The sequence below is a fragment of the Melopsittacus undulatus genome, chromosome 3, assembly GCF_012275295.1.
Source record: "Melopsittacus undulatus isolate bMelUnd1 chromosome 3, bMelUnd1.mat.Z, whole genome shotgun sequence".
Lineage (NCBI taxonomy): Eukaryota > Metazoa > Chordata > Aves > Psittaciformes > Psittaculidae > Melopsittacus > Melopsittacus undulatus.
Window position 1 is genome coordinate 90,223,552 of NC_047529.1, and position 60,948 is coordinate 90,284,499.

The 60,948-nt window shown below is 40.2% G+C and overlaps 1 protein-coding gene across 1 annotated transcript; it reads left to right on the top strand.

The window, feature by feature from the left end:
* The first annotated feature begins 26,015 nt into the window (after positions 1 to 26,015).
* On the top strand, positions 26,016 to 60,300 carry KCNK1 (potassium two pore domain channel subfamily K member 1). The gene is made up of 3 exons (XM_031046260.2): positions 26,016 to 26,523; positions 55,226 to 55,621; positions 57,684 to 60,300. Exons 1-3 carry the CDS (start codon positions 26,169 to 26,171, stop codon positions 57,941 to 57,943), a joined length of 1,011 nt encoding a protein of 336 aa, XP_030902120.1. The 5' UTR covers positions 26,016 to 26,168; the 3' UTR covers positions 57,944 to 60,300.
* Positions 60,301 to 60,948: the final 648 nt, after the last annotated feature.

Below are 60,948 nucleotides of genomic sequence, written 5' to 3' on the forward strand. Positions count from 1 at the left end.
AAGACAGCAGAAGGCACAAAGCAGTAACACTGGTTAAACAGTCCCTCTTTCCTCCCAGTTGGTTTCTGAGAAGAAAGTAAATGAATGCTGTGCCTTTGTGTGTGTGTGTGCCTTTTACCAGTTTATAATATGCCAAAATTTGGAGGAAACTGTACAAGAATTTGAAAAGTGAGGACTGAGACAGTAACTGCAGTGCACTCACAGCCAGGTGGTATTAGTCTCCACCAAGAGATCAGTTCTATATTTTGCCTGTACAGTCTTTTATTATAATAAAAGTCCTGAGGAGGCTGAGTGGGGATGTAGTTTTTGACATGAGCATGCTAGCTGAGGTTGCAGAGTCCATCCTGCTCATAACAGGATGATGCTGTTGTGGTGACCCTCCTGTCAAGGTGGATGCTTGAATGCATGCCCTGGTGCAGGGACTTTGCTGTGTAGAAGATAGGCCAGATGGTCTGTCTCAGGGCCACAGATTGGTCACCCTGGTACCCAGCTCAGAGTGGCTGCACTGCTGGACTCATCTGATTGCTCCTCAGCATCTGAGAGAGCTCAACATTTCACACAGCTCTTTTATTAAGATATTGCTCATGATGCTGATGTCTGAAATCATCTTATGACAGCATAATGAAGACCATAATTAAATATAAAAGCAACCACACTGTGTAAATCTGAAGGTCCACCCAGCATCCTGCCTCCAGATGTGACCAGCAACAGGGCCTTATGAAAGAGCACAAAGAGCAGGGAGAATGCAAAGTGATACCTTCCCTGCTACTGACTTTTTTAGTGGCTTCCTGAGCCACAGGTTGCATCTAGACAGTCATGTTTTTTTACCACTGGTGGACATTTGTGGTTGCATGAATTTGTCTGATGCCTATTTTAATTGTTTCACAATTAGCCTCTGCAACTTCCGTGAGCAGTTAGTTTCATGGCTTAATTAGATGTTATGAGAAAAGGTATTTCTTTCTCTTTGTTTTAAACCTGATGACTGAAAATTGGGGTGCCTTCTAATTTTCATAGTGGGTAAAAGATTGAGTAATTGTTCCCTGATTACTTCAGTTATCATTATAAACCGCTATTCCCTCCCCTCTCAGCTGTCTCCTCTTTTCAGCTGAAGAGTCCAAGTCTAATTAGTCTGTTCTCATTTCAGCAAGGCTGAAATCCAGCTCAAAATAATTGCTAAGTGGAATCCTAGAACACTTGTCCAAATCATACCTGCAAATCTTTGAAGGTTATTGTGCTACTTAGAAAACTAATAGACATCTTTATAAGACCTGCTATGAACACAAAAGGCATGTATGGGGTACTCAGAGAAGAAGGATAAACCAATAAGTACGTAACATTTTTTCTTATAATGTCAGTTTTGGTCAGCTATAATGTGAAACTGAATGTTCTGGTAAGGATTGGGTGCTTTTGTGAATTGAGGAAACTTGCATCTGGCACAGAAATACCTAAGAAGATGTCAAGTAATATATGCTTCAGTTCTCATTTCTCAGAAGAGGTAAAATTAGGAGAGACAAGACTTTAATTGGCAAAGTTCAACAGTGGAAGTTCTGTGGTGATCTGTTGTTTTCTGGCATGGTTAAATCTGGCTGCCAAGGAATGGATTGGGTCATTGCACATCAAGAGCTAAGATGCTTTGAAAGGCATTTACAAGTACCTGAATGTAATTTAAAGCTGTCAAGATTATATAAAATTATATTAGTAAATGAACCACGGATATCAAAATGGATGGTTTAGATATGCTTCATTTGAACTAGAAGAATATAGAAATCCAGCGGGGCTTTGGCTAAGTCCCCAGATTTCACACATAATCATGGCATGCAAGGCACTATATATTCAAAATAATCTCAGCAGCCACACCACCTCTTTGATCAATATTATGTACAAAATTCTGTGCAAAATCTCAGCAGTGCCTTTGGTCAAGAGCCACTTTTCCACCTGACAGTAGTTGTCTCCTACCTCTCATACACTTAAACTGTGTTTTCACTTCCCTGATGGCTGTTGGAGAGCTGGAAGTTTGGATTGTTTGGGGCACTTGCAGGTAGTGGCAACCTGACCTCCTGGGCTTGTGGTCCACCTCAGTGTAGACTGCTCCCTTCCAGTTTGTAGAAACTTTGGAAATACTAGGGAACTGGGGGAAAATCAGCTTTTGAAACATCTAAATCTTGTGTGAAATAAAACTGTCTAGTTTTACTCAGCTCTAATTATAAGGCACATTTTAACTGAGCATTTTATGCTGTGCAGAAATTAAATAACCTTTATAAACCAGACATTTAAGTTCTGTGATGAGTCCCAAAGTTTCAGAAGACTTTTAAGCTTAAAATATGAGTGCTGTCCAGGCTGCATAAGGGGGATAGAGGGAAATTTCTGGATAGACATATGGTATCTTAAAACGAAAACACAAGCTGAACATTTAGCTATGTAAAGAAAGACCACAGGCAAAGATTGTCAAAATAAGCAAAAATCAAAGGTGTGCCATTTACAAACCCTGCTGACTAATGAATGTTCAGATCTTGCAGCTTTACATGTGTAAAAATAGAACGTGAGAACGCAAAGAGCACCTGAAGAGTGATGGCTTTGTACTTGCTCGTCTTTGGCTTCCCATCCACAGGTGGAAAGCCTGGGTAGTGAGGAGTGGAGTGGCTCACCTGTGAGTGTCCTGACTTTGCTCCCAGAGGTGCTTAGTCCTGGCCACCTGGAGCAGGTAGGCATCTTTCAGGCAGCTTCTCTACTCTGAAGACAACACTTGGTGGACCTAACCTCAGTGCTTGTAGTTAAAAAAAAAACCCATAACAAAAAAAGGACATACTTTCTTGCCTTATTCCCACTTCATTGTCTTGCACAAATCAAGTGCAGCTTCATCCAGCCAAGTGTGAATTATCTCCTAGCTAGTCAGCAGTGCTTGGTAAAATCTTACTACAGCCAGCAACTTTTAAATGGCTCAGTAGTTTCCACATTATGAAGGTTATTTGTCCAGTGACTACCACCTGCCTCCTCCTTATCCTTCTTCTGAACTAACAAAAACATAGCTATTAATACATTCAAGAAACCTGGCAGTCCTTCCTGGATCTGTAAGAGATATCATGCTACTTGTTTATGGAAGATTAGAATCACAGAATAGTTAGGGTTGGAAAGGACCTCAAGATCATCTAGTTCCAGCCCCCCTGCCATGGGCAGGGACACCTCACACTAAACCATAGCACCCAAGGCTTCATCCAACCTGGCCTTGAGCACTGCCAGGGATGGAGCATTCACTATCTCCCTGGGCAACCCATTCCAGTGCCTCACCACCCTAACAGTAAAGAACTTCTTCCTTATACAGAATCATAGAATCATAGAACAGTTAGGATTGGAAAGGACCTTAAGATCATCTAGTTCCAACCCCCCTGCCATGGGCAGGGACACCTCACACTAAACCATATCACCCAACCTGGTCTTGAACACTGCCAGGGATGGAGCATTCACAACCTCCCTGGGCAACCCATTCCAGTGCCTCACCACCCTAACAGTAAAGAATTTCTTCCTTATATCCAGTCTAAACCTCTGCTGTTTAAGTTTCAACCCGTTACCCCTTGTCCTGTCACTACAGTCCCTAATGAATAGTCCCTCCCCAGCATCCCTGTAGGCCCCCTTCAGATATTGGAAGGCTGCTATGAGATCTCCACGCAGCCTTCTCTTCTCCAGGCTGAACAGCCCCAACTTTCTCAGCCTGTCTTCATATGGGAGGTGCTCCAGTCCCCTGATCATCCTCGTGGCCCTCCTCTGGACTTGTTCTAACAGTACCATGTCCTTTTTATATCCAATCTAAACCTCCCCTGTTTAAGTTTTAGCCCATTACCCCTTGTCCTGTCACTGCAGTCCCTAATGAAGAGTCCCTCCCCATGATCCCTATTTGATCCTAATTGATCCTGATCTCCCAAAACTGAAAGAAAACTCCCTAGTGCTGCAAAACCAAACATCCAAGTGCTTATTCAGCAACAAATTAAAAAGTAATTCAGACTTTGGGATAGAGCCTAAATCACTGTTTTGTTTTTTGCTTTTCTAAAAGCAGTTCAATGTCCTCATTTATCTTAAAAAGTAACTAACAGTTACCTAAAAGTAACTTTTCTAACCTTCCTGTTCTGGAATTAGGATATATTTGAAGGCACACATTTAAGGATATCTATATCCTAATATATCATTAGTTGTGGGATTTTCAGTCACCTTCAGGTTTCAGAAGGCTGGCATGGGGAGCATCAGTTCTCCATAAGGCTAATCTCTTGAGTAACCTTCAACTGAACACAAAAGATACTTTTTGCAGGGAGTTGAAATCAAAACTCTTGAGGTTTCTGAAGTGCGGGGCTGCTGGTGAATGACACAGGAAATCAGGTAGAAATGCACTGGCCTTGAGCTTTCATCTACTTGTTCCTTAAGAGTGCAAAATGAATTTGCAGTGCAGGTCAGGATAAACAAGTTTTACAAGCACTAAACATGGGTGTAAGCAATTACCAGGGCTGGGTTTTAGCAGGAAATAGATGCTGATGTGGCAGCAATTTCTTAACTCCTCCCTTCCTTTCTGCTCCCCTCGGTGTTGAGGAACAAATTGGGATACATCATTGGCTCACTTCAAGCCCTGTGGAAATGCCTTCTATCTTGTACATGTGATGCTGTATTACGGAACTGGTGACCTGCTCCCTCAATCTCTGTTTTGTTTTTCATATTTGGAGCATTACAGGTGTGTTGCATTGAGTACAGCAATAAGGGAGGAAAGAATAACAGCCAACACATAGAAGTAGGAAATACATCTGTCAGGGAGTACAGCCTTAATCCTCAACAGGATATGCTTGAATTGGTGTTCGCTAGTGCAAAATGTGTGTTCTTACATGCATCTACATGCTTCCTGGTTGGCTTTATTTTATTCATCTGTACAAAGATGTTGTTTTCCCCGCAGCAGTGTGCCCTAGGTAGGTCTGATCCTTCAAGGAACAGAATTAGAGACAGTGGGGCTGTGTATATAGTAGCAGACATGCTGGGGAGGTAGGATTGTTATCAGCAGTGGCTCATAATGCAGCAGGGCAGCGCTGAGAAATATCTGCACAGCGCCAGGCCCTGAGAAAGCTGCTTCTACTAGAACCAGAAGCAAGCAACAAGGTTTATTTTGGTCCGTCTGTGGCTCTTGTGGTTACAGATGATTCTGTAATTTTGAAAATGGGATATCCTCTTTATTAAAAAAAAATCACACAACTGTTCACCAAGTATGCACAAAGGTGTAGAAATGGTGATGTGGAGCACAAAGTGCTGGAACACATAGCTTTTATATAGTGATCGTTTTGTGTATTAATGATCGTGAAATTCCATGCACTGAGAGGCAGGCTTTCCTTGCTGTGCTTAGTGCAGATCTCATACAAGGAGACAAATAACATCTATTGATTCACCCATCTGGCAAGTAATAGATTTTTCAGGCAATATCCCTGAAGAGAAAAAGACGAAATAAATGTCATTTATTGCTTGCTAAAGATGTAATGTGGAGACAGTAGATCCAGCAGATATTGTTTCTCTTTTCTAACAGCTATATACACAGCAGTTTAATATTTGAGCTTTAGTGAATTGCATTTGCAGTATCTCACATTTAACTCAATTGCTCACTAATTAGACTTTCCATTAAATTATGACCAAAATCTCAGGAACTCCTGCAAATATTAAAAAAATATATACCAAAAAAACCCAACAACTGAAACAGATTTCACTTTCTGTTTATATTATTTCGAACAGCTGTCACAGGATAATTCAGTCACTGGAGAGAGTCAGTTGTACTTAATATGAAATGCCAAAAACCTGCTATGATTTATCCACTGATGTGACGGGGAAAATGGGAAATCAGCCTCACATCCATTTTAAAGGCTCTGTGTAAAGCTTCGTCTGGTCTGTCCCGTGTCACAGTACTGTACACCAGTGCTCCTTCACAGAGCTCACAACCTTGCTCCCACAGCAAAGGCTTTTCTGGCTCACGCAGATCATTCATTACAGTGGGTCAGTATTCTGACCCATCACTTAAGTGAACTGGGGTATCACTTCCACTGCAGCTGAACTGATACATCCTTTCCTCATGGTATGCTGGGAGGCTGATGATCCTGCATGAGGAGGTGGGGCACCTCTACAGGCAGAGACACCCATAGACAGCCCTAAGTCAGGCAGGGCAGAAGCTTTGAGGACTGCAGTCCCTCTGCTGCCAGTGTTTGCAGTGGTGGCTCCTGCACACCACATTGCAGGGAGGCATTATGCAGCTCCCCAGACTTCTTTCCCTGCCTTCCCACCCCAGTTCACCTCTCCCTGTGTCCAGCTCAGCAAAGACCCATCTTCAGAGAAGGTCACTGGGGCTGGTCCACCCAAGTAACTGAAAATAATTGAATCACTAGCTTTGCAAGGGACTTCCCTTTGAAAATGGGTTTGTTTACATACAGCTACTGCTTATGCTCAAAATATACAAGCTGAAAAGGAGCATTTCTCCGCAGCAAGCTCTGGCTGAGAATTTACTTTCTTCCTTTGCAGATTCCCCTGGATCTACTCCATTTCCTCCTGCTCATTGTGCAGTTAAGAGTTGTGTTCGTTCAACCCAGAACTGAGGCCTCGGTGGACAGGCACTTCATTCCTCTCGTGTCTGTTGTAATGGCAAGTCCCCACATTTATTCTCCTAGTGCACTGCTGTACTGTGCTGGTGAGAAAGTCATTACTCTTCTCAGGGAATAGCTTCGTGGCATGGCATGCAGATGTCAACGGCCTGAAAAAACAAAATGCTGTTACTTTTGAAACAAGAAAAAGAAATGGGAAAGCAGTTTCTGGAAGCTGCAGCGGTTTCCTCAAGGACAGCTGTAAATGGCGCTTAGTGCATGCAAATAGAAGCCAGTGATGATGATGAGAAAGCCACAAATAAACAAGTCAACAACAATGCCAATGAAAAGTATTCTGCTGCCAAGAAAATACTTTATTTCTCATTAGCATAATTATTACTTAGAGTTTAAACTCCAAATGCCACAAACAATTAAAAAGTTATGATATGCTTAAATATTTTGTCATTTTTTGGCAAAAAGGCAGGCTTAGGGAGAGTGGAGTATGAATGCCATCGCTGCCTTGTTCTATTACTCTCCCTCATTTGAGGAATTACCCTCTTGCATTGGTAGGCTGATGACAGCTCCAAACCTCATACAAACCAACATGATCCCCCTGAAACAGAGGAAGTTGTACCAAGTTGCAACAGCAGAAGCTTTTAGATATTTAAGATGCTGAAATCAGAATCAAGGATTTTCACCATAGGGAACTTCATACTAAACTTTTTACTCCCAGGGAAAGGCTGTGAGAGGCACAGGATTAAGAACTAGTCAAAGAAAATTCCTTGGACTGTTTTACATGGATATTGTTTCTTCTACTTCTTTTCCCAAACCTTATAGTGCATGTACACACATCCCAGGGACCCAGATGGCCTGTCAGCTTGGAAGGAAGTGAAAGAGTGAGCAGCTGGGACTTCCTCAAGCCAGAGAAAAGAGCAAGGACAGCATTTCCCAGTCTTCCCAGCTGTCCTTGAGCACTGATTCTAAGTGTGTATAAAACTATTACATATCCTTTCAAATGTAACCTCAGATTCAGATTTAGGCAGTGAAAAGTCTCTAGGAAGCCAGTAATTTTTACCTAGCTAAATCCATTCCTTTCAGCAGAGGAAAATACGTACTGGTATTTTGAGATACAGTGACATTCTTGAGTCTTTTAATGAACAGCATATTTCTGCCTAAATATTGCACTGTCTGCTCTTAAGGATAGACCACGTTGTTTCCAACATAAATTTAAGGGAGCTTTGCTCGTAAGTTTCCTGGGATTAAAGCCCTGAAGTTGAGCAAGTCATGTATAATGGATCCACCTTCTGAGAAGTCCCATAAATTAGAAACAAGGTGCACTGGAGGGAAGTGGTCTGGCAGCCACTCAACCATCTAAAGGACCTTTCAGAGTCAAGTCTGTTCTTGTTTTATTGAGGGGGGCTTCTGGGGCATTATCTTCGAAAATCAGTTCTTCATCATGACAAATGCTTTCAGCTTTAAAGAGCTATGGACTCTGGTAGGCACCGAACTGCTGCAGTGCTGCTTTAGCTTTTGTTGAGTCTGTTGGTAGTTGGTGGCTATAATTAGCACAGTCCTTTATGCAACTGTCATGTCCCTGAGAGAAATCAATGCTGCAGCATTGTTTTACCATCCTTCCCTTACTCAGACTTCTGAAATGCAAACACAGCCATGAACAGCAGACTTTAAATAATATTTCATAGAGCTCCACTAATGTATTACAGTGTTTCAGCTGTAGTACAAATGGTGGGAAATAAAGATGTATGTTCCTATAATTGCCTGGGGAGACCTCAGGGTTGGAAATCTTCAACAGATTGTACAGATGTTTATCAGGTGTGACACAGTTTCATTTATCCAGTTGGCTGCTCTAGAAGCCCTCTAGAGGTCCTTATTTTCCTTATTTTGCAATGATTCTGTCCATGTAGGGGGTGATCATGCTACCTATGAGTAGTCTGCTAAACCAGAGGACTGATAAAGCTTAATTGAGTTCTTGTGTGGATTGTCTTACATCTAATAAACTGGATGGTTTTTACAATTCTTTCAGAAAAAGCACGGAGAGAAAATTCTCCTTCCATATAGTTCTTTGTTGTCATAAATCTTTAAAGGCCTAGAATACCTCTGAGACATCCAAAGATTTGATTGAAATTGGCTGGTTAGTACAAGGGCTGACACACCTATATGCAAGCAAGCAGAGTGATAGTACCAGCCTTATTACACCGTGAAATCAGAGAGAAATGCAAAGCTGATGCAGCAACTTTATCTGGCAATTTAACAAATGACCACTCTAGGGGGGAGGGGAAAACAGGAAGATGTACATAAGGATTTAATTATATTGATTATGGAGTGGATTTTTTAGTGCATTGCAGACATAATTTTGTGATGATCAGGGAATACAAAACTGTTTGAAACTCTTCTTAACATTTTCTCCATTAAAGCTGTTAAAACTGCCACTCACAGAATCCCAGAATCCCAGAATCCCAAGGGTTGGAAGGGACCTCAAAACATCATCTAGTCCAACCCCCCCACAAGAGCAGGGTAACCTAGAGTACATCACACAGGAACTTGTCCAGGCGGGCCTTGAATATCTCCAATGTAGGAGACTCCACAACCTCCCTGGGCAACCTATTCCAGTGCTCTGTCACTCTTACAGTAAAGTTCTTCCTGATGTTCACATGGAACCTCCTATGTGCATTAAGAGGAATCAACCAGGAAAAGCCACTGAGATTTGATGTTCCTAGCCTGATTCCAGCTGATTTGATGGGTAAGGTGGAGGCCACTGGGAACAGGCCCTGGAAGCAGATGTTAATAAAGATTATTTGCCCATACAGTGGCTTGGGGACTTCTTTTGTCCCACCTTACCCATTGATGGCTTTTGCTGGTCTCTGAGCTGGAAGGTGAAGAGGCCCTATGCCTGTTTCCAGACCAAACTGGGGGCTTGAGAACTCTACTCCTACTCCAGTTCAAAATGGTGAGGGAAATGGGCTGTTTGTATGCTGCCCACCCTTCTGCTCCTTTCTGGGATATTTCTGGGGAGCTGGAAGTGAGGACACAGCATGCTGGTGTGAACGGAATTAGCTCTGTCCCAAATGGGCTGCTGAGGAGGGGCAGGGCAGCAAAAAAAAATGCTTTCTTCTGGGGTTTTTGGTATGTTTGGTTTTAGTTAGCAGTCTATATGAAAGAAAAATAAATATGCAAAATAGTTTTTCCCTTGCTTTCTTAAGCTCCCTGGTGCCACACATTGACAGTGTGTAGTGTACTACTGCTGATACAAGTCCACCATAGCTGAAGTAGGTAATGTTTTAGTATTTCATGCATGGTCTGCTTGTCAGAGCTCTTTTATCTCTTTTCACACCAGAATACAAGGGCTTTCCTTACGCGATGCTGGAATACTCTCTCCAGACTACCCATGTACAGTCACTCCCCATTGCTTTCAGAGCACAGGCAGTGGATGCAAATGGTCAGAGATGCAGAAATCTTCAGCAGTTGGTGAAGAAGGCAAGGTTGGTACGCAATGAAAGAATGAGTCACTGGTCTCTGGATATCTTATTGCCTTGTCCTGTAGCTGACTATTAAAGCAGATTGATCTTATTTCAGGAGTTTTTTGAAGTATACCAACCCTACAGTTCTCTGCTGGTTCCTGTTAACAAAACAGATTCTTGCCAAAAAATATTTTCTAATTAAAGGATAAAGGCACAAGGATGAAATCAAGAGGGAATCACTTTTTATTTCCTAGTCTTTAGATGCATGAAAGATGTTTTCTTAGCTTTGGAGTCATGAAAGCTGTATCTGTGCTGATATGTGTTACAATGGCTTCACCTAGCTGCTGAAGAAAAGAGTCTTCACTTCCTTTGAAGTTTACCCTCCTAAGCGTGGTGCTGGTACAAGTAAACAGAGTGGCAGCTTTGCTGTTTGGAAGATGCCTCATTTTTGTCTCAGCTTCCTTCCTTTTTTCTTTTGCAAGCTGATGTAGTTGAGGGGATACAGAGCCAGTGTGAACTCAGTATCAGTAAGGCTCTAACATCCTGGCAGTAAGAACACTGTAATAACCCGAGTGGATGAACAGCAGATTTTATCACATTCATCTCTGATGGAAGACACTGTATTTCCCCTGGTGTCTCCACAGAGTGTTGTGGTATGAAACAAAAGAGAAATTTCACATCCCCTGCATTGAGGCACTAGTTTAGATGCTCAGGTGAATGGACTGGCTCCCCTCAGAGACTCCTGGATCTTCACTTATACTGCTGTCTTCTGGAGGTGACTCCCTCACCATGACTACAGAGGGATAAGTCTCATAACATAACTTAGCACTGCCCTTAGGTACATAAAGCCAGATGTTGCAGATACCCTACAGCACCTTGTCAATCCGTTCAGACTCCAGAATTCCTCTAGCTCCCTTGGATTGTTATTGTCGGAGCCATTGTATCATATATTCTAAATTTTCTAATTAATCTTTCTGAGTTCTTAACAACTAATTTTACAGCATCATTGTGACTATTCAAGACTGATTATTCAAACTTCTTTATTTAATACGTAATAGGCAGATGTAAAAATAAATAAATAATTCAGCCTTTCCCAGCCATTTTGAGTCATCATTCATTTCATCCATTTTTCATTGTTAATTGCCCTGTCACTGCTCTAGCTCCATTCTCACTCCAGTGTATTAGGGAAAAAAAACCCGCCAAACAAACCTTCTGGTTTGTCCTAGCCCCTTTGCCTAATGATAACTCATTCTGGGTTTTAATTGCATTTTTAATTAAGGCTGCTATAACCTTATTGGTTCAGAGTCTTTCATCATGCTCAGTATTTTTTAACATGCAATGCAGTTCACACTGGTTAGGAGGGATAGCCTCTTATAGAGGCTGCAGGAGCAGAACAGAGCATGTAACACTGTCCGCTCTAAGAACCTGGGCAGGGAATAAGGAGATGTTAGTTAATTCCTTAGCTGTCTCACACTCTGAGTTTAATTTAGTCACCTCATCACTGTCTCAGTGCTCTGCCTGTAAAATATGCTCTCTTTATCAGCTAGCTGCACAATTTACCAAAAATACTCAGCCTCCTTGTGCCTTGGTTTAATCATCCTACCATTAATCAGCAGGTTCTTTGGTATGTGCTCTCCCTCACACAGGAACAAAACAGCCCTCCCCTGCCCCAGCACTAGCACTTTCAGAATTTGCAGGATGCCAGGATGGCTTCCTTCTCTTGCTGCCCATACCAGCTACCTGCCCTTACCTGAAACCCTTATCTACTGCAGAGCCTGAGAACAGATGGAGTGATCTAGATGCCTGTCCACACCCAAACCTTCCCTTTCCTCTACGCGTTTCTGCATATCCCAGGATGTGACTACAAACTCTGTGCTGCAGAGAGGAAATCTGTCTTGTCTCTGCTGAGTGTTGCAGTTGTACCACCTTAAGCAAAGCAGTCATACACCATTAATGTCTAGCTAGTCTAGAGAACACCTATTATAGGCAGGTTCAGTGATTCATTGTTACTTCACTGTATATGACTCATGTCTCTGACCCTGTGTTAACATAAAGTTCAGGTTTGTGTTAATAGGAGTTGTGTTTAAACAGTTGTAAGTGAACTCCCTTGACGCTGCAGTCATTAAAAAATAGCATTATTTCATTTCTAGGAGTGCACAGATTTTAGCATTTATATGCTAGCTAAATTCTAACTGGAGTAATTACTTTTTGCATCTCAGACTTGTTTATATCATTTTTACTGGCAACTACAGTTTCACTTCCTACCCTAAACCCTATGGGGATGCTCATATGCTGTATATAGAATGGAGTTTTTATTTGGAAAACATGTTGAGCAGAAAAGACAGCATATAAAGATTATTTCCTATTAGTAACTGATATACTCCTCCAACTGTTCCTGAGAGGAACTGGTATTTATAAAATACTCTGAGTTTCTCTGATGAAATGTGCTTTTAATCACAAATGCACCTGATATGTCATAATCACTCTGGCTCTAGATACAATAGATTTCAGAATTCATTCAAAAACCATAACCAGCTATATGACTACAAAGTAATTATTTCAGTAAAAGCAAGATGGTCTTCTTGTAAAACAAGTGAATATACTTCATTTATTTCAGCTTCTTCAGGAAAGCCTCTCCAGGAAGAAATTCCTTACTTAAGTTCCTCTCTGGCAGTGAGGGTCTTCTCCACAGCCGCTGAGCCAGGAGCTGACTCAAGCATAGCACTCAAGGCACTGGTATCAGATCAGCCTTTCCCACAGTGAATCTCCCTGCAAGGCCCTGAGGAAAAACTGGTCACAGATTGGAGCCCACAGGTTCCCCCTGCTTCATGGGAACAATCTCAGTGAGGAGAAACAGAGCAGCTGCACAGAAGAATTCGAGGAATAATACATAAATAACTTAAAAAATATTAGCATTTCAAAGTTAGTTTCCAGAGAAATCCTACCACTGTGATAGGGCACCCAGCAAGGTTTATGCCTGTGAGTCTAGCTCTCAGAAGATGTTTACAAAACAAAAGTGTCAGGAATCAGAGAAGTCCAAAATGCCAACTTTTCAGTGGCTGTTGTTATTCCCTGGAGCCATTCATACTCAGTTTTCTCCAAGCAAGAAGTAATCACAGTGTAATGTTATATAAATAACTGTAATATCAGTTCTTTCTCTTTCCCTTAAATGCATACAGGATCAGATAGGAAGAGTTTCAAAACCAAGACGAACTTCCTTTCAGGCAGAAGAAAACCAGGATATGAAATGTGAGGCTTATCCATTCATCACAGCTAGTTTTTCTGAAGTTGTGTAGACAGTAGGTGTTTTATATCTTATGCGATCACACTTTGTAAGAACTTACTGAAGCTAATCATCAAGCTCCATAGGTTTCTCACTGAGAATCACTACTGAAGTACAAACTTTAAACTTTCCGTACCAAGAAAAAGAAGTGGAATGAGGAATATATCATTATAGGCAAGCTGCTCTCTTACTAAGAACTAAGTTTAGCTCTAGATAGAGCTGTCTATATAGAGCCTTATAAGCCTTCTCATACCTAAAGGGGGCCTATAAGAAAGCTAAAGGGACTTTTTGTAAGGGCCCATAGGGATAGGACAAGGGGGGATGGCTTTTATCTGAAAGAGGGCAGATTTAGATTAGACATTAGGAAACATTCCTTTACTATGAGGGTGGTGAGGCCCTGGCACAGGTTGTTCAGACAAGCTGTGGCTGCCCCATCCCTGGCAGTGTTCAAGGCCAGGTCAGGTGCAACTCTGAGCAACCTCATCCTGTGGAAGGTGTCCCTTCCTGTGGTAGGGGATTGGAACTGGATGAGTTTTAAGGTCCCTCCCAACACAAACCATTCTGTGATTTTATGATTCTATGCTGAACCATAAGCTCAGTGACTATAAAGCAACAGGTGTTTGTAGTGTTTTGGCTCATCAGACTTGGTGCTGCAGAGCAGAAACACGGGAATTCTGCTAGTTTCACAGGGAGACAACATCTAACAATGTACTTGCAGGTCTTACCAGCTCAGGTACGAAGCCCTCTAAAAATTGCCATATTGCTTCTACACCCAAGTTTAACACATATGTGCTGCAGAAATGACAAATCAGCAGGAATCACAAATCAATCCTTGTGATGTTGTCCAAGATGGCAAACCCAGATGACATACGAAGAGCTTTAGTTCTGGTTTTATAGACAATTTCTGAACTGCTGGGACAGATTGATAACAGCGGGATACAATAAGTAAAATTTTTGACCTCCACAGTTTTGGAGAGAATAGCCAAGTTTATTAATATTTCTTAAAATGTCACCCAGGCACTTTTAGAAGCTTTTAGTATGTAATTATTTTTAGATTCCTGTCAGTGGTTCATTAGTGTCATTAATTTCTTTTTTAAGCCCTGAATTTCACAACATTCACATTTATGCATACTAAATGTTTTCAGCTGTCCCCTTTCTACTTTTTCTTGATAGTAAAAACTTTGTTTTCTAAGCGTTTTTTCTTTTTCTTTTCATTATTTTTTTCTTTGAAAGAGCATTTTAAAAGAACTGTTCAATACAACAATATTTATTAGAAAATTATAACCCTTGCAGGCTTCTGAGGCACCCTGCAGAGTTTAAAGGAGAGTTCCATCTTCTGGAGAATGAAGTCTCAAGAGTATTGCCAAAGGATATTCATAGCAGTTCAGAGGTTTCAATAGAAAGTTTCAGTAGAATATGTCTCTCATTCTGTAAAAATTTTAATAAGGCCTCTTGGGACAACCTTAGCTCACTCTGTTGATGGATTTGTGTGCTCCATTTCCTTGAAAGTTTGTGGTCTGAAAGCTAGATTGTTACATGTCCAAGACCCTTCCCTTTATATTATTTAGGCAATATTAATGGGTCTTAGCATGAGCATGTAAGCAAAAAAGGAAATCAAGTACTATTTGTGTTTGACAAGGCACAAATGATGCACCTAAGAAGACCTGTGGATGAGGCTTTCAAAGTCAAGGGAATGAACCACTTCTTTGGTTTCAGTGGGTATTGAGCCAGGCTGTTTCCAGAATGAAAAGGTTCTTTTCAACTTTTCCACCTTTGAGTGATCTCTCTTTTGGCTGCTTCCTGTCCTTTGCATGTTCTTTGCTCATCTATTTTTAAATAACCAGACAGATACACTATTATAGTTCAATCTGTTCTTCAATATTGATTTTTTAGGTTGACATATGATTTGCTCCCACTGCTGTTTGCAGTGACAGATCTTTGGAGCCAGAAGCTCTTGATAAAAGAAATTGCATTGTTTGATTGTCTGGAAGCCAGTAGGGCCAGGCAGGCCAGGTCACCTGAGCTACTTGCACTGGAAATAATAACACTACTTACATGACAGTTGTTGTCAAAGTCCACTGTATATTTCCTAATAAGATCTCAAATATCTGAACTCACCATTATATGGTACAAAAGGTGCCAAAATGGGCGATGCTGCCTCATGTGCCTTATGTAAAGAATATTATCTTTTTCTCTTTATACCAGATTTTGAAGTTAACAGTTTAATTAGGTTTAAGTATCAAGTACAGACAGAATCCATTTGGGCTGAGGTGTGATTTTTACAGTTAATTCCTGACTAACAAGGGTAACTATTTTTTTCTGAAAAACAGATGTCCTGAAGGGAAAATATTTCCACTGCATTATGTTTCAATTGGTTTAAACATAAATCTAGCAGTGGCCGAACCCCTAAAAATGAGCAGTATATGGTGGAGAGGGGGTGCAGCTCTACTCTTCTCAGGGGTGGGTCACCCACATCTAAAATGCAGATGGGACAAACCATCTATACTTATTTTGTTTACTAAAATCAATTCTGGGTAATGATCTGACCTTGTGCATCTCTACTGCCCATTGCCTTCATGCCCTGTCACTAGCCAGAGAGCAAATTAGGGGCCATATCTGAGCTAATCAAATGTTAGAAGTGGACTGGAAGAAGAGGAAGAAAGGATCATGGAGGATTCCCAGCACTGTGGCTGTTACTAAGGAAATGCATATCACCAGGAGACCTGGTGGGAGAGCTGAGGTTGCCAGGGGATACAACAGCTCCTTCATATTTCTCCCCTTTCCCCATCTCTCCATCCTATTCACACAATGCATGTTGTAGGTGTACCCAGAGGGCATTAAAGCACAGCAATGTCTTACTAACTAGAAGAAATATCAATATGATGTCAACAGCTTCTTTAAGACTCATGTTTTACTCTTCAGTTTCTTTTTCAAAAAACAAGCCTCAATTTGGAGACAGCTATCACAAGCACTCAAGTAGAAAACAGAACCTTTGTAAGTGATGGCGTTATTGTGATATTACAGACAATGAAACAAAAAAACCCAACCCAGCATCTGGTAAATTAGCATCTTTCCTGCAAAAGCACAACCATGTAAATATCTTTTATGCTAATAATCTTTTTTCTTCCTTTCTTCCTTTCTATGGTAAGACCACAGAGCAAAAGAAAAATAACAATTGCTGGAATTCCACTGCTGTTTATATGGAGTAAATAGCACTTCATATATACAAGCATCATCTGTAAAATATGAAATAGAAACACAGTAAAATTCTGTACTATCCTATGCTGCAGATGAATCATTTTCCTTCCAAATTTACAGTATGCAACAGTACACAGAGAAAAGCAAATGAGACATATTATGCTACAGGAACAAGAGGAAACTAGTTAACAACTACATCAACTATTATGTTTAATAGCTAATATAAAGACATACTCTCCTGAAAGCATGCCAGAGGGTCATAATTTTCACAAGACTACACTGAAGCCGTACACTACATAAGGACTACGGTCTGCAGAAATGCTAAAATGCACTGGAAGGAATGACATTTAAGTCTAATTACAGATTTTCAAACTCAGCAGACAATGTAATTTCCTCTGTAGTTACTTAAAATAGTTTTCTTGATTATTCTATATTCATAACCAAAACCATTTCAATATAAAATGATGAAGTGAAAATTTAGTTTTCTGCTTTAACATCAAGCAGAAGAAATATGTCTTAGGAAGTTCATTTAGGGGGCTGGAGGAAAGATATTTTCCTGCTGCAAAGCATTGTGCCATTTGTCAACAACTTAAGATATAAAAGAAGTACCCTGGGAGCAACCTCACAAAAGTATATTGCACAATTGTACGTAAAATGCTGTGATATATATTTTTCATAAATATTTAATGCTTTAGGATGGTTACGTTCAGATTTTCTTTCAATCTGAACTTCCCAAAAGACAGGCAGGATTTATGCGATCCTGTGGTAATAGTACATTTTGTTCTCCTAAGATAATGTCTGTCTATCTATCACAAAATACGAATGAGAATGTCTAAGCAGACAGAGCCTCTAGCTAAAAATTCTGGAGCGCCTACCTTCAAGTTTCTTAATTGGTTTAGGGAACTAACCACAAGCCACTTGGCTTTCCTAAGCTGTTACAGGTCCTTTTGTGTAATGCTCTTTCAGGTCCGTCATTCCCTTTGCCTGTGGAAAGTCCTACATGGGACTCTTTTGTTAGAGACATACTTATAGAAGCCCTTCCTGTTATCTTTCACATCCCTTGCAAGACTCAAGTCTAACTGGCCCTTAGCTTTCCTGCCCTGATCCTAGCTTCCTGGACAATGTCCCTGTATTCTTCCCAGGCCACCTGTCCTCGCTTCCACATTCTGTAAGCTTCTTTTTTTTCAAGTATTCTTCGTAACTCTTTATCCACCCGTGGAGGCCTCCTAGCCTTCTTGCCCCATTTCCTTCTTTTTGGGACACAATAATCCTGAGCATTGGTTATTGCCATAACAGCAAAAAAATCCCCAGATTTTGGTGGTGAGGGTGGTGGTGGGTGTGTTGCTGTTTTTAATCGCTTCATGTATTTCTGAAAGTACAGGGCAAAAAAAATGTTAGATTTTTAACTGAGGCTTTTCTGGATAGACCTATGTTTTAAGCCATTTCTTTAATAGACTGTAACCAGACACTTTTTGTATTTGGTTCTCAGCACACATGCGCCTCATGAACATCTGCCAAATATTATGAGAGTGTACAGTACACTCTGTCAGAAGTGGGTAAAACAATAATACTATTTTATTATATTAAAAATTAATCAACACAGTAGCATAAAATCTCATAGTCAAGTTGTCTTACTTCACAGAATGTTTTACCTTGTCCTGTGATGTTTTCTATCAAGGTGTATCTTTTCAGGGAAGGTATAGAATTTGGCCTTGCTGAAACTGTAATTTTCTTAAACTATCTCACGTGACTCAAGATTTGCAAAGGTACCTTGGGCCAAGTGACAAAATTGTCCTTTTGTACTTCTGATACATTCGTTAGGTTGATTGAAAGTCAGTGGGTGATAACAGGATTCAAATTCAGTTATGATTGATGAGTCAGATGACACAGTTGAGAAAAAGTAGGACACTGCAGCTTGTGTTCCCTCTAAGTAGATAAAAATAAAGGACTAAATTTTCAAAAGATTCAGGTCACTGAAGCAGGCTTTGGTATCATTATAGCAGGTGCATGTGGCAATGGAACCCATAGGCTGTTCCAGACATTGGTTCAGTGAGGCAATGAATTGGACTTCTTAAAACTTAACTCCGCTGAAGCAGAACGGCTGCCTGGAAAATGAACCTGTCCAAATAGCATGGCTAGGTGGGAGTATCACAAATTAGATGGTTTTGCTTGTGTTTCCTCATCTATGAATAGTAACTCCTGCTTACTTCATTGCAGTATTGTGGGCCTTCAGAAACAATGAATAAACACCATGGCTAAGGGTTTCTGGTACAATGGTTTTATAGGGTATAAATACATACATATGTGTGTTTATATATGTATGTGTGTACACACTATGTATGTATAGGGTTTGTGCTGCGCTCCCAGTGAAGAGATATTAGGCCTCGGAGCTATCAGGACTGGCCACAGAAAGAGATGCATTTCCTCTGCAGGAATGATGAGGGAAGTGTGCCCGTTTCAACACTCAATCCCACTTCGTGCTAGCTATAAAACGTGTGCCAGGGAAGAGGGTTCCCTGGGTTCTCCATCCCACTAGGACAGTTGTAGGAAATTACTGGAGCTTTTGCATTAAACTCCTTCAAACTGTAGGATCCATCAGGCACAGAAAATATCTAAGGTCAGATGCAAGGTTTTTTTTCAGGTGCAGCCGAGGGTCTCTGCTGTATGTATTGGAGACTGACAATGATCTAACGATCTGTAAGATAGGTCTCTTGTTAGAATTTAAGTTCTTTAGGAGTCTATAGACCTGAAAAACAAAGTTGCTGTACATCCTAGCTATCAGCTATGGCTGCAGCAGGAAGGAGAGATTCTTTCCCAGAGCTTCAACCCTGCTTTTTCCAAGTTCCCTTAATTCTTGGGCTGCATCTAGGCAGCATCTGAAAGTCATCCTAAGAACCTGCCTTGTGACACCTGTGGGATCCACACACAGGTAGACACAACCAGCACCAGGCTTTCCTGTTGTAACAAAGTAACTTGCCTGGAGGTGATGTGCAGTTGCCAGGCGGTCTCATATGGGCCCAGATGGTTGCAGGCATCCAGAAGTTCACTGTTACAAATGGCAACAGCTTCAAAAACATTGCCAGCTATCTGAGCCCAAATGTCCAATGCAAAGTAAAAGAGCAGTGTCAGGACCAGGCTCCAGCACACCCACTCAAATGCATGAAATCCAAGTGCACACACACACTGTTCAGTCTGAACTGATTACACAGGTCAGGGAGGCCTTGGCAAGCAGTGCTGTACTGTGTACACACACTCGAGCTGGCAAAACGCAGGCAAAGGGAGCTGAAGCTGAAAGCTGCTTTGTCAAGTTAATGTGACCTTTCCATTAATAGGCAAAAGGGTGTGTTAGCTGTCAGTGAAAACGTCACCACTGCTGGTTTACATATACATACCCCACTGTAACACAAAACCAACTCTGCCTGTTGCATAAAATTGATTCTACGACTACACAAATTCTAAAGTAATGCAGACTGAATTAAAACAGGCCAAAAGACCTAGCAGCAATCCTGAATGGCAGCATCAAACTAAGAGACTGGGGCTGGGCCTCAATTCACCAAAAACAGGTATGACACAAAAGTTACTGCCTAACTAATGAAAAAAAGCAAATATAGAGATACCATTCAGTGTGTAGCCTTTTCTGGAGCTGCATGTTTTGAAAGTGACCCAGAGAAAGCTGATGGGCTTTGAAGGTACTATCATTTCCTGAGTGCCCAAGAGCCAGCACAACGCTCTGAGAGAAAACCAAGAGCAGTCCCAGAGGTGGCAGGATCAGGAAGGAGGCTTGGACACCCACAGCTGTTTGGGTCCACCTCAGCTACTGCATTCTTTTCTCTCTCTCCCTACCCATCTCTAATACCAGGCTCTCAGGAAGGGTGAAGAGGTAGTTAAAATCTACATGGTAGAAGGAAGAGATACAAAGTATCTTGCGAACTCTTATTTTTGTACAAATTAAGTTTTCAGCATCTTGAACAGAAGGTTAAAAGGAGTGATTCTGCTGGCTGAATGCCACAGAACTTAGGAAGGCAAGGTCATTTTATTTAAAACACTGAATTTTATTTAATGTAACACTCTAATAAGGTCATGTTGGCATCCTGTATGCTCCCAGCTATTACATTCCTTCAGCATTAACACAATTCTCCAAATCATGGGTAATTACCTTTCTACAAAGATATGGCACAACTTAGAACGTAACAAAGAAAAGCTTGAGGAAGCACACTATATACATAATTATATAAAAACATATATGTATATACATGACTGTATTTATGAACATACGTGCAGCTCTTATCCTCACTGCACCTGTACCTCTTAGAGTGACCAAGTTCCTTTTCCTTTTGGGCAATGCCATTGGGTAAACCTTATGGCAAGTATACCTAAAATTACCTTTTTTATGACATACAATTGTTTTCCTATTAAAACAGTTATCTATCAGTTATTCCACTCAGACACTGAGATTATTGGTTAAATATGAATACTCAGTGCAACTCTAAGGAAAATTACATTTATGCTGAACAAGGCATGACTCACTCAAGAAAGAAATTGTGCCTGACCATGCATATAAACTTTCTTCATTCTAAATACTACTACTCCATGACGTAAACATTCCCCTAAATATAGCCTCCAAACCAGACACATTCATTCTTTTGCTACCACAGATCAGTGGTCTTAACCTCTGTGGACAGTGTTGCACCACTAAGTTAATGGCATAAAATGATTTTTTGAGAAAGCAGCTAAATCTCAAGCTTTCTCTCCTCATCTCAAGTAGAATGCAGCTAGGAAGGATGTTGGAAATGGCACCAGCACAGACTTCACTGACTCTTTCTTCCACAGCAATATTTCTGCTGTCACCAGTTCCCCTCGTCATAAATTTTAAAGATCTAAATATGTCTGCAATGCTACTGCATCTCCATCCTCCTGCCGCATCAAGACAGGAATGAATCCCCTCTTCAAAGATTACATTTTTCTATAAAGTCCGGCTGCGTTATTTCAATTTTCATAGCATTCACATTATTTGACCCAAATCTAGATGATTCCCTTTAGCTGAAATAGAACACCTTACCCATCAGAAACAGAACATATGGCAACTCATCTGACTGCTTCTCAGCTTAACTACATTTGTGTTGGTGTCTGTGAGGATGTGATTCTATATCCTGCTTGCCCACACAGGGGGCACTACATTCAATCAGAGCCACGAGACAACCTTATACTAACTTCTGCAAAAGTCCACAAATGGAGTGTTCAGAAACAAACATTTGGATGTATTTTCTTCTGAAGCAGAAATGTATGATGGTCCAGCCTTTATTTAACACATACAGCAAATTATGAATGATTCTACTTCTCAGTTTCATTAAAAAAATATTAATGGGAACAGTTAAATGTGGCAGAGTCTTTAATGCAAGTGAATTTGGAGAGTCTTACATTTATGGCTATCTTCCTTTATGTACACATAATTTAGGAGAGATAATTCAGACTTTAGACTTGTTACAACCACTGAATTTATACTTATGCCAAATTTGAAGAAAAATCCTGAAGGACAAATCGGTTCCCTATTGCTATTCAATATTCAGCTGTCACGGTGACACAGCTATGATACTATTTCATGTTCTCTGCACATAACTGTTTACTGGCTCCCACACTGTCCTGGATGATCCCACTCCTCACCACCACTTCTTCCTCCTCTGTTCACTGTGCTGTGAGCTGATGCTACAGAGCAGAACAGGTTTGTCTGGACAAGTATTGCTTAATAACAGATTTTATTTACCCTGCTTCTCAGGACTAAAGGTTATTCAGTGAAACCGTACTTGTTTTGAGAGGAGCAACATTTTTTCTAAGACTGATGTCAAAATGTTGGTTATTTTGCCATGAAAGTGCTTTTTTTTTGCAACAAACAAGCAAACAAGCAAAAAAACCCCAAAACTAACCAAAGTTGCAGTCAACTTGAAACTTTCTGTATATTTGAGTCACTTCCTGATTTTCTTTTTGGTGATGAAAACATTTTATAGTCTTGATATCAGTAACAGTGCCAAACCTGGGTTTTTCCTCACATCCCCCACTCAGGGTCTAGAGTTCAGTGATCAGAGCAGCAGAGTCCTAGCGTCAAATCTCCTCTTTGCCATGTGCTGCTCAGCATATGCCAGTCTCTGGGCACTGTTATGAGCCATTCTTGCTTTCATTTGAGCTACTGTTTTTGTCTAATGTCATTTATATTCACTGAACAAAAGTGGTCCCCCTGTCTGGTCACTAGGCTGACATCTTCTTCCAGCCTGCCACCATTTCCTTGTCTTCCCATGTTTGGAGCACTACAGCTTTTCAGTAGAAATGTGTCAGTAATAAGATATTTTTTTCAGTTAACCAAAAAGCTCAGTGAAGAATAGGCTGCGACAAAACACAAAACTTGCTTATTTCAATTTCACCTCTCCTAACAGAAAATGTCAGTGATTCACACAGCTCTGAGAAATGCCTTACATTTCTTTTCTATGAGACAGGATTTTCTCAGCCTCTGAACTACACTAGAGAAGCTGCCAGCCCAGTGATTTGATAAGGGAGTTGTCCTGTCTCTTCAAGCAACAGAGTTAAAGAGACTAGTCACTTCCTTTACACTTTTCAAGTACCCCAGCACATAAACATGGCTTCTCTCACAGGTTCATGGATGAATTAGTGTCTGTCTTCTCTTCTACACTTGTATATAGGAGCTTGTACTTACAATTTCTGTAGTTCAGAGGGGAGTTTGGTGCAATAGAGAGCAACAGTAGCTACCAATAGTGGGTTTCTTTACTCTGCTAACAGCTGGACCTCTCCAGCAGTAAGCAGTAATCACTGAAGGTAGCTAGTAGATGAATGATGACATGATGTGGTACACTTTATTAACTGGATTAACATTTTATTAAGAGGGATGATCACAGTAGAATGAAACAATGCTGGCTAAAAATCACTGTCCAGACGTTTGCTTTGGAATCAAGAATGTGAACGCTTTGGTGACACAGCTGTACTGCTCTGCCATTGTTTACCCTGGCCCATGCCTCAAAACCTGAGAGGGAAAAATCAACTTATAAGAGCACTGCAAGTTCTATTCAGCAGAGTCCTCCTTTTCTCTCTAGGCCAGCAAACCTCCAAATGTGAGAGACTTCTAAAAATAGAGAATGAGTGATTCATAAAAATGGAAAACTGAAGGTGGCCAGTAAATAAAACTGTTCAGCTGCCCAGCCACACTTTCCTACCACCACTGAAGAGAGGGGTGTGCTCTGAGGCAAACATTTTCTAACCTTTAAATAAATATTTGGCTTGAAGGTTGGGAAAATATTGTTTTATAGCAAATATATGCCCACTCCCTATCACGAATGCAACTGTACATACCAGATGTTGTCATAAATTAGATAGTATTATGAAACCTATTTTATCTGGCACGCCAAGTACATTTGATCAAAATGGAACCCCGTATACCACACATATTGTTTTTAATGGCTTTTATATTATAGATGGAGGTACTCAGTCATTTGGAATTTGAGGGGACAAGTGATTAAGTAATTGGATGGAATTAACCAAGCATACCAAATTGAGGTTCCTTGACCTCTTTTTCTGTAACAATGCTTAAATGCACGCTGCTTTTGTGTGATGCAATAAAACAATTGTTTGGAATACTCCCTTCAAAAGTGTGTCTGCATTACTTTTTTTTTTCCAGGCAGTATCCATTATTAATTGTCATTGCTATTGAATTACATTTTCTTTTTCCTACACATCACTGGTTTATAGAAAAAACCCCAACATTTTAGAAGTACACTGATGCTGATGAAAGGTGCTAAAGGACGTGGCATCTCTGCCTATGTCTGTCCTCCTGTCAACTAACTTCATGACATGCAGCATGGATTTTCTTCAGCTGGTCATTTCAAGCCCCTCTCCTAATTTCACTGCGCTGCACTTCTGTTCAGTGCTACAATTTATATGCATAGATACTACGGAACCACTTACCTGGCAACAGTTCAGAGGTTCAGCCATGGGGGAAAAGTGTCTTCCTACTAAAACACCTAAGTGGACAAGATATCCCCTCCTCATATGTGTGATTGAACATGCATGTAAAAGGTGCACATGCACACACATGACAGATGTGCACCTGTAGGCCAGAACACCCATGTCCCCTTGGCACAACAGTGAGAGTCTGTTTGCTCGTCCTGTCTCATATGTACCTACCACATCCCCCAAGCGTGCTAGTTGACCAAGCATTTAAGCAGCTGCTTTTTGCATGCATGAACACATTTACATTTTGATCGCGAAACAAGGGGAATGGGGAGGCGTTAAACCCCTTGAACAACTCAGCTGTAGCTGGCAGCAGGGAATGGGCCAGGGACTAGATGAGCTGCTCTGCCTGGCCAGATCCATTCCACAGCCTAATGTAGCTGTTATATGAAAGCAAATGTTAACACATTGGTTTTAATATTCCAGCATGAAAAAATTGTTTTGTGCCTTTTGTTTTTCTGTACTTTTCCCGTGATAGTCCCTACAGAGTACATCACAGCTTAACACAGGTTGTGGGATATGATTTACTCTATCCAAACTCACTGGCTCAGGCACAGTAAGTTTCTAATTTACAAGCCACTACTTTGTTTCTGTGATTGTACAAGTTGCCATCAGCTGAGAAGTGAAAGGGAAGTGGCAGAGCCCTGCAGGATGTGGCTGGGGAATCTCCTCTCTTTTACCCAAGGAAGCTGCTTTTAGTCACTGTAAGGGCCACTTTGGGAGGCTACAATTTTCACTGCTCTTTTTCATGTGGTAATGGAACTTCTCTGCAGGTTAACTGTATGATTGCTGGCCAGAGTTTGAGATGGATGGAGAAAGAAGCGTTTGAAGTGGAACTGGAGAAGATCACTGATTTGGACCACACAGAGGGCTGGCTGGACAGTGCTTTGAATTCAATGTGGACACTGCCCTGAGCACTAAAAAAAAGTAAAGTATCATTACAAGTAAGTATCTCTAGGAGCCCAGCACAGAAGCAAAGGCTCATTTAGCTTGGATGAGATTTCTTGCAGCCACCTGGTTCTAACTGTCATCCCAGACAGGCCTCATTTTGAAGTTATGTCCCAGAGGAGCTGAAGGAATACACTAATGTCTGCCATCAGGATTTCTCCTTAAATGCATTACATCCCCTATGCGAAATTCAGCCCCATACCTCACACCGCTGTGTCTGTGGTGTTACCACCTTCTGCTTCACCCTGCACCCTCAGAAATGTGAAAAACAAAAGGATCTATGGAAGGAATTGCTGTCTGGGGGGTTCTCCCGGGGGAGGGAGCAGCGAGACAAGGCAGTCTCCAGACACTTTTGTCTTAAGGGGCAGTCTCGGTCGGTTTCATTGAACGCTAGTTGGGCCCAGTCACGCACGGCGGGGTGACAAGAAACGTAAAGAGAGAGACCGCCGTTCTAACGTAGGCGTTGTGGCCGGTCGGTTGGCGGCAGCAGGCTGTCCCTCAGCCGCGGGTACCTGCGCAGCGCGGCCACGTGAGCGCCACATCAGCGCCGCTCCGCGCCTCAAGGCGGCCGCAGAGGCACAGGGCAGCCGGTGGCCGTATCGGCCGCGCTCCCCCCGTGTCCCCCTCAAGGCCCCGGCCCAGGGCGCAGCCGGCCCCCGGCTCGGTAAGATGCTGCAGTCCCTGGCGGGCAGCTCCTGCGTGCGTCTGGTGGAGCAGCACCGCTCCGCTTGGTGCTTCGCCCTCCTGGTGCTGGGTTACCTGCTCTACCTGGTGTTCGGCGCCGTGGTGTTCTCTTCGGTGGAGCTGCCCTACGAGGACCTGCTGCGCCAGGAGCTGGGCAAGCTGAAGCAGCGCTTCCTGGAGGAGCACGCCTGCCTCTCGGAGCAGCAGCTGGAGCAGTTCTTGCTGCGGGTGCTGGAGGCCAGCAACTACGGCGTCTCGGTGCTCAGCAACGCCTCGGGCAACTGGAACTGGGACTTCACCTCCTCACTCTTCTTCGCCAGCACCGTCCTCTCCACCACCGGTAAGGGAACGGCAGGCAAACGGAGGCCTTCCGGGGAGGCCCGTACCCCCTCAGGGTCACTGGGGAGACGATGGGGCTGGTGTGGGGCCGCCTTCCTCTGCAGCAGGGCCTGTGACTGAGGGGTCCGGCCTGCCGCCCCTCGCGCCCCAGGGCCGCCGGGATGGTGCGGGGCCGGCGGTTGGATGCTGGAGTACTCGTTACTTCCCCAACTCCCTTGTGCGCGGGGAGTATTTTATGTAAGGTGCATCACCCTCATTTTAAACCCACACTGTTCAGCTTTAAGAGCCAGATTGCGAGCTTCACCCCCTCTCCCCCAGAAAATGTTGGTGCTTTTGAAACGGCCCATCTCTTTCTTCGAACTTTTAAATGCTTTTAAGGGTGTCTTCTCAAGCTCTTGGTCTCCTTTTGTGTTTCTTTCAGCCTCACTTGGGGGACACACTGCTAACCTGGGTGCAATAATGAAGTTTCAGTTTCATATTGTACTGTCAATTTTGGTTGAATATTTGCATGTCAAACATAAAAGATAATGCTTGCTTGTTTCCCAACAGCAGTTTTCACTGGTATTTCAAAAAGCTCAAAACATTCCTCTGGCCAATGTGCAGATGAGGCCCTCAGTGACACAGTTTACTGGTGGACTTGGCAGTCCTGGGGTAATGGTTAGACGTCTTTTCCAACCTTGTTGATGCTATGATTTTTACAGCAGTCTTATGTCACGTAGGACTGTAGTGGCCAACCTTGTAAAGGATAAGTGAAAGCATTTGTGCTGGGAAGCTGGCTGAGGTGATTTGAATGTGGCTCACTGGAATAAATAACAAAGGCTTGTCAAATAAGAAAAGCTTTAAAAGAATCACCCTAAAAGTAGTGCAACCAGAGGGCTTTGAACCTGGGCAGTACATTGATATTAAAAGATGCACTGCTTTTTTTTTTTCTTTTTCCCTGCCCCCAAGTGAACCGGGGAATATTTCTATTATGGGAAATATAATCAGCTGATATCAATAATGAGACTTAATAATTAACTTGCTTGATCTTATTTTGGTGCTTCCTGACTGTTTTCAAACAGGCAATGCTTGTCCTAAAAATAGTTGTCATTGAGTGTACAGATCAGATTGTCTGCTTGTTATAAGGAGGTTGTTGGGGGGGGTTTGCTTGTTTTTTTTTTAAAGTAAAATAGGGTTGGTGTGTCCCTGGATCACCTCCTACCCCCCATCTTAATAACTAAAGTTTACAAGAAGGGAGAAAGTGACCTGCTTGTGAAAACTACATGCTTTCAGTGAATAAATTCCTAAGCATTGATCAAGATGTAGTAGTGACACTATTGGTAAGAAAAGCATGGAATTGTGATAGTACCTCAGCACTTAATTTTGTTTTCTTTGTATTCTTTTTCTTTCAGTAAAACTCTAAAACACTTTAAGCTTCAGATGCCTTGTTGACCTTATGATACCTGTTTCCATTCATAATCAAATTACTCTGTCTGGTACTACAAAATGTAAATTATTTTGTCCAGGAGCTTATTTTGCATTAGAATTAATTTTTCTATAAAACAGTACCCACATTAAAAAAAAAATCTAATCCACAGTCCCTGCAGTGTATTTTTAGATCTAGCAATATTGATTTCAGAGATGAATCAATCAAAAAACCGTCATGATCGGGACAGTGGGAATGAAACTGAGTTGGCAGCACTTTAGTACTGCCTGCTCAGATCCAGATACAGGGTGTTTGGATTCAGTAGTACAGTTCAGACAAATATCTCTCTTTCCCACTGCACATCTGGTTAAGGGCAAAGCATAATCTGTCCCTGCATGTTTAGCTGATTTGATCACAGAGGCCCTACAGGGAACGTACTGAAAACACAAGGTACCATTGTCCAAATTCAAAGCCTGTTAGAAAACTCAACACACACTAAGGAAGCACAGAGGGCTGAAATGCATGTGTTGCCATTATTTCTGTGAATTCCAGAAACTGAAGTTCATCTAGTAATCATTGATGTAACAGGCGAGGCATCAGATAGCGTATTTCCTTCTGTGTCCAATACTCTTTTGGGTTGGGCCCCATTTAATAAAATACATGTCTCATGTAGTGGCCTTTAGCTTTACTTGTTTCCTACTTAATATAAATAAGAACTTGTACAAGTATAAATCCAGACCAATATAGTACGTCCAGCACTTGATCAAATAATTCCTAGAGTGCAAAGATTTCTGGCAAGGTGCATTTTTTCCTCCTTAATTTACTCTGCACCTGCACAATAAATCTTTCAACTCTTTTGAAACGGTCATTAAAATGAAAGGTGAGCAAGAAGCAGAACCTGCCTGGTCATCACAAAGACCTGTTTGGAAGTGTTTGAAGTTAAAAAACTGCTGTATTATTACAAACTATACAAGTGAAATGCCCTCTCTTTGCCAACTACAGTAAGGTCAAATGCAGAATCATAGAATCATAGAACAGTTAGGATTGGAAAGGACCTTAAGATCATCTAGTTCCAACCCCCCTGCCATGGGCAGGGACACCTCACACTAAACCATATCACCCAAGGCTTCATCCAAGCTGGCCTTGAATACTGCCAGGGATGGAGCATTCACTACCTCCCTGGGCAACCCATTCCAGTGCCTCACCACCCTCACAGTAAAGAATTTATTCCTTATATCCAATCTAAACCTCTGCTGTTTTAAGTTTCAACCTGTTACCCCTTGTCCTATCACTACAGTCCCTAATGAATAGTCCCTCCCCAGCATCCCTGTAGGCCCCCTTCAGATACTGGAAGGCTGCTATGAGGTCTCCACGCAGCCTTCTCTTCTCCAAGCTGAACAGCCCCAACTTTCTCAGCCTGTCTTCATATGGGAGGTGCTCCAGTCCCCTGATCATCCTTGTGGCCCTCCTCTGGACTTGTTCTAACAGTTCCATGTCCTTTTTATGTTGAGGACACCAGAACTGCACACAATGCTCCAAGTGAGGTCTCAAGAGCAGAGTAGAGGGGCAGGATCACCTCATTTGACCTGCTGGTCACGCTTCTTTCGATGCAGCCCAGGATACGGTTGGCTTTCTGGGCTGTAAGCGCACACTGAAGCTGGCTCATGTTCAGTTTCTCATCAACCAACACCCCCAAGTCCTTCTCTGCAGGGCTGCACTGAATTTCCTTTTTTCCCGAACTTTAGCTATGCCTGGGATTGCTCCCACCCAGGTGTAGGACCTTGCACTTGGCATGGTTAAACTTCATGAGGTTGGCATCAGCCCACCTCAAAAGCGTGGCAAGGTCCCTCTGGATGGCATTCCTTCCCTCCAGCAGATCAACTGAACCACACAGCTTGGTGTCATTGGCAAAGTTGCTGACGGTGCGCTCAATCCCACTGTCCATGTCACCGACAAGGATGTTAAACAAGGCCGGTCCCAACACCGATCCCTGAGGGACACCACTCATTACTGGTCTCCAGCCGGACATCGAAGTGTTGACCACAACTCTTTGCGTGTGGCCATCCAGCCAGTTCTTTATCCACCGAGTGGTCCACCTATCAAATTGATGTCTCTCCAATTTAGAGACAAGGATGTCATGTGGGACAGTGTCGAACGCTTTGCACAAGTCCAGGTAGATGATGTCAACTGCTCCACCCCTGTGCATCACTTCTGTAGCCCCGTCATAAAAGGCCACCAAATTGGTCAGGCAGGATTTCCCCCTAGTGAAGCCATGCTGGCTGTCACCAAGCACCTTGTTATTTTTCATGTGCCCTAGCATGCCTTCCAGGAGAATCTGCTCCCAGAGAACCCTAGTGCTGATTTTACCAACTGAGGGTTGCTTTTGTGCATAAGTGAAAATTCAGGGAGCACTGGATTTGTTCCTTACGTTCAGCTGACCAAGTTTGTCATTCATCGTGTAAGTAAATGCACACCTACCCCTTACACAGAGGATGAGGCTTGTTTCATAGCCTTTTAGTTTTCTGTCTAAAACGTATGGTGAAAATGTTTAATTTTAGCATCCCCACTCCACTTCTTGTTCCCTTCCATCCTCATTATATTATTTGGCTTCTTACTCACTAGAGAAAATCCTTTAATAAAATGGTAAAGCTCATTAAGAATTTGGAAAAATTATTAAATGGAGGGAGTTTGTGGAATAAACATAGTAAGGCAAATTGTTGTTTGAAAGCAATTTATATTGCTGTACACATGGACTATCACAGGACTGTCACAAGCTGCCTGAAGGACGGGCAAACAAAGGACAGTGAAATAGACTGACTGAAATAGGGTGAAGCTTCAGCAGATTATAGCAGTGAGACTGGCAGCAGGTTTCTCTTCTAACAACTTTATGTCTTCCTGTGCAACTTAAGCAGTCATGCAGAATGCCACATGAGCAGTATGTAAGAAGAAGCAATTTGGTCATTATTCATTGACAACATAAACACTAAGAATATACAGTTGTGTGCATTAAATAGCATCTGTCTTGGAAACTCTGTAATTCTGACTTTATGCAGATCTGTGATCATCAGTTGTCTTGGTGTTAGATGTCATGAGTGATCTTGCTGAAGCAGTTTTTTCTGGTTGATTTTCTTGTGGGGCCATTTGCACAAATATGTGTTTCATTTCTAATACAAATGAAATAATTTTCTGTGCTTTCTCTCCCAGGTATTGTGTTTTCGCTGTTCTTGGCATGCGGTTAGGCTCTACGATCTTATCCTGTGTTGGTGTAATATGGGAATACTGCACCATGAATTGTAAGCAAGATGGAGTAAAAAAGTAATTGATATTGCTCGTGTTGCAAGATATGAAGAGTAAAAAGGCTTCTGTTTTTTGAAGGAAAGGAGATTACAATTTAGGACCTTTGGCCTGTATTTTTATGTTTTTTATTTGGAGTCTTCTCTGTATAGCACTATCCAGTGGTGTTTTATGCAAAACAACTGTCAGTCTTATTCTGACTGTCTAGCTTTAAGTATTTTTGCCTCCATCACAAATATCCCTGTGGATTTCATTTAACACTTGGAAAGCAGAGGGATTCTTAGAAAGAGCTTCTTTATATCATTCTCTGTTGTGACAGAGTTGGCAAGATACACAATACAGGAAAGCTAGGATAGCTTGTCCTGATCTAGGGATAAGCAGAGCAAAGGCAGCAAGAGGTTGCATCTTCTGTGATGGCAATGCATGTTTTTCATTTTGTGGTTAAGATCAGGCTGGACTCTCATCTGAGCCACATGAGTTAAGACAGTAAAAGAAGGGAGGAGAGGGCTGTTAGTATTCAGTTGCTTCTGAAGCCCATAATGTGGTTGTGTGCAAGGTAGATAGTGCGTATCAGTTCTTCTCCAGAATTTAGCCTGTACTGGTTTCAGTGTTGGCACTGAGGATGGGTGCATTGCAAGGCATGGCACCCAAGATCCGTGGTATACTGAATTCAGATGCTGCATTCTGCAGAGAGTAAGGAGCGTATCTGTGCAGTAGTTGTAGCTAAATACTTACAGTGGCTATTACCTTGAAATTGTTTGGTAGAAGGACTAGTAAAAGAACAACATGGCCTTCACAGAAAGTTTTGCATTCAAGTTAAATAGCTTATATGGTCCTACTGGCAAATGGTATGAGGAATTAATGTTTTTATTGAATTAATAATTCATTGAATTCATAAGGACATTCTTTGTTAGGTCTTATTCTCATGAGCCTTGCTACTGATGAGTTGGAAGTGGAAATAAACTGTGGCTATATTTATGAAAGCTAACAGGCTGGGAGATTGTGCTGGAGTCAGTAGATCGCTACGGAGGAAGGTGCAACCTGCATGAGGAAATCAGGGGGAAAGAAACCTGTCAGTCTTCATCATTTGTTCCACATCCTTCTGTGAAGAAGTGGACTTTGTTGTTTTTCAGCTTCCTCAGGGGAACAGACCACATACCCAGTGCATAGTTAGTGTGGAGTACAGATTTTAACAAATCCATGGGAGATTAGGGAATGTTATGAAAGCTTGTGGTGTCTTTGTAACACTCCATTGTAAGATTCATATGCTCTTACATTGCACCCCTCAGGTGGAAGAGACTAATTGGGTCTTTCCTACCTTATGGAAGAATGTAAATTCAACTTAATTATAATTCACAGAGACTTTTAGGGAAAGCACTTTCTTTTTTTTTTGTCCCATACTGAAATTTAATGTTAGATGCATATTTTATTTTGCTGGCATCAAAATATGTGGCTTATGTCCCAGAGGATGCTTATATTAGCTCATTAATACACACTGAATAATACATTTGTAATAATACATTTCATAATTCATACCAAATATATGTCAAGAGACCTGTTGTAAACTTCTCTTACGCTTCCCATATGAAAACGTACAAACTTTGTGATGGTTTAAAACCGGATCAGTCTCACCAGTAGTCACCTCTGATTCCAGCAGAATACTGAAGATTCCTTGTACTACTGCTTTGACTGAAGCACTCAGATTATTTAAATAGGTGTGATAAACTGCAGCTATTCATCAGGGTGGAGATGCCAAACTTTGGGAGGGAACTTTGTTTCCCTTTTGAGTGTTGCTTAGCAATGAAATTGCAGGAAAAGGTAATTTGCTTGGGATGATTTGGGAGACAAAGTGAGGTTGTACTGCGTTCTGCAACAGAGTGTTTTTTTATACTAGTGTTCTTCTAAGAAAAGCAAAGGAAATGAAGAATAAGGTTGAGAAAGATGCCAGAGGAGAAGTATTACATTCAGTAAACCAACTGTTTGGGCACTGATTTAGGACGTGAGAAGCCATATTCTTTTCCTCCTCTGGCTGGAGGGGTTTGAAGCCACACCCCAGCAGAGCAGTTGAATGCTACAGCATGTTCTGGGACAGGGTAATTGTAGCTGCTGTCCACTTCCAAATAGATCAGTAGACTATCCTGGAACCAGGCATCCCACCTCCTCAATTAAAAGTATAAACACAAAGTGAAAGAGTAGTTCTGTCTGCTGGTGTGTCTGGTTTCCTCCCAGGGAAAATTCTTGTGTTTTATACACCACAGAGAAGCTTCACGCTTACTGCTGCCATATTCTAGTCTGGCCCCAGGAGTAAGATGCTGGCTCTGAGGTGTGGGAGGTTTCATTTGGGTTCTGCTTAATGCCATTCTCAGTGCAAGGATTTGAACTATGGTATTCTAGCGGTCTTTAGAAAGGGAAGATGACTTCCATCTAGGGAAGCTGCAAGAAGAAGTAAGATGAATATGGATAGACTAATACTGAGAAAGTAGATTGGATGCTTATGGTTTCCATGTCTAAAAATATGGGAACATTCAATGAAAGAAAAAAAAATAAAAAATTAAGAAAGAAGGGAATTAACAAGTTTTGTGGGGGTTGTTTTGGTTGGTTTTTTTTAAACAACAAAAAATACAACAAAAAAAAACAAACACAAAAAAGCCCCAGAAACCAAAAATATTAATATCTCTGAAATGCCTGTATTTGTCAAAAGTACTAGTAGTAAACTTTTTGGGAAGGATATTAGGCTCTCTGCTTGGGGATGCAAACCACAATTTAGTTACAAGTTACAGCCAATAGACTGGTCACATTATCTCTTGTGTGTCCGGAACAAAGGGACAAAGTTCTTGTTTTCTCCACTGTAGTATTGGAGAGGAAATCCTGGTCTGTTCTGTCTTGTGTTCAGGCAAAGTGGCAGTTCTGTTTTTTTCATGTGATTACAGCAGTCAGCTGTGCCAAACTCCTGCTTGTACTTGATGAAACAAAGGGTAGCCAGAGTAGCTCTAATCCAATGTTTATGCTTTATGGGCCAATGAGTAGTAAAAACCATCACCTGGCAGAAAGCAGAGAAGCTATGGAGCAGCATGACTGTACTATTGTTTGGAGCAGTGCTGGCTGCTGAGGGATGGGGGGTGTCTCTTAAAAGCTCTGTCTCCACTGTGTGTCCTGGTGCTCCACCTGCCTTGCTAAATTACCAGTGATGAGGAGCCAACCCAGCAGCTTTTGACAGGTGAACGACTGCAATGCCTGCCTCTGTAATCCTTGTATGTCAGGTCCAGGGTCATTTCTCCTCTGCTGAAATACCTGGGAGGGGGGAGGGAAGATGTATTCACAAGCAAACCCATTGAACTTAGTATGATACACAGAGTGTAATTGTGAGTTACTGGTGTTCTACACTGGGCTTATTAACTTGACTCATTTTTGTAAATGTCACCTTTGCTATTTCTTTGGGGTTTTTTTTGACTGAATTTAGCTATGTTAAAATTATTTGTTGTTTGTCATAGATGGATTATGTGGCTTCCTGTTGCTCTATTATTATTTCGAATTATTACTCCATTTGGCCTATATTTTTTCTCTGAAATTTACATCTTTATTGAAAGGAGGAGAATAATCTCAAAAAAAAATGCCTTTCTGTCGTGGTTTAAACCAAGTCCGCACAGCTCCTTCACTCACTCCCCACCCATTGCTCCCCCAACTCCCAGAGTGTTAGGAAGGAGAATCCAAAGAATGTAGCCCCCACGGGTTGAGATAAGAACAGTTTAATAGCTAAAGTATAACACAAATCACTACTGCTACTACTACTACAAATAATAATGATAAAGCAAACAACAAGTGAAGAGAATGCAACACCTCACCAGCCACCAACCCATAACTCACCCCACCCTGCCCGACCGAGCACTGACGGATACCTCCTCCATCCCCCCAGAGCTCCAGCCCATCTGGGTCTCTCCCGGTTACATCCTGGGCATGACGTGCTATGGTGTGGAATACCTCTTTGGCTAGCCTGGGTCAGGTGTCCTGTCTCTCCTTCCTCCCGGCCTCACTCCTTCCCTGGCAGAGCATGAGCTCAGAAAAACGCCTTGGACAAACCACACATTTGAGCAGTAACTCAAAACATGCTATCAGCAACTGTTCTCAGCTCGAAAGTCAAAACACAGCAGTGCACCAGCTACCAAGAAGGAGAAAAAATGACTGCTACTGCTGAACCCAGGACACTTTCATTAAACAGTTTCTGTTTGCAATCCTTTTGCAAAGCTGGAATTTTTATTACTGTTCTACTGACATCTCAGAATCAAATCCTAAGCTAAAAGTTATGGACACTTTCAGAGGGGGACTTCTAAAATTAGCAATCAATTCCTGCAGTTCCTGAACATTGCTGAGTAGGATTTTCATTTTATGTGAATGTGGTTTAAAGTAAGTCTCCTTTCAAGTCTGTAGTTTCTCCTGTTTCGTTTACTTGTTGGCTGGTTTTTGTTCTTTGTTTAACTCTTTCCCACTGCATCATCGTTTTAATAATCTGTGGGATTTTGGGGCAGAAGAACATCATCATTTATGGAGAAATGTCTACTTTAGCCGTTGCTCCAGGTTAATTATTAAGTAGGCCACAAGCTGCTAAACCATATGAAGACCAGGACATTTCTTGGCATATGCAGAAGTGGAATTTTAGCAATTTGAGAAAAAAATAGGATATGTATGAGAGTTTTGATGCCTTCAGGATTAAAGAATAGCAATAGGAAGTTTCTTGGGAATTAGCTACCTGAATTTCTACTCTCTTTTGGATCTAACCTCAGTTGCTTTAAAATTATGATATTTGTACAGAATGTTACCAAAGTCCTAGAGCAGTTACTGATGGTGACCCAGAAGACCCTAAGATAATGTGTCAGTTTGCTTTTTCACTTAAGAACCTAGCTGAAACCTTAAAGAGGTTGTGTTTCTTATGAGGACAAATCAGTGATGTAGTCCTGGTTAGGACTAGGACTGAAAGGAATGAATGGAGCAAAGCTTTTCAAGTGACTGTGCTTCAGAGAAGTATCAGAGGGGTTTTTGCAAGAGCATATGGATTTCATCTTTCCTGGAAAGAAAAAAGATACACATTCATCTCTGAAAACAGAGTATGAACACTTCCTTGAAGGAAAAGCACATATGAATCGAAGTGGTACACCAACTGTCACCAGACCCCAAGCACTTACTAGCTGGTGCTTCCTAGGTAGTACCATAGTCTCTACTCTGAACTGATTCTGTGCCAGTATCTTAAGCAGTTTCACGGCATCTTTGAGGAACTTGTGGAATCAGGTACAGAAGCAAGGAGATCACTTAAGCAGTATTCCCTGGCAGTAGGTGAGGGAGAAGGTTGGGCTGGAAAACAAGTTTTGCCAGTGGAACAAGCCAACCCAGTAGTCTGTGGAGTACTGTACTGCTTGTGTTCCAGAAAGTGAGTCTGTGCCCTCTGGCAAAGTTGCATGCTATTTTCCAGTAGGAACTTTAACAGCAGTTTTCCATCTTTCTCCTGAAAATTGTGAGTCAAAATTGTTATGCTCACAGGCTTTCTCCATCTTTTACTCTCCTCTAATATGAAGTGAAAACTTCTGGAGTAGACAGAACTTCTATACACAATGTTTTTAAGCATAATTTAATACCATTGCAAATGCAGCTACTGAGAGATCTGGTACCATGAGAATGGGGTTTTGTCACCTCTTTTGCTCCTTGTGTGTTTTGTGCTCCACACACTGAATTTATTTTCTCAAGGAATACATTTCTCAGCTTTACTGAAAATATTTTATGTAGAGGTCAAATATTCTTCGTTCAATGCTTACAGTAAAGCATTTAGTTGGTATAACTGTATGCCATTAAAATAGCAAACGAGTTACACATTTACTTCAGCGTGTTTCCTGCAATGCTGGTAAAAGCTGTATACCAGGCTTTTCATATAGAAATACACAGTGAGACTAAAAGGATAAACCCATGCTCTGTTGGGAAAAAGTAATAGTCTGCCCTACAGAAAATTACACAATTATAAAGCCTGCTGGGAATTCCGTCACAAGTGCACATCTGCTTTTGCATCTTTTCTGTAGTAATGTGCCTAAAGGTGACTCATGAGTATCCTGAAGCTAAGTTAAACACAGAATTGTAGGGAAAAGGTCTCATGCATTAAGGGAAAAGGAAGCATCCAGCTCAACTGTAAAATTTACTAGTTTCAGAAAGTTCTTCTCCATTTTTTTTTTCTTACACACATATTACATACTAAACCTATAATTATTTTAAAATGTGAGAAGATTTCTCTGCACTAAGAGAGAAAAGTAATCCTTCTGAAGACTTCAAATGATGGCAGCTCTGGCTGGAATTGGGCTTATGCATGTTTTGTTGTTTTATTTTATTTTAAAGCCTGTACTGTGTTGACTCTTACACTTAGCTTTTTACTTTCTTTGTTACTTTGAACCTACACAGCATGCTATGAACTTATATTTTTCTCAGTTGAGCTTTTAAAATGTGATTGTCAGGCTTAGACATTGCAACACGCAGTAGTAGTGCCAAAGTCCAGAGGAAAGCTAGAGTAGGTATTCTGTTTTATTTACAATATAGTTTGAAAACAGATTACTTTAGAGTCATTGAATGCAAAGGCAAGGCAAAAATTCTGATTTTGTTTTCTCCCCAACAGAATAGGATTGTACTATACATGGCTTTAAAGAAAGTTGTAGAGAAAAAAACCCCTTGTGTTGAGAAAGGAGCAACGTGTTCAGAGATCTGTTGAAAAATCAGATGGCTTGGATGTTTAACTCTTGGGGACTTTATTGTACAATCCTAAATATAATCACTTCATGAAAATTTTGGTGAAAATTGCTCATTGTGTTTAAGGTTAATGTAAGAAGGCCATGAAATCTCTACTCTGTGTGGTATCTAAGTAGCTTTTTACTCTTTACAACTATCCATTGTACAAGAATGGCATAGACCTTTCCCTTTGAAGCCTACAGTCTAAAGGAAATCAGAAAACCCTAAAGCAAACCAGAGAACTTCCATCTCATATGAAGAGTTCTGGATGCTCTAGGCTGTGTAATTTACTAATGGGCAATTAAATGTTAAACATTTCACAGCATTTCTTGTTACTTACTTTCATGGCTAAAATTTTATTTAGTATTGGAATGCTGACTCAAGCCGTATAGCAAAAATGCCCAAAGATGTATCATTGTGTTACTATTTGAAAGTCCTAGCTACTGTAAACTCTGAGTGATGCACAAAAATAAATGCAAGAAGCTGTAAATCTTATGAATGATTAATAGTTCTCAACAAAGCTCTCTTATGTGAGGGTAAGAGATAGTTTAATTTACCTGTATGCATTTGCATGTCTGTTGAGATATCCAGGCCCCCAGCCTGCCTTCTGGTCCACTGCTGCAGCTCAAGTTGAGCTAGTAAAGAACCATGGGCCGTGATGTTGCACTGCATGAATCAACAATTTATGTTAATAAGTGAAGAGTAAATATAAGGGCAAATGCCTGCTGTAGTTCATTATTAAAGTTGTTATGCATTTACATTCTGCATAGCTATAGTGCAAAGATAAATCTTGATCTTTCAGTTATATCTTTTAGTACAGCTATTTGTACTAAGTGAAGCCAGCTGAATCTTCAGGTCAAGTGGAATTTTGTATACTGCTTCAAGGAAAATGACATTTACAGTAAAAGTTATTAGTAGACATGAAGCTCATCCAAAGCAAAAGATAAAAACTCTCTTAACATCTCAAACAGAAGTTTGAGTTCCAGGTTTTAGCTTTGCATTATACCACAATTTTATCACCATTTCTGTTATGACTTCCAATCTTTCATGTTTCTGAATCACCTTTTATCAGTAGATCCTGCACCATGTGCATACCATGTGCTTTACTGATTAGGGCACTTCTGTTACGTTCTGCATCTTGTGAGAATAAAGTCATATTTCCGTATGTATTTTGCAAAAGGATGAACTAAGACAAAGAGGAATAACAGTTGTGAAAGATCATATAAGAGATATTAGCATGGTTGAGATTAGGAGCTTGTGAATTTTGTCTTTCAGATCTTTACTTCCGCTGCTAGGCCACGTTCCCATATAGTAAGCTGATTTCCCATCCTGTGGATGTACTTCAGCTCTTTTGCTTTAGTAATAGTTTTTTACTTAGTTATATTAAAGGAAATTGCACCTACTTGAATAGGCACGCACAGAAACCGTATCAAAGTCTGCAGTATACATTTCTGTATCTTTCCTTTGGTGGAGAAACATTGTACTCCCTTCTGTGAAGTTGTTCAGTTGTGTATCGTGTGCAGAAAACAAGCTAAACATCAGTTAATTAAGCCCACATGACTTACCAAATGTGTGAGTAACCCTTGTGGGAAGAAGACAGTGTTTCCTCTGCTTTAGCATGCTGGTTGCCTCTCTTTATACATAGCAAAATGTTTGCTCAGATTGATGTAAAGCAAGATGGGATGAGTGAACTTAACAGCTTTGCCAGTGGAAGGAAGATGTCTTGGACTCCAGCTTCCCACCCTATGATCCAAACGTGTTCCCTGTGCTTAGACTGTGGTCCACTGGACCACAACAGTAAGCCAAGTCATTTTGTCTGACTGAAAGAAACATATTCACTTTCTGCAGGATTAGTTTACTCTAAGTTATTGCAGTCAGGTAAACTACAACAAATGCAAAGAGGGGGTAGACCCACTTGGAGAAAAGGATCTTCTTTCTCAGCGGTAACTTAGGTGTTACATTAGACATTTCATATAACAACTTAGTGAAAGCACAGAAAGAGTCAAAAATGTGTGGCCAGATTACCAGCAGATGTAAGAAAGGAACTGGTAACCTAAGAATGTGTTTCCTGTAATGATAATATATCTGACAGTTGCTGTCTGCTGCTTGTAAAGCAGCATTATTTCAAGCAAGATTAAACTGACAGCTAACAAAGCTGAAAGAACTTTACAAGGCTCCTCTTTGTTAATACAGATGCCACCACTAAAATACTTCTGTCTGATATACTTCAGGTACATGAATCTCAAAGAGAACTTTATTTTTCCCCACTAGGTAGCTATTGTTATGTGATAAATCGCATTGTCTTTGCAACTGGTACAGAAGTAATGCAGTCATGCTGTTGTATTTAGTTTCTGTAACTAGTTTACAAATTCTGATCACTGACAATTACAAGAAACTGGATGCATTTGTAGGGCCAGACACTTGCAAAGAAATTTCTCCCTTGAAAAGATGTAATTATCAATTTACACATTGCTCTTCAATGCTAGGCCTTTATTTTGGAATTACCAACTGTTATACATTCCCCCTTCCTCTATACTAGGGTCTGAGAGATGCCCCTTACAGAATCCTGCTTTCCTTAGAGAGTCACAGGTTGCATCAATCCAGCCTTTTTCATGTTCGCCAAAGTTTGCAAATACAAGCATTGGCAGGAAGGTGCTGAACATGGGAAACCTTTGTATGATTCAGTCTTCAGCCTGGGTGATAGCTAAGTGTTTCTACTATGTGTGCTACCTGAACGTAATGGGATTTAAGGACATGGGACTTAAAATTGCTGGTCAGTTTTGATGTCTTTGACTAACATGATGGGTCCAAGATTCTGATTTGGCAGTTGAAGTATTTTTTGTGAGTTGTACTACTGATTTAGTGTTGCCTGCTTTCCGTATATGCAGGGCTACCTTATTCTGTTCCTGAGATGTCAGAATGACATATTTTCACTAGGAAAATTATCCTGTAGTCGTAGGAATTTCTGGAAACAGCAAATACCACATCAAGAGACATTCTCTAACCAACTGGAGAGGCTTGCAGTTTCAAAATGTATCGCTGTTAATCTAAACAGGCAATATAAGTTTTGATAAACCACACAGCATTTAAATTGTTTTGTCTGTGTCTTCACATTGCTGGTTAAATGTCTTGTATCTGTAGATTGCCTTTATAAATGCTACATTACTATTTGTTTCTAAATAACCTCTTCTAAATAGGCAAAAAATTCTGCATTTCATCTTCTTATGAACATAAATGGTATGTGCAACTACAGTGCTGTTCTTTTCCTTTCCCTTTATTTATTGGTAGGACATACAGTTGTGGTTATCCTCGATATCCTGATTCCAGTGGAACTAATCAATTTTATGGTTACCACAGCTAATGTTTGCTATGTGGATGTCCTAAACATGTGAATGATTCAATAGGACTAATTATCTATAAAATTTGCTTATGGTTCAGTAAGCTGGTTCTCATAACAGTTGAAGTATTTCCCCATTGGGCCTTGTAAGTTAAGGTTTTATTTTGAGCATGAAACTGTGAGTATATTCAGCTAGACTATATTCAGATGGCAGAGTACTATCAAGTATCACATTTTTGACTGTGATTTAAAGTTCAGAATAAGCCATCTTACCTGAAAAAGTATCTCACTTTAGCTCTTATGTAAATATTGTCTCAATTTCTCTTTGTTATTATTTTCAAGTTAGAAATGAATACTCCAGGTGGAATATGCTGCATGCGAAAGTGGAGACTGATGCACTGAGCTCTGTGGGGTTTTGTTAAGTTGCTTTAGTAATTTTTGCTATTTGTGTTAAATTGATTGCCTTCTATTTAGTTTTATATGCTGTTGAATTCTGTGTGTTTCTGAGAAATAGTTATTAAAACAGAAAACAGGAATAAGATTCATTTGTATGCAAATGCATTATGATGTCTGATTGATTTACCAAAATATCTCATGAAGGTAGGTAAGGACTGTGTCTTACTCTGCCAAATAAGAGAGCTGATGCTAGTAATTTCCCAGAGTTCCGCATGTTAAATCGATAACAAGATTAGAAGTATAAATTCCTATTCCACTGCTGTATCTAGTAGATAACATTTTCTTCCATGTGAGGTTGCATTTTAATGCAAAGATGCTGCTTACAGATTTGATTTCAGCTCCACAGCATGAAATGGCCTAATTTTTTAATACTGTGTGATAATTCCTTACTGCCAACAATACCAGTTTCATTCACTGTTTTCATGTTCTGTTCTTTCTGGTGGTGCAATAAAGCAATTTTTGTTTCAGACATAGAGGTGGGAAGCATACTAATTTGCAGCTGGTTCTTTCTTTTTGTTCCCAGATGGTAGGAAGAACAACTGTGGCTCATTTCAGTTCAAGAAATGGTGACTTAGTGAGACTAGATAGGTATTCTTCATTAATTTGATACTTACTACAGTGCTTTAATCATGTTCATCTGCAACACATTCAAAGTTTTTGACATATCCCAGTGTGCATTTGGGATGGTAACAAATGCAAATTACCAGTTTTTAGAAACCTCTTCCCAGTGAACTGCACCAGGCTTCAAGCAGAATATCATACTGCACAGGTGCTGGGTTCAGCAGCAGCTGGCACATCCCTGTGGTACACCATGGATAAACAAGGTCTTTCAAGTGCAAGGCTCAGGTAGTTGGTAGAACTTTAAAACCTGTTACAGGAAAATTAGAGGGGATGGGGAAAGAGAAGATTGCGGTGTGAAATGAAACCATGGTTCCAGACCTTTTCCCGAAAGAAAAAAACATCTCTTACCAGTCTCTTCAGAAGCTGTGTATCTTCTTCGCTTTACTGCCAGTTAGATGCTTAAATACGTTTGAGCTTCTAAAATGAGTTTTCCTCCCAGGTAGACACTGCCATATCTAAAGACAAAATGTGGAAGTATTAGTGTGGTGTAAGACATATCACCTTTATGCTGCAGTCAAGGTGAAAGTCTTGTCAGGTTTTTTACCACATTAACATGAGAAATTAAAAGATCACTGTCATGGACAAGCTACTGGCTAAATGTAGTCGGCAGCATTGTTTTTCCTGGTGTTGCTGCAAAAACATTGTCCTTGTTAAGATTTCTTTTTTCCTACTTTCAGTATTTCAGGATGTAATTCCCAGGAAGAACTGCAAAAAGGCTTGTATGCCTTTCAGTACCTTCAAGTTGGTATTGAAGTTCTTGATGAACCTGTTTCTTTGACTGTATATTAATCTTGGTGATCAGTGGCTTTAAAAATCCATTGTGGGAATGCTGCTGCACGTGTGCTGCTGAATATAACAGTGCAAAAACCACTAAAAAAACTGCACAAAACCTCATCATATTTTATAACATTTCTGAGGACCGCATGTAAAGCAAAATATTTAAATTATCGAATTTACATTTTGGAGACTTACAGTTTGTTCTATCAGGAAACATTCATAAGAAAGTCGTGTGGTGGTGAGGCCTCTACTTTGATACAGATTTTCGGCCATCTGTTGCCTAGCAGGTAAGTAAACCAGTAAAAGAATAATTAGAATTTTCCTGTCTGAATTTTGAGAAGAGCCCTCAGGAAATCTCACCTTACTTTTGATCTTTTGGTTCCATTTTCTTCAGCAGACTTTAGTAATTTTCTTTTTTTTTCTCTATGGAAAAATGAATATGAGATAACAGGGAAAATAACTGCTGAAACAACATACAGGTTTCTTATGCTAAATCTTTGCTAGAAGTGGGTCTAAAGATGTGATTGGGTTTTTGGATGTGTATTTCTAGAAATGTGCTGTTATTGAGACAACTGTGGGGGGAAAAATATCCCAACACCAGATGGATCCTGCTTTGATTGCATTTTAGCCTTTTCAGGGTTTTAAATCCAGAATAGCACGAAGCAGAACCGATTTCTAGTATAATGAATTTGGGTTTAAAAATAAAAATCCTATCAAATTAAAAAAAACAAGGTAAAAACCCCAGACCCAAACAACAAACCCTGAAATGCCTGTCTGTCTTTTGATAGAAGTGAAACCTGAATGCTTTTGCCACAGAGGTTTAGCAGACCTCTGTCTGCATAAGGCACTTGTATATGTAGTCTTTGTTTCTGCACTCAGCACTGTGTGAAGTATACGGCAGGGCACAAAGTCTTTTTTAATGGCATGGCACTTCAAAAAACGTGACTGAAGTTGTCAGGGCTCTGTGGGAACACAGGTCTAGCCCATAAGAACCTCACATCAGGCTGAAGGTTTAGCATGTCACAAGAAAAAGGAGTTTCTTAATGGACAGTTTGATAGGAGCTGTGTGGCTTACGGCTAGGGTTTGAAAACTGCTCTCACAAGGTAAGTGGGAAAGCTTTGCCAGCTGAGTGTGCAAAGAAGTATCTTCCTGCAGATAGCATGTCCTTTCTAAAGCCTTGTTTAGTAGTCCTCAAATGGAGTATATGCCTTTACCTGGAGTCCTGCTGCACTTGTTTCATGCATGGTAGGTCCCATTATGGTGACAAGCAATGCATTCTTTCACGTAGTCTGTGGTGGAAGGGTCTAACAGTTCCCTTGGGTTGATGATTTCTGTCTTACTCGTACATAATGTATCCAGGCAAGATTAGCAAGATCTGGTGTCAGGCAGTATGATGTGAAAGGATGCTATCATTTTCCACTTAAAGTTATTATTTTTGGGTTGTATTTCTCTCTGATACTTTTGCTGAGAAGAGATAGCATTTCACCAAACAATCATCTCAGATGTGGGAGGGACACGCTAATTTCTGTACTTAATCTTTTGTCTACATTTGGCTCTTGTGCAGTGGATTCCGTCTATTGTTATGCTGCTCTAGTACAGCTCATCCTCTGACTCTGCAGTATCTGTACTGAGCACTTCCTTATAACCCCCCCCCATAGGGATCTGAACTGCTGGCATGGGAATGACTTCATCATTATCATCACGGCTATACAGTTGGAATGTTTTTCACTTCATTAAATAGTAACTGTGGGTAAATACTGTTTAAAACAGCAGTTGCTGGCTTGCTAGCCATTCCATATGCCCATCAGACTGTAGTCTTTGCATCTGGTGTGCATTGCCCTGCACCGTGGTGTAAGCAAGCCATGGATGAACTTTCTGATGAAAGGAAGCATAGAAGGTCTGGGTTGGAATTAGAAAATATTAGTATTTCTTTAATTTGGCCCAGGGTTGTATCTGGTTTCCCTTCACCTCTTGAGCACCCTTGCGTGTTCTCAAGTGACCTGTGCTTCAGGTAGCCTCATAGAGTGTTAATAATGTTGTCAATCATATTATTGAGTCCTGACAGCAATTCAGAAACTGTAAGAGAAAGTCTTTCCTACAAAAAGTCTGGAGCCCTTCAGAGAAGTGAAAATGCTTCACATATTGGGAACCGTGCTTTTAAGGCACTCTGGCATTGCCCTGCTGAACACAAGCGCAGGAGCTAATGCTTGAGAAGTGCTGTTAACTTCAGCTTCAAACTCTAAAGTATGCCAGCTTTCCTGGCCCTGCAGTAGTGTTTTGATTCAGATGAAGAGTGCACTGCTGAAACAAATCTCCAGATTATTCCACTTCCCACTTTTGGTTCAAACTTGTGGAGCAGTTTTGGAGTGTACAGGCTGCCTGAAACTCACTCTATGAGAGCAGCGTAACACACCTCAGCTATGACTGGGCGTCCAGTCTTTGCGAATAAAATAGAGCAAATCTGAAATAAACCCTAGCTTCCCTAAATGTAATGATGAATTTAGGTCCATACTACAAAGTATTCCACTCTCCAGATCCACATCTAATATTCTGCAATGCTAATGTAAGCAAGGTGACAATGCAATTATATTAATTTTGTTTTCTTCTTTTTTTCCTGTTGCTATATTTTACATTCCAATAGTCAGAATAATATGTTCTGGACAGGATTTGGCAGATACTTGATCCTTTAAGTAATATGATCAAATGTTGCTTTTTTTCTTCACATGAGATTTTTAGAATAAGATCTCATCTCCTGTTGAAACCAAACTATTTGGATGTTTTAAAGGGCTAGTTTTGCTGACAAGCCTAACAACAGAAAAACATTTTCTTCATCATGATATCTTGTAATTTCTCCTATTGCCTCCGTGGGACATGAAGAGTATAAAAAATGATCACATTTTATAAAATGGAAAGTCATCTTTAAATATCCAGTTTACGGGGTTCCAAAAATGACAAGAAAAATGCAATTACAACAGAGTACTTGCACTGCTTTATGTTTTTTCACTCACATTTGGTTGAAAAATGTTTTTAACATGCATTTTTATGAGACTGTGGGTCATGAGAGCAGCTAACTTCAGGAACACTTTTTTTTTAGTTTTAAAAGACATGTCTGTATTTTAATCTCTGCATGAGAGAAAACATTTCTAAGTCATATGAAAGTATGTCAATTTGAAGAAAGGAATAAAAGGTTTGTGCATTGTTGTCACTCTTGCTGGATATTAAAGGTGACAGTGTACCTCCTGCTGCGTAATTGGATAAAAAACGGGATTGGAAACATTTGCCCAGTCCGCAACATCAATATTCTAGCCTTCTGTATCTCACATTTATATATAAAAGTGTGCAGCAACCTTAATATAGTACAGGGTACAGAAATACCTCCTCAAACAGATAATTCTCCAGCATCAGTAGCTAGGTTTGGAACAAAAAGGTACAGAGCTACTGAAGAGAGTCCAGTAAAAGGCTACTAAGGTGATGAAGTGACTGGAGTGTCTCTCCTGTGAGAGGTGGGAGAGACTGGGACTGTTCAGCCCGGAGAAGAGAAGGCTCAGGGGGGAGCTCATCAGTGTGTATGAATGTTTGAAAGGGTGGGTTTAGTAGAGGTGATGCAGGTGGTGTATGGATGCTGTTGTGCTGCACATTGTCCAGTATCATGTAATTCTTTTCCTCCTTTCCATTTGTGTTCACTGGCTGCCTTGCATTTTATACTGAAGTTGTATGTTTTGAAGACAAGGAAATATTTTTATCCTGGTTTGGTAGCACAGTAAGTATACGATAACTAAAAAGACAATAAAAAATTTGATAGGTTTTTAAAAATATTTATTGATGTATTAAGTTCTAAATTATTATTACATTATTATACACATTATTTCTTAACTTCTGGATTTTTTTGTATATATTTTTATATGGGTAATTATTTATTTCTATCGAAGTGCTTTTGCACCGAAGTCCCACCCTGAACGTAGGTCTAGGTCAATAATAGCTTTTGCTTGCTTTTCATGTGGGACTCCCAGATGGAGTTGAGATTGGATTTACTGCAAGAAAGGGCATAACTTTTCAGAGTGCTAAGAACATACTCAGTAGGAAATCAGAATCATTACTCCTGACTGCCAGTATGAGATATTTTGTTTCTTTATTTATGATTAGCAGTCGCCATGCTTTCTGAATGTGGATTTGTTACATGTCAGCATGTAGCTATATCCATTGTTACACCAGCTATTTAAGGCTGACCCGGATCATGTTAGTCATAACAGGAACTAAATGTCAGTGTTTTGCCTGTACTGGTACAAATCCTTGGACAGTTTAAACAATATCAGATATAAGACCATAAAGCAAGCTGTTTATCTCAATGTATTCACATAAATAGCATGGAGATATCCGTTGTCCTCATACAAACATTTTCCCCAGTTTCATTCATCAATGTCCCCTTTTCCCAGCATAGGTGGTTGCAGTTTCTAGCTTGGTTTATTTGGGCAGGTTTTATTACTGCTTCCTGTGCAGGAACAGATGTGGCAGGCTTTATATGCTTTGCAAGATGTAAATGTTCTGATGTGCAGCTGTTTTGGTAGAAATGTTTGTTTTTAACATGGCAGCCAAAATATCCATACCATTGACTTGGTTCTTGGGTGCAGATGTTGCTGACAGACACCCAAATTACTTATACAAACTTATTATTAAACTAAGTTCAAAGCCGTATTAGCCTTTCTTGGTGCAGCAGGTGACATTTATGAGCTGATCATAAGAACCACTCCTTTACAAGGCAACTCCAAATATACCTAGTAGGACATTGACTCTGAGGAGTTAACAGTCTTTGGCTTTGATAACTAGTGGCAGCAAAGGACAGTCTTAGAAGGAACAGAAACCATGTACCATTAGTAGATACACACAAATCAGTGTGTTGGAATCTCTGTTGGAGTTTGTTTAGGGGAGGAAGTCCCTACTAGTTATTTGCAAATATCTGATAGGGCAGATACTAGAAATTGGCAAAACAAAACTATTCTATTCTGAGAAATTATTATGTCAGAAATCATTATAGCGAAAAACTAATACTCATGGTTAATTTAATTGTCTAAATATGTTTTTACAACTTCTATTCTAGTGAGGTTTGAGGGACATATTATTATTTAAGGGAGCTGGAATAGCACCATACTAAATCACCTCAGCTGGAAGTTTAAATCACCTTTCTTGGTGCTGTGTGAGGATGAACCTAATGAATAGGGTTTTTTAGTGGTAAAACTGGTTAAAGAGGTTTCTGCCACACCCTTTATCACCTCCCTCAGTATGTGCTGTGCTGTAAGCTTTCATTAGTGAAATGAACTAGGTCAACAAATCTGCTCCTCATCACTTTCCCTCTTTGTTGTTGTTGCTTTGTTTGGAGGATTTTTGTTTGGGTTGGTGTTTGTTTGTTTGGGTTTTTTTTTAAACCCAGATGATTTCATCAGTTCAGTTTACAGTGCCTCTTCCTTCCTTCTTTCCAAGCACACAAACCCAGTTCCACTAGCTCAACTGAGAGATAACAAATTTTAACATCAGAATGTACTTCCCCTACTTAAAAGTGCCTATCATAGTGGATTTTTTTTCCTCCTCCTTTCTGCCATATAGGAAAGCTTATCTCAGCCTGGCTGGAATTCAAAGTTCTCAGGTCTGTTTAACAAAACTGTGTGGGTGAACTTTGAATTTTCACCCCTTTTTAGCATATAACTGTTTTAATATCTGGTTTTAATGGTATTGCTGTGTCTCAGACCTCTGACTGAGTTCTGAAAAGTGTTTTCTAGCAGCACAGTGCAACTGTTTTGCACATTTTTAGCTATGGACCAGTTTGTATGTCTGTCTACAGCCCTTTACATTCCTTTTTCTCTCTACTGTAGGGAAGAAAGGCTTATGTGCAAGTGTGCTAACAGGCTGGTTTAACTACCTGCCTATCAGCTATCTTTAAAACTGGTCCTTCCCAGAGCACATCCTAGAAGTAGAAACAGCAAAATAACCTTTCTGAAATCGTTTGATTCTGAGCAGATGCTTAGGCATGTGTAGGCATGCTGCATTATATAGCATATATTTTTATAATTGTTGTCTTATTGTATGATAGGTGACCTTTTGCCTGCAAATTTGTGGCCTGGTCAGCTGCTGTACATGACATAAACTTCCTAATCAGCTACTTCAATCATAATGTTGTTGGTCTGAACTCTGTAGGGCAAGTTTCTGATTACTTTGGTTGCTGCTATGCTCTTCCTTGCAGTAGAAAAAAATGAGACTTCCTTGTGATCTCTTACAACACGGATCTACCATCACCTGACAGTTCTTTTTATCTTAGGAGATCACAGACCAGTTATGAAGAGGGATGTATTTCACTGTTAAACACAGCAGAAAATGTCAAAGGTTTATAAAAATAAATGTATAAATTATTTAATTATTGTCATTGACCTTCATTGTCATCATCATCATATTCTAGTGAGTCATGTTACACTTGGGATGAATGAAAGATTTTTGCATGACTTTAATAAGTAGCACATGATTCACTTCATCTATGGGGCATTTTGAGATTATGAGCATCCTTAAAGGGCTGGCTTCTCTTCAGAGACACTGACTCAAACCAGCAAAGAGATGAGCAGCTTGTTATGTTGTGCTATTGCGTTGGGGTTGTGTATTATGACTCTGCTGTCTGAATGGGTCTGTTGGGGAAGACACTGTGTGTGCTGAAGATAACCACTTCCACACCCTGACAGGCTTAATGGTGCCACGCAGGGCTTGTGGTGTTGCAGAAGGGTCATCTGAGGCTAGGGGGACCAGAGGGAGCAATGACTTGATAAAATCTGTGAGAGAGGGAGAACAGCACCTGGCAGGAGAAAACTGACAACACAAAACCATTGACTGTTTAATTCATGAAGGGAGAGAAGTGAGCTTTAATGCTGTGGATGGTGGTTCCCCTTCATGGGACCAGCCCATGAGAACAATCATGGACATCAAATACCCTGGGAGTGTAACTGAGGGGCAAGGGAAGGAGCCAGTGCTGCAGCCTGCCTACTTCCAGGCTTCATCACCATAGCCTGAGAGGCAGTCTGTGGGGAAACTTTTCCAATGTCATGGCACTTCTGATTGTCTGTTACGTCACTTGATGCCAGATCCACTTACACATTCAAACATTCACCCTTCAAAGCAGCCTCTGGAAGTCCAGGCTGGGTTGTCAGAACACAGAACTGCGGCACCTCTGTACTGTGGCACTAAATGCTCAATTCAGGGTCCCAAAATATGTCTTTTAGAGGCCGCTGTCTTTTAACAGAGAAGACAAATTATTGAGCTACAGGAAGGACCGAGCTATGAAGAGACAAAGCAGTAATGACATCAAACTGCTGATATTGGTCAAAGCAGTATCTGAGAAAGATGAAAGGAGAGAACACCCAGTGCCAACAAATACCAAGCTAACACAGGGTGGAAGATTATTGTGAAATACCAGTATGCAATGCTGGGTTTGACGTAGGCTGTTATGAGTTGGACATTGTTGTAAGCTCCCTAGACACTCTGAAAAACAAAGGGTGATGGTATATAAAAATAGAGGGAGAAAAGATATCTTATCTGGAATACAATGATCAATTCTGCATATTTCTCTACAAAGTGATCAAACAGGAACAATTAGACACAGGTAAGACAGAAAACTAAAGGAACTTGCACAAGAGGGATACAAACCACTGAAAAGTACAGAGAAGTCATGACGAAGCCTTTTTAGAAAGGTATAAGAGCAAAAGACTAACTTGAAAAACAGCAAAGGGAAGAGTAGATATTTTATTGAACACATAATTGACTTATATAACTTGCAGCAACAAGATAAATGTAAAAAGATTTAAGCATTTTAAGCTTATTTTTTAAATGAGCACTTTTGTAGACTATGATGACAATCAAAATTACAGCAGAACAGATAAAGACATTTTTGTATATATCTATATATAAATGTATATATATATATATATGTAAACTTATGGCAGTAGAAGTTCTCCAAGTCATAAGAGAGTAAATTAACTTTTAAGGAAAAAATTTGCATATAAAAACAGAACTGAAGCTCAACTGTCTAGATTTTGTGGGGTTTTGTTCTTTATATGATCAATCAAACATGGGCTGTCTCAACACACTGAGCTAGGTGGAGCATTGATTTTACTTAATTTGGCAAATCCTGCTGGTCTTGCATGTGTTGTTTTTTGTTTTTTTTTTTCTGTGAGTTTAAGGAATGGTATCACTAAGCAATGAATAGACAATACAAGGGATTGTATTGAATAAAATTCTTTTATCTCTGGTGTTGCTTCTGAGTCTGGGCAGCTTGTCTGAGGGTCTGATTTTTCAAAGGTCAGTTCCTTTAACTGAGTGATTGTTATCTGATATTTGCATTATACATATGAAAATACAGCATCCAGTAAATCTTGTCTGTCTTCATAATCAGTAATACAGTTATCAGATATGCTACATGGGCAGTTTAATTCTAGTCACCCATACCCATAGTGAGTCTCCTGGTAGAATAAAGAAATGTCTTCATAAGTGGTCATCTTTTTGTGAGCATCCTTTTTTCCTAACAAAAAGAGGATCACAATTGCAGTTGTAATGCATTTGAATGTTGCAGTTTCCACTGAAAAAGGCAAATTGGCATACTATTTATTACCAATCATTTATGTAGAAGTAGCATTTGCTAGGTACTTTATGGAGACATTATAGAAGGGAATTTCCCTGAAGAGGTTACAGTGCAGAGAAGCTACACACTGGTTCAGGAGCAGAGATGGGAGGCAATAGAGCACAAGTGTCTGAAAGCAGACATGGAATAATCTTCTGCCTCAGATCTGTAATTTCCTCTTTTTTAAAGTATGGCTATGTTGAGCTTTTTTACTGACTTTTGCACAGTGATGACTAAGATTATAGGGATTGTAGGAAAAGTCACATAAAAGCAATTTCATATGGGGGGAAAAATGGATCTTTTTCCTCCTCACTTGCTATAGCCTTATAAATTGTGACTGATTTAGCTCAAGCTTTTCAGTATAATCATTCCTAATTGATTACTCTTCCATTGCTTTTGGAAAATGTCATCTTGCTGCTGCTGCTGGTTGAATGGATTCTCAGTTGGAAACTGTTAATGGTCTTTAGTACTATAGTTCCTGTAACTGTTAGCAGCTGAGGAGCAGATACATAATCTCCTCAGTATCTCTAAAGTGAACTTGCAAGAGACTTTCTATGTCTGCAAGCTCGGTTTCTGTTTGTCATGTATAGGCTCATTATACTGCACCATCCATAAAGTTACCAAGCTTCATCTAGCTACATTTGAAATACAGCTGCATTCTTTCCCCAGTACTGAAAGTGAATGGCTGCTCCAGAACTCTTCTCTGAAGCTTAAAAGCCTTTTGCTAATTTCCAAACTAAATTTATTCATGCTATAACAAAGCTATTTGTTTGTGTGGCGATATTATTCTTCATCTAAAGCACTTCATTTCCCTTGGTAGCACTTGTATACTTATGCATTAACAGGGAGATACTGTATCACTTTTCAGCCTCCATTCAGCTGTGCCAAGGAAGCCACCACTTTTATCTTCCTCTCATAAACAGTCTTTATTCCCCTGATAGTTCCCATAACCTTTCTCTGCTCTACTTCCAGTGTAATTCTTTAAATATAGATATCAGAATGAGGTAAATAGTCCAGATGAGATCTGTTCTGCATATTACTCAAGTAACACACCTATAATTCTGCTTAAAGAAGACACCTTGATGTGAAGAAGCATTGCAATTGCCTTTTTTTCCTTTGTGTCTCATGGGTCAGTTTTAGATAACCTGTGATCTACTCAAAGCACATATCTTTCTTCTCTTCCAAACCTGGGGTTGGTAGTTGCAAAATGCTTTCAGGAACACGAAGCAACTGAGGCTGGCCCTCTTTATGGATGGGAAGATAGGGAAAGATAAAAAACAGAATAGGAGAAAATGGTTAGTTCTTGGAAGGAGGGGAACGTCACAAGGCTTCTTCCTTGGAGGTGTATGTTAGAGCTTGTGCAATTCAGCAAACTCATAAATGACCTGGAAGCGGGAGGTAACAAAGTTTACTAAAGATACAAAATTATTTAAGGCAGTAAGGGTGAGATGCAGGGCAACAGGGCAATAAAATAGCACTTGAAAATGAGTGTGGATAAAATGTTAAGTCATGTACACAGCAAAGCCAGCCATAGTTTCACGTATGAAGTGTGGAGCTCTGCCCTTATGAAGTGGGATCCCTGCATACCTCTGAGAGGCAACATTCTGGGCAAAGAAAGTGTCAGGTCAGTGGCAGTCAGAACTGCCAGTCAAAAGTCCAGCATTATTAGGGATGGAGTAGAACACAAGGTAAGAAATTTCTGCAACTTCATAAGATTCATAAGATTCAGCTGCATCTGGTGAGCCCTGTGCAGTTCTGTTTCTCTTATCTCAAAGCAAATAAAGCAAGCAGAAGGTGAGCAAGAAAAGAATTCATTAATTAGTACAATGTTCTGTAGTTGAAAAGACTGAGCTTGGGTAAATTATGCATAACGTCATGAAAATTCAAATAAAACTGAAGTTTCCTGTTCAGTTAGCTAACATGGAGAAACTGCCTCATGTTTCTTTTCTAAGACTTCGTATGTCATAGTGATAAGACATTTTGCCCGCCTTTCCTTGCCTGGAAGTGTCTGTATGTATCTTAAATAAAAAGAACATTTCCTTTTCTTTTCTTACTTCACTGGAAAACTTAAAAGAGTAATGCATCTACTATAAAGTTTATTAATACAGAGGAGAAATCTCTTATGTTCTTATAAAACCTGAAGGCATTTGCAGAGCAGCTGGTTTCACAGGGGAGCAGGCAGGGGGTTCCCAGGAGACTTAGGGGAATATCTGCTTGGTCCAGTGTTGCACTGGGCAAGACTGGGTGAGTGCAGAGTGACCGCAGTTCAGAGAGTAGAAGCAGCATAACCTTGTGTGCACTGGGCTCTGCCTGTGCTCCTCAAGACAGCTAGTTGCGGTAGCTCTGGAAAACACGTTGTTGTACAGCACGAATATAACCTGAATGAACTGGCAGATTTGGGGCTGCAGAATTGCTAGGGCCTGTCTGCACTTGCTTGGCTTGATATCAGTGTATAGAGTGCCGAAACTAGATGTCAAGAGATTTCCTCTTCCTTGCTGCAATGAAAACAAAATACTTTTTTGGTTGGCAAGCAGAAGAAAGCATTCCTGGTTTATGCTGGATTTACTGTTCTTTTTTGTGCCTATGATTTACATTTAAAACCAGGCTGACTGGCACAGTGTGCTTTGGCAGAATAGCTGCTTGTGCTGGGTACAAGATAAATAACACACTTTTGTGGAATTGAGATTGCTGGCCATTATCAGCCTTTACACTAGTAGATTCATTCCTGTACTCTGAACAGATCACTGTTGACATCTCTGGTGTGTAAATGGCTAGCCATTTACAAAATCCAGCCACAGTGGTTAGATCCCAGGAGTTCTGCTGTGAAGATATTTGTTCTAATTTTAGATATCTTTTTGGGTCATCATCTAAAACCCCTGCAGAAGCATGGAAGTATATAGCATGGATGCTGATTGTAATACTTCAGTGTAATTTAAATGATTTTCACGTAAGGTTGCTACAAAGTAAAAGTAAGAACTTTTTGGTGAAGTATGGATTATTCCACTTAACAAGGTGGGTAGAAAAAGCTACATTATTTTGTAAAACTAAACAAAAAAGTCAGCAGGAAAACCCAGAATAAAACACAGATTTCCTGGCATAGGCTCCCACTCTGACTAGGCATTAATTCCTCCTCTAAAATAAGCATTTATACAACTACCATCACAATTTTGAAATATAAATTTATTTATTTATTTATTTATTTACTTTCTAATTGCTAGTACTTAGGCTTTGTTTACCCGCTTAAAACAGACCTTTGAATGGCATTTGTGAAGAGTAGCAGAATTCAGAATTAGCAATAGTGAAGCATTTATGAGAGGGGAAGGGGGAGGTTCTCACATAGTATAGCTAATATCAAATTGGCATGTGAGCTGCCTGCTTCAGCTTAACCTGTGCCTCCTCTGCTTTCTTCCAGGTTATGGACACACAGTGCCTTTATCTGATGGAGGAAAGGCCTTCTGCATCATCTACTCAGTCATTGGGATCCCATTTACACTGCTTTTCCTGACAGCAGTGGTACAACGCATAATTGTATATGTCACCAGGCGTCCCGTCCTGTATTTCCACATTCGCTGGGGCTTCTCCAAGCAGATTGTTGCAATCATCCACGCTATAGTCCTTGGGTTCATCACTGTCTCGTGCTTCTTCTTAATCCCAGCAGCAATATTTTCTGTTCTGGAAGATGACTGGAATTTTTTGGAATCTTTTTACTTTTGTTTCATTTCCCTGAGCACTATTGGCCTTGGAGACTATGTGCCAGGAGAAGGCTACAATCAAAAATTCCGGGAGCTGTATAAAATTGGAATTACATGTAAGTGTCAAACTAACCAGCTAAATAAAAGGCATGTTATAATAATAATTATAGTAATAATTAAAAAAAAATATTACTTTCCCTCTTCATTCTATGGATGGTGATTTTGTGAGTTGTCACCTAGCAAAGTGGGCATTTGTAGGTAGCTGTGCAAGGAGAAATCCTTTAAATAAACCTTTAAATAGGGTTAGTTTTCTTAGTTAAGAAAGAAAAAGCTAAGGCCAGAATGCCATTATGCTAAACCATAGCTGATTACTCTTTTATTACTAGTAGAAAAAAAATTCTAATTGTTATGAAAATGGTTATGAGCATCTTGGGCTAAAATTTCAGTGCATCACAGACCCAGGAAGATGATCTCATAAAGTGAGATGGGAGGTGGTCAGACAGGAATAGAGGAGCAATAGGAAATGAGGCAGAATAGCAAAGTTTCTGACTCCATTTGTGACAGAAGGTAGCTGAAGCTGGCACTGGTACATAACAGCTGTCAGAGAGACAAGTAGACAAAGATGATAGCAAATCAAGACCACAAGTGTTACGTTTATATTGTTTCATTACATTTGACACAAAAGGAAAGGCATAATGATCAATGATTTTACAAAGTAGAGCTAAGAAAATTACCTTTGTGTTGGCATTCTGAATTAATATATGCTGAGGGCATTATTCTCCAGTGACAGTGTTTTGAAGCATCCCAGCTTCTGATACAGTTTCAGCCTGCACAGTCCTGGCTCATCAGATGCACCACCTAAAAGAGCTGAACAGCCAAACCAAACCTTTCCTGTCAGGTCCCCTTCTTAGGCTGGTATGCATTTGTCTCTGCCTCTGTACATTCTTAACGTAGGTAAAGTGTCCGTGAACTTGGTTTTGTGTTTTATCTAAAGAGAGATTGAGCATTGAATTCTTTCATTCCATGAAGCAGGGCTTTGAACTAGCCAACAGAACACTTTCTGCTGCCCTCATTGCTGGAGGTTTCCCCTTCTACCCATTGTGTTTAACTTACCAGCAGTAGCTGTTAATCACTACCCTATTGATCAGCAGAATAGATATGGGGATGCTAAATGATGAACTGAATGGAGAAAGTCACACATAGTAATGGCCTTGTTAAATATTCTAGCCATTCTGGAAATTCAAAGTCAGAAGAAAAATTATGGCTCAGATTATCCTTTTTCAAAATTTAGAACACTTAGGAAATAAATTTCAGGAAATACAAGAAGGAAAAAGAAGCATATGTTTGGAGAGGGGGGAAAAAAAGGCACAGAGGCCTATTACCCATATGAAACTCCATTTCCAAAAGGCAGTCTGTGAGACCTATTACCTTTAAAAATCAGTCTTTACAGCACCAAAGTTATCAGTAATACAATACATGCAACACTTCCAGGTTTGGATAGTTTATGCATATTAGTAAAACATTGTAAATGATCTTCCAGGTGTTACCAGATATAGCAACTTCATTGGGGTTTTTTTATTTTCATTTTATTGGGTTTGCACACGTTTCTGGTTGCTTTGTTCTCCCATTCATTTCAGGGTGTTGGATACCTTCTTGTAATTTCCAAGGAAAAGAACTCAAAAGTTTTCGTGAAATATAAGTGATTTGTCCTGCTAAACTGGTACAAACAACAAATAACCATATTTAGCTGCCACATTGTTCCTTCTATTTGTAACATGTAGGAATACTAAGGGAAAATCTTTTGAAGAGCACTTAATCATGAAGGTAGTAAATAAGTGGGGGAGCATACATGTGGTAAGTTTTAGTATTCTGTTTCATTTAATGTCTTTACCCTTGTACAGTTGTAACAAAACTTAAAGCCACTAGTGTTACTTGGGGGGGGGAGGGAGGGTTATGTGGGTTCTTGTTGATTGTAGAATGAAAATTGAAAAATAGGATTTTATAATCTAAAGTGCGTTACAGAGCTCTGAAACTGGGTCATAAAGGAAATAAAAATGCTGTTTGGAGGTGACAGGGATGAGAAAAGTTACAGGGTTAAAACATTCCAGCCACTTAATTTGCTAATAGTTGAAACACTTTTTCTTCTTTCTTTCTTTTTTTTTTTTTTTTTGCACCTAGGTTATCTGTTGCTGGGCCTTATTGCAATGTTGGTGGTTCTTGAGACTTTCTGTGAACTCCATGAGCTCAAAAAGTTTAGGAAGTTGTTTTATGTGAAGAAGGACAAGGAAGAGGACCAAGTGAATATAATAGAACATGACCAGCTCTCCTTCTCTTCCATCTCAGACCAAGCAGCCTCCATGAAGGACGATCAGAAGGCAAACGAGCCCTTTGTGACTTCCCAGTCCCCAACCTCCAATGACAGCTCTCTAAACAATTAATACAGGGGTACCCAAACTGTTGTTTGGTGCATTTATGCTACTTACCATAAGAAATAGAACGCCTCATTTTTTTTTCTGAAAATATAAAAGCTGGAAGACTGTGTTACTTTAACAAGGACTCATCATTTCTGACATAGAAAAGACTTCTGGGAAAAATGTGGGAGCCACCCTGGGAATAGGGAAAAAATGTAGGATGTGGCTGGGAACATTAGGCCATTTTGCTTGAGGGATAAGAAATTAGGTGTACTGCTTTCAGAGGTGCCAGAGAAAGGTTTGCACAAGCAACTTCATCCAACATCTTTAGGAGAGTAGGCCTTCACTGACATCCAACTCATTTAATTGCACACCCCATCTTGCAGGTGGGGGACAGAGCAAATTTTGGGATATGTACTTTTGATTATCCAAAGTGTAGTCACAGATTTAATCCAAACATCAAATATCTTAATCTGGAAAACATTTTCAGAGTAGCATCTATAGATTTCCTGGAGGTGGGTGTATCTAGATCATCCCTCTATTACCCAGTAACTTGCAGGTGCAGATAATAATTCTAGGAATCAAAACACAAGGCTCTGGTCCCTCTTTTGCCATTACATTCCAGTTTCCTACCTTGTTAGAAGGTCACCTAATCACAAGAAAAATGTTGTCCTGAAGAGAGTGTGCCTTGAATCTTCCATGCTGTTTGTATGAATACTTTTGTAAACTCTGAGAGATAACAAGACCAGTTCAAAGTGCTGGGTGAAATGGGGCTGCAGGGAAGGGAAACAGCTTCATTTCATTCCTCTGAAATGGGAAGGAGTGCATTTTTAGCTATGTGGAATGGGATGAAAAAGAGTCAGCATATGTCACAGTTGGCATAGTCATGTCCTTGTTGGCATAGTCATGTCCTTATACCATTCTCCTAGTAGATGATTAAAATCTATTCGGCAGAAGGACTCAATGCTGTTTCTTCTACAGTCCAACCCAGCGTGTACTCTTTGCTGAGCTGATAGGTAAATGGAGGAACAGAAATAGTGTCACCTTTGAACGTAGCCCTTTTTCTTCTTTTGCTTTTCTAACTAGTACTAAAGCACTTCAGAGGAAAAGGGAATGCTTCAGGGCAAAACAATTTTTCAGTTTTTCATATGGCAAGAAAAAAGGAAAAATGTCACATTTGGTTCAGATGGAACCGAATTTTTTTCCCCTTGGGAAAAGTCACTAAAACGTCAAGATCTCGCTCAACTTCCAAAGCTGGAACCTCTTTGGCTGTAACAAGAGAGGTATTTTAGTCCAGCTACCAGTCACTGTGCTGAATGCAGGGACCTTAGAGGGAATTTCTGTGAGCAGGAGATGAGACTTAAGTGGTTGTAGTACTCTCTCTTCTGGCCTTAAGTATCTATAATATGGGAGTCTTAATAATGCTTTGCAAAGAACAAAAGATCTGGAGCACAAATAGCCATATTAGAACAGCCTCCCACATAGGTGTAGTGTAGAGGAGAGCCTTTTCTCTGCAAGCAAGCATGCCAGATTGTGTGTAATTTGGCTTGTAGTGTTTAGAGCTGAATATTTTACTGTAAAAGAAAAAAATAAATCAGTGTGTCCAGATTTAGCGCACATGGGAAAAATACTTGAAAGTAAATAACCCAGAATATACTGTGTTTGAGCTTAATTATAGCTTGCATCAAACAGATTTTATATCTTTACTGGAAAAACTTACTTTGTGGTTAAATCAGCTGAAAGTCTTCAATTAAAAATTATATTTATAGAAAACCATAGCTAAAGGTTTTGGTTGTTTTGGGTTTTATAGATTAGGTGAGAGAGCATACTGTCTTTGCATGTTCCCAGGAAAGTGGCTATTTTTATACTGCTTAAGTGAACACAATTCTATTTATAATGAATGTTAACCAATATATATGTACATATATACATAAATATATTTATATACTGTACATATATCATAAATCACCAGAGTTTAACAGGCTTAGGAATGGCATTCTAGATTTTTTTTTTCCCTAGGCATCTCTTTATACAGTCAATAATTGAAAATTATGGCTTTAAAATGACATATAAAATTAAGAATACTGTGCTACAAGAAACATTTGTACTTTTTTTTCAGTGGAATTTTACTCATTGTTTTCAGTACCTTAAAATTCAAGATTTCTTTTTATTTCAGTGTAATATTAAGCTCTAAAGGATATGCACAGATGCTAAATATACAGAGCTAATTTTGCAGTGTGTACACAATTGCAAAATGTAGACACATGAAATGAAAGCACAGAATTCAAAGCAGAAGCGATAAACTAAGCAGTGTACTGTGATATAGGTATTTGTTATTTTAAACTTAAATAAAAAGTCTGGCTTTTGCCTGCCTGCCCTATGAAGTGGAGATTGTTTTCTTTAGTGGTGTGTGCATGCACATACTGTAGAAAAATCCTTTCTGTGTTTGTCAAGATTGTGCACCCTTTAGTTAGCCCTCCTCAGCTCAAGGTGGGACCATTAATGCCAGAGTGTTAGCTACCCTTGATATTAACTGTAGCTTAGTACTATGTTGATTATTCCTATAGAAAAAAGGCATTCCAAAGTGTGTTTGGTTTTTGTTTCAGATACTGACTGATTATAGCAAATAAAAAATAGTGGCATGAAGTTTATCTTGTCTTTATAAGCTAACTACTCCAATATTTGAGGAAATCTGAAAAACTGTCATTAGCTTATCAGTACTACTGATGAAAAGAATGACCTTCATTTCCTACAGCTTTTAAATCTTTGTGTGAAGACAACGCACAAGATCAGAATAGTTAAAACTGGAATCCGGATTAGAAGGAGAAAGATTATTGTGCAGGAACTGTAGTACAATGTGTGTATCTTTCCTAGAAGCAAACCGTGAAGAGAGTGCATATAAATCCAAATGGAGCATAAGGTAATTATACAATGGTGCTGAAACAGAAGTTGCAAGAGGAGTTTGAAATGTGAGCAAATTACGTGTACACAGAAAAGAATTGCCTGGGTCCTGTCCTCACTCCTCTCTTAAA

Excerpts from the sequence above, each read along its gene's own strand:
- KCNK1 (XM_031046260.2), top strand. The coding sequence starts at position 26,169 with ATGCTGCAGTCCCTGGCGGGCAGCTCCTGCGTGCGTCTGGTGGAGCAG. Across the intron at positions 26,524-55,225 it reads CACCGTCCTCTCCACCACCG|GTTATGGACACACAGTGCCT; the intron begins GTAAGGGAACGG and ends GCTTTCTTCCAG. Across the intron at positions 55,622-57,683 it reads GTATAAAATTGGAATTACAT|GTTATCTGTTGCTGGGCCTT; the intron begins GTAAGTGTCAAA and ends TTTTGCACCTAG.